General features: G+C 46.6%; 1 protein-coding gene across 1 annotated transcript; it reads right to left on the bottom strand.

Moving 5' to 3' along the window:
• Positions 1–8,577: 8,577 nt before the first annotated feature.
• Positions 8,578–29,106, bottom strand: APLN (apelin). Its single transcript, XM_038748554.1, has 3 exons — positions 28,652–29,106; positions 16,335–16,505; positions 8,578–12,019 (listed from the first exon to the last, which is right to left on the bottom strand). Exons 1-2 carry the CDS (start codon positions 28,716–28,718, stop codon positions 16,339–16,341), a joined length of 234 nt encoding a protein of 77 aa, XP_038604482.1. The 5' UTR covers positions 28,719–29,106; the 3' UTR covers positions 8,578–12,019; positions 16,335–16,338.
• Between the last annotated feature and the right edge of the window lie 33,762 nt (positions 29,107–62,868).

Raw genomic sequence — 62,868 nt, 5'->3', positions numbered from 1 at the left:
CGCTGGGTAGAAATATTTATTCCAGTTCTTTGCCTGTAGATTTTCAAATCTATTTTGGCTATTGATTCCTCTGCTGTTGTGCCTGGATTGATTGTGAAATCCGTGAGGTCAGGGACCCGATTTACTCCTCATTCTCTAAGCCCCCGCCTCCTTCGGCCCTTGCCAAACTTCCTCACCCCCATCCCACCCCCATCCCCAGGAGGCTGCTCCACCAATAAATTGGTTGGAGCTGAACTGAAAACCATGAAGCTGGGACTATTCACAGCCATGCAGGAATCCAGTGATTCTTACCTCCAAGGAGGAGAAATGCCTGTCGAGGGCCAGTAAAATCCCACCTTGCCTTGTCACTTGCTCTTAAAGTGTCTAGCCTTTGCTTCCTAATTGAAAAATATGCAGCAGCCTGGATTCTTGATCCCTGGGTGTCACAGGAAGATGATTTTCTCTCCTGCTGTAGCAGGGCATAACAAGAGATGTGTGTCTGTGGGAGTGACTATCGAAACAGTCAGTCTAGTTGGTTGTATTTATTGAGCACGTACTGTGTACAAAGCATTGTACAAAGCGCTTAGGAAAGTACAATATAACAATAAACAGACACATTCCCTGCCCACAACCAGCATGAAGGTCTTGTTGATTTCATCTACCTTGTTGCTGACCCCTCTCCCACATCCTCCCTCTGGCTTGGAACATCCTCCCTCATCAGATCTGATAGACAATTACTCTCTCCTCCTTCAAAGCCTTATTGAAGGCACATCTCCTCCAAGAGGCCTTCCCTGCCTAAGTCCCCCTCTCCTCTCCCCCTCTCCTCTTCTCTCACCCCCTTCTGCATTGCCCTGACTTGCTCCCTTTATTCATTCCCCACTCCCAGACCCACAGCACTTATGTACATATCTTTAATTTTTTTTATATTAATGACTGTCTCTTCCTCCAGATTATGAGCTTGTTGTGGGCAGGGGATGTGTCTAGTACAGTGCTCTGCACATAGTAAGCACTCAAATACGATTGAATGAAGGAATGAATGAATGAAGGGTATGTCTGAGGAGGCTCACAATGCCTCAGTGAGCACCTCTTGGGATCCCTCAACCTCAGGACTCGTCAACTCCCAGGGCCCGCCACCTAACTCCTGGGATGGAAGGTCACGGTCAATTTACACATTAACATCAATCAGTATTTATCAAGTGACACTAGATCTGGTCCTTCTTGTTGCCATCCTAGAGTCGGCAGAGTTATCTTTGAACCTGAAGAGCAGCTATTTAGGTATTCTGCTGGCACGGACTAGGATTCTCTATGCCCTCAACGACTCCCTGCTAGTAAATTCGGAATTTAGGGAGTTGCTGTCACACTTTTAGCCACTAGAGGGCAATTTAGTCCAGTTTCGGATGGAAGGAAAGTGAAATTTTGCGTCCTTCTGTGGCTCTGGGGTCCCTTCCTCCTAGCATGCAACTCATCTGGAAGAGAAGGACTGGGATTGTTAGGTGTAGATGGAAGCTCCATCCCAGCAAGTGAAACTGCTGTGCTCACAAGAGGGAAATGGTGAGAGCCTAGGGGAAAGAGCATAGGCCTGCATGACTGAGGACCTGTTCTAATTCTGGCTCTGCCACTTGGGCAAGTCACTTAACTTCTCAATGCCTCAGTCCCCTCATCTGAAAAATGGGGATTCAATACATGTTCTCCCTTCTACTTAGAAGTTATCCCAAGTGGGACAACCTGATCACCTTGTATCCCCCCCCCCACCCAGCGCTTAGAACAGTTCTTTGCACATAGTAAGCGCTTAACAAATACCACCATTATTATTCCCCCTTCTAGACTGTGAGCCTGTTGTTGGGTAGGGACTGTCTCTATATGTTGCCAACTTGTACTTCCCAAGCGCTTAGTACAGTGCTCTGCACACAGTAAGCGCTCAATAAATATGATTGAATGAATGAATGAATGTAAGCCCTATGTGGGACCTCACTACCCTGTATCTACTGCATCACTTAGTACAGTGCTTGGCAGATATTAAGCACTTAACAAATATCATTATTATTATTAGTGCTCTGCAAATGCTGTTAATGGTCAGTTAGTCAATTGTATTTATTGAGTGCTTACTGCGTGCAGGAAACAGTACTAATTACTTGGGAGAGCACAAGATAGCAATATAACAGGCACATACCTGGCTCACAACAAGCTTACAGTCTCAGGGGGAGACAGGCATTAAAATAAATAAATAAAATTACAGATATATTCATAAGTGCTGTAGGGCTGGGAGGGGAGATGAATAAAAGGGTGACACTACTCTATGAATGCCCCTCCCTGCTCCATTGACTGACCCCCCCACCCCCAAAACTCTTGGTGGCTCCCTGGAGTCAAGGGTAGCTGTGAGTGGGTAACTTTTATCTCTCCCAGTGCTTAGCGCATAGTGCTTAACAAGGACTATACGAAGAATAATTATTATTAGGGGTGGGCAGGGGGTAGGTCTGGGGACTGAAGTTACCACAATCTCTATGAAGAGGCTGCCATTCAAGATAGAGCACACAAGGACACAGTTTATGATTAAACCTCAGTTTAGGATGTTGAGTTTTACTGTGTTTCACTGTGACAGAAAGTACTCTGAACTTTAGCTGGTTATGGTAGAAGGGGTAATCTTGGTGTCATATTCTAAAACTCCATTCGATCTGCTCCAAGCAGATGAGTGTCTTTTATTGCCTTCCCTAATTAAGCCCTCTTTTCCCCAGCTTTCTTTCCCTTCTGCTACATCTAGGCACTAGGATCTGTGACCTTTGGACATTGGATATTCGCCCCACCCATAACCCCATGGCACTTCTGTATGTATCTTTAAATTGTTATAAATTACTTATTTATTCATATTAATGTCTGTCTCCCCCTCTAGACTGTAAGCTGGTTATGGGAAGGGAGCATTTCCGCTAATTCTGTGCCCAAGTGCTTAGTACAGTGATCTGCACATAGTAAGCGCTCAATAAATATCATTGATTAATCATAGTTTTCTAAGGGCTGTAGTTTATTTGTGTGACTCTTGGCCATGTCCCCTGTCCTTTTGTGTATCTTTATCTGAAGGGCTCCCTCCCCAGCAAATCAATCAATGGTATTCATTGAACATTGCACTAAGCACTTGGAAGAATACAACAGAGTTGGTAGATAGATTTCCTGTCCACCACGAGCTCACGGTCTAAAGCAACCTTTGTCTAAACTACCCTTGTCAGGTGGTAGCCTGTCCCCCAAGAGCAGGGTCCTAACAGAAAGTGCCGGGTCTTCTTTCAGCACCTCCAGGAAATGATTGGCATCTCACCTTCCCAGAGGCCTCAGCAACTGTCTCCAGGCACTCTTCTTCATAAAAGTCTCAGCCACATATAACAGGGTCATTACTGGATGCATTGAGCTTTAGACTCAAGGCCTGTCACTGGCAAAGATGAAAACCATTGACATTCATCTCTTTATTGTCCTCTGAGACAAAAGACAGTCTGCTTACACACACACACACACACACACACACACACACACACACACACACACACACACACACACACGCACGCCCCCCCTCCATCTGAGCAGCCTACAGGGACAAAGTCTGAAGATCCACATCTGATCTGTGTCTTTAAGTGTCTTTGTGACTCTATGTAAATGGGGTGGGGTGCGCTTGTTAGCATCTTTCACTTTCTGTGTCGAGTGTGCCTAAGTCTTTCTGTGTCATCTGTGTCTTTCTGTGTCTCTGGATGCACATGTATCTGGTTGTGCATCTGTGTCTGGGTACCCGTGTCTCTTAGGTATGTTCCTTTCTGATGCCATTCATTGGTGTCTCTGGGACATTATTCATTACCCATTGCCATGCCAACCGGACAGGCACGACAGCAAGCACACATGCACATGAACACTAATAGCTTATAGAGATCGTTTTGCATTAGAGATGTTTGACCCCCTTCACCCCCTTCCCGCTTCCAAATATTGCAAAGCTCAGTCACCTTTATTAGTTATTTAAGCCAGCCAAAGTGAGGCTGGAGGAATTCTGGAAGTCAGAGTCCCGGAAGGGATAAACGGGTGATCTGAGAGGCCTTTCTCCGTGACTCCATGGGAATGATGAAAGCAGAATTTATGTCAGTTCAACTGCTCTGATTGGAACAATATTGGGAAAGCAATAGCTGCTCATGCAAACATTTGGTTTGGTCGTTATCTCAAGATTTTTGGAACTGGTCAGAAAGAAATAGTATACGTTTAGTTTAATCTTCCCATCTGAAGTTGGGGTTTTAGGCTTTAAAATATTTCAATTTCCATCTTTCTTGTATTTTTGGACGGTGATACCTTGCAAATAAAGCATGGATTTTATTCCTCTGTACCATGAAGGGAAATCATTTTAAAATATAGGTCTTTTTTTACGAAGTTTCTTTTTGCGGATTCCCAAACAAGTAGTTTTATAAGCATAGGATGTGGTACTAGACTGTGAGGTCGTTGTGGGCGGGAAATTTGTCTCAATTGTTATATTGCATTCTCCCAAGTGCTTAGTACAGTGCTCTGCACACAGTAAATGCTTGATAAGTGAAGTGACCGACCGACTGGTTCAAAAATACTAGGAGTCTTCAACCACTGCCACTCTTTTGCTGGGCTCCAGGATTCCAGGGCAGCTTCACTTTCGTCTTTCAGAGCTGCCTCCTGTGCAAAGCTTCTTCAGGCCTACTCACTGACCCCAGTGTCAGAATTTGCAGCTTTGCAGGGGTTTCTTGCATGGAGCCCGCTTGGCCAAGTGGATACAGCACAGGCCTGGGAGTCAGAGGGTCATGGGTTCTAACCCTGGCTCTGCCCCTTGTTTACTGTGTGACCTTGGGTAAGTCACTTCACTTCTCTGGGTCTGTTACCTCATCTGTAAAACGGGGGGTGAGACTGTGAGCCCCAACAGAGGACAGGGACTGTGCCCCGATTTGCTGGTATCCACCCTAGCATTAAGTACAGTGCCTGGCACATAGTAAGCACTTGACAAATATCATAGTTATTATCATTATCCTTCATCCCTGGGAGTCACTGGAAGATGATCTTCCCCCCTGCTCCAGCAGAGCAGAACAGGAGGTGTGTGTCTGTGGGAGTGACTATCTCAGCAATCAGCCAGTCAATCATATTTATTGAGCGCTTACTGAGTGCAGAGCACTGTACTAAGTGCTTGGGAGAGCACAATATAATAGACATATTCCCTGCACACAACGAGCATGAAGGGTAAGTCTCAGGAGGTTCACAACCTAGCTGGGACCACCACTTGGGGACCCTTGACCTCAAGACAAGTCATCTCACTGGGCCCACCACCTAACTACACTGTCAATTTACCTCCTGGGGAAGGAGTAGAAGAATTGTTCAGCACTTACTGTGGGCCAAGTACTGTACTGAGCATTGGGATAGATACAGGATACTCAGGTTCCACATGGGTGTCTAAGTAGAAGGGAGAACAGGTTTCAAATCCCCATTTTTGCAGATTAGAGAACTGAAGCACAGAAAAGTTAAATGACTTGTCCAAAATCACACAGCAGGCAAGTGGCAGAGCCAAGATTAAAACCCAAGCCATCTGATTTCCAGGTCCTTGTTGACTCCACAAGCCCTGTACTAAACCATGGTTCTTTCAGCTACTAAACCCAAAAGAAAGCAGTGGAGCCTAGTGGAAAGAGCATAAAATTGCAAGTCAGAAGACCTTTGTTCTAATCCTGTCTTTGCCACCCGCCCACTGTGAAACCTTGGGTAAGTCGCTTAACTTCTCTGGGTCTCAGTTTCCTCATCTGTAAATTGGGTATTAAGACTGTAAATCCCATGTGGGATAGAGGCGGTGTCAGATCAGATTATTTGTGGGAACACTGGTAGTTCAGTGGCAGAATTCTTGTCCTTCACTTGGGAAACCTGGGTTCGATTCCCGGCCGATGTAACTGCCGTCTTTTCCTCTAGATTCTAAGCTCACTGTGGGCAGGGAACTTGTCTACCAACTCTGTCATATTTTACTCTCCCAAGGACTTAGTGCAGTGCTCTGCACACTGCAAGCGTTCAATAATAATATTGGTATTTGTTAAGCGCTTACTATGTGCCAAGCACTGTTCCAAGCGCTGGGGGTGGCGAGAGATACAAGGTAATCATGGTTCTCCCATGTGGGGCTCACAGTCTTAATCCCCATTTTACAGATGAGGGAACTGTGGCACAGAGAAGTTAAGTGACTTGCCCCAAGTCACACAGCTAATAAGTGGCAGAGCTGGGATTAGAACCCATGACCTCTGACTTCCAAGCCCCTGCTCTTTCCACTGAGCCATGCTGATTGTCTGGTATCTACCTCAGCAATTGGTACATAGAAAGTGCTCAATAAATTCCATAACATTATTACTACTATTATTGCTTTCCCCCTCCCCCAACCAAGTCTGGGTTGGGAACGGCAGAGAGGAGACTAGGGGCCAGGGTAGACTGGAATTCCCCAGCTCTGACAAGCATTAGTTTTAAGTCCTTAGTTGGGCAGCTTCAGGTTAAACAGATTCTCTTTTCTCAGACTATAACCCCAGAGCAGGGCAGATACCTTCGCTCTTGACTTTCCACCTGTCCAACTAATCATGCCAAGGTCACCAATGGAAGAGTTGATGTAAAAATCATCCAAATCCTAACACAACTAATGAGTTCTTTTCTTTTTTGGTATTTGTCAAGCACTTAATATGTGCCAGGCACTGTTCTAAGTAGTGGGGTAGATAGTAAGCAGGTTGGAAACAGTCTCTGTCCCATATGGGGCTAACAGCCTTAATCCCCATTTTACAGAGGAGGTAAATGAGACCCAGAGAAGAAGTGACTTGCCTAAGGTCATGCAACAGGCAAGTGGGGGAGCCAGGATTAGAACCCAGGTCCTTCTGGCTCCCATGCCAGTGTTCTATCCACTAGACCATGCTGCATTATCTGCATCAATGCATCATTTAAAAGGAGAAAGGCATGCCCATGAACAAAATCCAGTACGCTCCTACAGTCCTTTGGATAGTAGTCTGCAAACCCAATTACATCCTTATGTAGAAGTGCATCTTTCACCGTGCTCATGACCCTTCAGCAAAGCAATCTCAGTCCACAACTCAGCTGCAGGCACCTTCACACAAGCGTCTTTCGAGACACACAATCACACACAGACCCACAACTGCTTTGTAGCTGAGGAATTTGATCCACCTGGATATTGCAAAACCATCACCTTGATGAAATATCTGAACTAGCTAACCTGGGCCTCTAGGCCATAAACTCCTAATGTGTAGGGATTGTGGCTCTTAATTCTTTTGTATTGTCCCAAGCCTTTAATACAGTACTCTTCACAGAGTTCATATCTTTATTGATTAGGGCTGAGCTTTAGCTAGCAGCATGGCCCAGTAGAAAGAGCATGGGCCTGGGAGTTGGAGGATGTGGACTATAATCCCAGCTCCACTACTTCTCTGCTATTTGACAGGTTTAATCCCCAATTTACAGATGAGGTAACTGAGACCCAGAGAAGCTGACTTGTCCAACCTGTGAACCCCATCTGTGACAGGGACTGTGTCTGAACTGATTATCTTTTATCTATCCCAGTACTTAGAACAGTGCTTAGCACATAGTAAGCACTTAATAAATTCAATTATTATCACTAGGGAGTGACCACTAGAATAGGCAGTCATGGAGAACAAAGTCTCCCTCTCCACATGAGAATGATGAAAGCGGTATGTGTCTACCAATTCAACTGTTCTAGTTGGAACCGGCCCACAGTTCATAGCAAATAGCATTTAACTGATTGAGGAGGGCTGGGAGAAAGGGCTACATAAGCTATGACTTGGGCTAGGTCAAAGTGGACACCTTTGTGAACAAACTATTTCAGTCACTCTGGGTCTCATTTTCTTCATCCACAAGCCTAACCCCTTGTGGAAATAAAGAAAAATTATTTCTGGAAAGGAGGGGCTATGTCAATCTGAGCTTTTACCATGTGCAAGACTGCATGCATTCACCAGGCCAATCAAACACAGGCATATCAAGTGTACAGATTTAAACATATGCCCCCAAAGGAGAAAGACAGGAACATTTATTTCCCCCTCATAAAATAAGGGTTCATTTTTACTCTTTATTATAAAGATGTATTTACACAGAACAGTCTTTACAAACACAGTGAACAACAGTTACCAAAAGGGAGCAATTTCTCAAAGAAAAAGCTTTTATATTTTGTATAAATTAGCATAAGAACCATAAACAACCATCTTAAATATTTCACAAGAACCATTTCCTCCTCTGGCCTGTTTCTGCTCTCTTCCCCACCCCCCACATTTCCCTGAATGTCCTGGCCTCTGGGAGCAGTACTGCAGATCATATGCATGTTAAATGTCCTGGACCTGGGGCTGATTGGCCAGAGCCCAAACTGCTGCAGGTCATGGCAGGACTGCAGCCTAGCTGAAGTTGATAAAGCAGAAAGATTTGGGGGGCGGGGTGTGTGTGTGTGTGTGTGTGTGTGTGTGTGTGTGTGTGTGTGTGTGTGTGTGTGTGTGTGTGTGTGTGTGTGTGTGTGTGTGTGTGTGTGTGTGTGTGTGTGTGTGTGTGTGTGTGTGTGTGTGTGTGTGTGTATATATATATATATATATATATAAGAGGACACACAAGCCAACTGGGGGAAGTGGTTCTGAAGGGATCCCTCTATAGCTCTGGCTTCTCCCCCTGCCCCCAACTTGGGGAACTTGAGGACACAGAAATCCAGGGCAAAGAAACTCTCTTCACGGAACCCTGAGGGAGGTGAAATAGTCAATCATATTTGACCGCTTACTGCGTGCAGAGCTCCGTACTAAGTGCTTGGAAGAGTACAATATAACAAACAGACATTCCCTGCCCACAGTGAGTTTGCAATCTAGAGGGATAGCACCCAGATTTAGCTTCAGAAAGCAGCTGCTGCCAGGGCCGCCAAGCAGGGAATAGCCCAAAGCCAATGACAAGGCTCAGAACCTAAGGAGAACCAGGCAATCCCTAGACTCTGACTCAGTGACATTGATGACCCAGTCCCTACTATACCACTTCACCGAACCTGCCCAGATCCCCCTGCTGCCACTCTGGGCAGGGTCATGCTACAAAACATCCCAAGGAGTGAAGGGCATGGTTGCAGTGAGAAGGGGTGTGTGCCTCGACATACAAACCCTCTAGCTGGCTGGACACATCCAGGTGGGCAACCCCAGGGTCAGGGCAGAGTTGCCCCCTCTGGTAGTTGGCAGCCAGCCAGGAGATTGCACCATGGGAAAGTGTTCTCCAACCTGTCTCCTGTTCCAGACCCTCAGTTCTCCTGGTTCACTCAGCTTCCCCAGCACCCAGCAAAATTGGAAATCCCGGGGCTGTCTCCTCAACTGGGTGGGAAAATGGTGGCCAACTGGGAGGCAGCCTGAGCACAGGGAAAACCTTGGTTTGTTTCACAGCTGTTGGGGTAGCTACTGGTCAGATCCATGAGGCTCTGGAACCTGAGCCCCCCAATTTCAGGCTCTACTTCAATCAATAAAACCCAGCCCCCTTTCCCAATATGCCAAACTCCATAGGATCTAAATTAAGGTCCTTGAGGGCAGGCATCTTGTCTACCAACTTGGTTGTATTCTTCCAAGTACTCAGCAGTGCTCTGCACACCACAAGCACTCAACAAACACCACTGATTAATCAACCTATGATCTTAGGGCTCAGTATCATTCCCGTGAATCTGCCCCCCAAATCTGTTGGGGTCACTAAGCTCCCAGTCCTCTGGCTAGCCCCCCTACCTCAATCCTAAACCTTGTCATAAAACCCCATTGCAGTCAGCTGAAATTTCCCACTCCCCAAGACCTCTTTCCCAGTGATCTTGAGGAAGGGGACGCTGCAGAGAAGAAACAAGGGGCTTCTTGCTGCTTTATGGAACAGCCAACCCAGCCCACTTCTCCCCTCTCCCTAACCTCCCACCCAACACATCCATCAACCAAATCAAAAATCAGGGACCGGGACAACAAAGCTAAGTCTGTCAAAGTGGTAGTGGCTCTCACCATAGCATTTCCACTCCACTGTGCTGGGAGGCCGGCAGTTTCAAGGAGATGGGCCATGAGGGGCTAGCTGCTGGGACAGGCAAATCGAAGCTCCCAAAGTTGTTTTGGTTGCATCAGGTTTAAATGCTAGTGGCCACTTAAGCCAGAAATGGGAAGAAGAGGTCACTAGGTCAAAGCATTTAAAGCTCTCTCTTGGCCCTTAAAAAAAAAAAAACATTAAAAAACATCATTCTTCCTTTGAGTTAAAAAGCTCTCACCCCTTTTTCAAACTATCTGATTTGGTTGTACTGTCAAATACCTGTAATAATAGGCCATCACATGGTTGGGGAACGGAATACTGACAAGTCACAGGGAGTTACGCAGGTATGCTAGGCTGGTATACTGAATACACCCAGCGGGTTATGAAGGTATACTGAATGGCTATAAAATATAACACGAAAGCACCAAATATATGAAATGCTGTGCCACTGAGGAGTAGACCCTGAACCTGGGGCTGGCCGGGGTGAAGGGCACAGACCAGGAGACTTTGGAGTGAGGGCCTGGTCCTGGGATAATTGAAAAGAAGGGCACGTTCTTTGACGCACCTTGTGACTGTCTCTTGGCATCAGAGAATACAAATCTTCCATGTCCACCCTGGATCCCCATCAGAGATGGAAATAATAAGATTTTCTGTGATCACCTGCCACCTCCTCCCTGGCACTGGTACCTGGGCAGGGCAGGGGATGGGGCCAGATTCTGCCATGATGTCTGGTTTCTTGCCTCAAGAAAGGTCAGGGATAAGCACACATCCTCCCTGCCAAGTCTCCAAAATAGACCTCATGGGGGAATGGGCATCACCTGGAAGACTTCTGCCCTGTAACATGTCCTTTGGCACAGGGAAAACCCGAGAGAGAATTCTGGGACTGCAGCCTCTCCGGACACCCCAGGTGCCCACAATCGTGGGTTTGGCTTGGAGAAGGAGGATGAGACAAGACTAGGGACTGGGCCACTCCAGATGGCTGAGAGAAGGAATTTCAGTTTTCCAAACTTTTAAATCCAAGAGCTTTGGAGGTTTCAGCACCTAGAGAATAAATAAACACCCCCAAAATCCATTATCTTAACAAAAATAACTTCCTTTGACTTTCTATATATACGTATGTACTTATATATATATCTCTTATCTTTTTTAAATTTCTAAAAGGGAGAGGGGAGGAGGAAACATACAACATAAAGGCAAGGGGAGACAGGGGCATTTCCCCCAAAGAGGAACAGCCCCATATGACAAAGTGCTTCTTGTTCAAGCTGCGTTCTCACCCCCTCATCACACCCCTCACCCTCAGCTGAGCAAGGACACAGCTGTTCTTTTGGCTGTCCCCACCTCACACCCTGAGGAGAGAGATCCGAGGCTTTGGCCAGACACCAAGGATAGGTAGACTCTTCACGTCAGCGGCTTTTCCCAATAGAGCTAACACCACCGCCCCCACCAAATTAATTAACCCAATCAATTGAGACAGAGTCTTCACCCCAAGGCACAGCTTCCCCACCCAATTCCCCCCCAAGGGATCCCAGAGGCTCCCTATACAGCAATTCCTTCCCCAAGCAAGCAGTCTTCTGAGGCCTGGATTCCCCCTCCAGCCCCATCTCCACTAGTTGATCTGACCCAAGCAAGCTCAGGGACTTTTGAGGGGAGAATCCGGGGAGACAAAAGACACAGCTGCTTCGGGATACATGGTGCTGAGAGACAACTTCTCAAACTGGGGTTGGTGGGAGGCAGGGACACATAGTGAAGAGGGGATTGCGGGAGGAGGCCGGAGCAGGATGGGGAAGATGGAAAACAGGGAAGGATGAAGGCAGGGAGAAGGCCTAGAGGTCAGATTCAGGAAAGCCGAACCAGACGCAGGATCACTCTGTCTTGGGCAGCTACATGGGGAGGTTGGCAGGTGGGAACAGCCTGGAGACATCAGCAGGAACGAGCCCCAAACTCAGGACCTGAAGACAAGCGGATCAGTCCATCAAACAAAGACGTGGATGGTGGGGTGGGGCAGATCCTTATCCCCTCACTGGTCCTACAAAATAAGCACAAGGAAGAAAGACCAGTCAATTGGGACACTCCAGCATAACCTCTCAAACAGGAAGTGGGTGGGATAATAATAATTGTGGTACTTGTTAAGCACTCACCATGTGCCGGGCACTATATAAAGCACGAGGGTGGACACAGGCAAATCGGTTTGGACACAGTCCCTTGTCCTACGTGGGGCTTAGAGTCCTAAACCCCAATTTACAGATGAGGTAACTGGGGCATAGAGAAGTTAAATGACTTACCCAAGGTCACACAGCAGATAAGACAGCAGACAAGAACCGGAATTAGAACCCATGACCTTCTGACTCCCAGGCCTGTGCTCTATCCACCAGGCCATGCTGTAAAGTGTTGTCTGACAAGGAGGCAACACCCCTCCCCCACCACCCTCCAGCTATTCCCTTCGCTGTCTGAATAAGTGATTCTCAACAGAAGCCAATTTCAGTCTCAGACAGGCTGGCAACTCATAAGCCTCTAGCTCACCAGCCCACTCCCAAATTGGTAATGGTGTGTCCAAGGTGGTGGTATGTATGTGTGTTGGGGGGGAGGGGAGGGAGACCTGCAGCTGGCTTCTCTTCCCTGGGGGAATACCACCCCTCTCCAACCCACCCTCTTCCCACTTACCACTAGAGGAAACTTAAGCCTTCCTACTCAAAGCAAGGAAAGTGAAGTTTTCTACCCGAAGTACACACACAACTTGAGATACAATTTGCGATCCTACATATGCCCCCCCAAAAAAACTGGGAATCAAACATCAATAACGGGAGCCATTGTTCAACACCTCATAGCTGGATTGGCACACATCTTGACGAAAACCCTGCCTATTTAACGTGGAGGAATTTTAAGTTACTCTGCTATGCTTGATTGAATTGACCGAAGTCTTTAATAATCAAATGAGGGCTGGTGGGTTACAAAGATCTCAAAGACAAGTTAGGTTATTTTGCTCAGGGCTGAGGCCCAGTGTTAACAATTGCTTCCCAATGAGTCAGTAAAGGAGCCATGAAGACAAGGACACCACTGACCATGAAGTTCATCTACGAGGACTTGCATGGTTGAAAAAGCCAATGAAGGATCCACATCCTGGCCACATTGTTGTGTTGTGATCATACACAAAACTCACAATTAATACATTTTCTTCCTCATTCAATGGGACATGTGCTCTCCCAAAGAGACTGTCTGGGTTTACCACAGGAGCTTGGGCTGGGGGAAAGAAAGAATGGGGCAGAGTTCCTGCAGACTGTCCTGAGACACTGCCCTTCAGTGGGAAACAGGAGTTGGGGGCTTCAGAGCAATCCCCACCCCCCCATCCCAAGCCCCCAAGCCACAAACTCTGCAGTCCAGATTCCCTGACCTCCCTTGGGGAGGAAAATGAGGAAGGAGGTGAAGCATTGGCTTGATTTAACACAATACTTATCACGGTTTAATGGGCTACTTTAAACATTTTTAAAACACTTCCAAAGTCTTTATGGAAGTACTTATGGCAATATTTACTGGGCTCCTAAACTGAATGGGATATTGACCGATACAATTGAAGTGAAAGAAGTCCTTTTACTCCACTGACAATCAGAACCAGATTCAGAAAGACCCATACAAATATGAATGGAAGAGGCAGCATGAACGTGGATTCACTCCTATTCCCGACCCTGGAGCTCCCTGGTGGCCTGTGGAGACTGCCACCCAACGCTAGCTATCAGGCTGCTCTGGGTCTGGGAGTCCGAAGGACCTAGATTCAAATCCCAGCTCTGCCATTTCTTTTCTGGTTGACCTTGGGCAAGTCCCTTAACTTCTCTGTGCCTCAGTTATCTCCTCTTTAAAATGGGATTAAGAATGTCAGCCCCATGAGACCGGGACTGTGTCCAACCTGATTATGTTGTTATCTTCTTATTATGCACAGTTCTTTACACAGTGCTTGGCACCTAGTAAAACGCTTAACCAAAAAAAAAGTGCTCTTGCTCAGACTTTTCAGTTGGATATTTTCCAGTTCCCTACCCCTCTGCACAGGGTGCGTGTGCATATGTGCACATTAAACCTGATGGAAGAGTTAGGGGAGGCGGGGAAAAAGAGCAAAAGGGAACTTCAGCTGAATGCCAGCTGTGAGTGGGGCTACTGAGAGGGTGAGTGGGAAGGTGGGGGGACGGGGGGAGGGGGAGGAGTCCCTCTCCTCAGCACAGGTTTAGGGTGAAGATTCTTTCTCCTTCATCCTTAAGAACAGATGCTCCAGGAAACAACGTGGTAAATCACGCCTAGGGGAATTTCATGCTTAGGAAGTAAATTGTGATCATTTAGCTTGTCTCCCCCATAGCTGCTGGAGGAGAACTCTAGGATTCCCACTGAGCTAATTAGTAAGTGAACACAATCTATTCAAATAGATTAGGGAAGGACTTTTCTTTCCAAAGTGGCGTGACACTGCACAGGGACCTTTATTCCCTTCGAAAGAATCCAGTGTGTCTTTGGAGCTACCTTCTTTGGCTTCATGACCCTTTTTTCAGATGTCAATATCCACCCAAAGCCCCTTCAGTTTCAACTGTCACAGGGCTTCAATCCAGGGATTTCAGGAATTGTTGTGTTTTTTTGTTTAAATGAAAAGGGAAAATGTCTGCCACTTCTAAGAAAAAGGAAGATTATTGACTATTGAAGTATTGTAAGTTTGTTGCCTAACCGTAATCTGTATCTCCCTCAGTCGCCTGAATCCATCTAAAATGAACTTTAAAAAAGAGCCCCAGAGTTTTCATTCATTTCTGATTATGGGTTTTTTTGACTGTGAAAAAATCCATGTTTGGGTGGGACATCATTTTTCCCTGAAAATGTATAGCAGCAAAGACTTATGAGTAGTGTTTGCAATTTTTTTATGGACTTTCATGAAAACAGTGATTAGAAATCCATCTTAATAAAATATTTGGTGGAACAGAGCTGTCTAAGCAGAGAGCCAAAGGAGGACCAGGAAAATATAGCAAAGGAGCCTCCAGTCACAATATCTTACATATCCTAGATCTAGGCTGTTAGGAAACTATTGAAGATTACACTGCAAAAGGCAAATTACTGAGGAAACTAATAACTCGAGCATCTCCAGTTGTGAGAATATGGATACCACTTGGTAAAGAGAAGCAGCATGGCCTACTGGACAGGGTATGGGCCTGGAAATCAGAAGGATCTGGGTTCTAATCCTGACTCTGCCACTTGCCTGCTGTGTGGCCTTGGGCCTCAGTTACCTCATCTGTAAAATGGGGATTAAGACTGCGAACCCCATGTGGGACAGGAACTCTGTCCAACCCAATCCACCCCGGCACTAAGTACAATGCCTGGCACATAGTAAGCACTTAAAAAGAATACTATCACAGTGGAGGATGTTGACATCCCCTGAAGCCTCTTAATTTATATTTGGAAAGATGGTCTGGGTACCAGAGGCAGAAAGTTCTTCTAAAGTGACACCTCAGACCAATTTACTAGTTCTTTGATGGGCTTCCACAAGGGAAAGAGAACCCGTGGGGAGCGGCTAGTCCCGTGGGTGTCAGTGGCCCAAGCTCTGGATCCCACTCTGATGGACTAGTAGTTTTAAATAATAATAATTGTGGTATTTTTAAGTGCTTACCATGTGTGCTATTATGTGATAAAGTAGGTACAGGATAAACAGATCAGACTGTCCCTGTCCCACATGGGGCTCACTAAGAAGGGAGAACATGTGTTTAATCTCCATTTTACAGATGAGGAGACTGAGGCACAGAGAATGTGCCTGATGTCACTCAGCAGGCAAGTGGCAGATTTACCTGGTCTTCCCTCCCATCACTCTCCTGCTCCTCTCTGCCTTTTCCAACGCCTCCTTCTCCTTTAGATTCCACCATCTCCCTCCTATCCACTTTTGTTTCCTTCCATTCATTCCCCTCTATTGCTCCTTCCTACAGGGAGGGAGAGAGTGGTAAATGAGAAACATTTCATTTTAGACAGATGTTCCAGCTCAGTGGAAAGAGCACGGGCTTGGGAGTCAGAGGTCATGGGTACTAATCCCGGCTCTGCCACTTGTCAGCTGCATGACTTTGGGCAAGTCACTTCTCTGTGCCTCAGTTCTCTCATATGTAAAATGGAGATTAAGACTGTGAGCCCCACGTGGGACATCCTTGATTACCTTGTATCCCCCCAGTGCTTAGAACAGTGCTTGGCACATAGGAAGCGATTAACAAATACCGTTATTATTATTATTATTATTAGCCAGATGGCTAGGAAACAAGGCATTTCCCCATCCCAAGGCAAGTCCTTCCAGGATTTTCCCAACCTGTTATGAACAGGCTCTCCACCTGGGGCTCAGTTACCTGCTCAGAAAGGCATCGGCCCCTTGTGCGAGAGCCGGGGTCTGGGTCGGCGGAACTTCCTCCGGCCCCCCTGCCGGGGCCCCGCGCCGTTCCTCATGGTCTTTGGTTGCACCAGGTGGCGGATGTGCCCCTCCTCCAGTTCTCTTCCATCAGAAGCCTCGGGCAGTGGTCCTGTGGACAGGAAGTCAGTCAGTCAGTCATATTTATTGAGCACTTACAGTATGCAGAGCACTGTACTAAGCACTTGGGAGAGTACAACAACAGACACATTCCCTGCCCATGACAAGCTTGCAGTCTAAAAGAAGTCAAGAGGAAGCAGCATGGCATAGGGGATTGGGTTCTAATCCCTGCTTTGCCACTTGTGTGCTGTGTGGCCTTGGGCAAATCACTTCACTTCTCTGTGCTTCAGTTACCTCATCCATAAAATGGGGATTAAGACTGTGCACCCTATGCGAGACAGGGATTGCGTCCAACCCAATTTGCTTGTATCCACTCCAGAGCTTAGTAAAGTGCCTGGCACATAGTAACTGTTTAACAAAAACCATTATTATTATGAGTATTATTTAGGGGGGGGGGGTGTGCTTATAGTTTAGAGGAAGGAGGTCGTAAACAAAAGAGAGCTTGCTGGCCCTCATAGCTGACCCCTTCCTGCACTGGCCCCAAAAAGCTCTTTGGTAGCCAGTTGTTTTTCCTTTAGCTTCTCAGAGTAGCAGCATGACCTAGTAGACAGAGCGCAGGACGAGGAGTCGGAAGACCTGCTCTGAAATCAGAAGTCGCCTCTCTGGCATTTGTCTGCTGTCGGACCTTGGACAAAAATCACTCCTCAGCCTCAAATTCCTTATCTGTAAAATGAGAATTCAATATCTGTTCACCCCATCCCCCAAACTTTGGACTGCAAGCCCCATTTGGTACATGGGCTGGATCTGATTGAATAGTACCTATCCCAATGCTTGGCACCTAGTAAATCAATCAATCAAATTTATCGAGCGCTTACTGTGTGCAGAGCATTGTACTAAGTGCTTGGGAGAGTAGAATATACAATATTAAAGCTGGTAGAAATGTAGACATGTTCCCTGCTCAAAAGGAGCTTAAGTCACAATTCTTTTGTTCTAGGATTCTCTTTATCTCTTTTGTGGGGGGCCAGCCCAGAAATTCCAAGGTTTGGAGTCTCCTCCTTATTCGGTCTCTCTGCTGCCTAGCTTAGACCTTCTGGACCCAAGTGATCTTTCCCTTCTTTCAACCTGGCCTCCTCCCAGGCCCTGAACAAGAAACCCTTGAGTTTTCTCACCCTACAAATGCCTGCTGAACCACAAATAAAAGCAGGCCTCACTGAGCTTCTACTTACATCAACCACTGGAATAATAATAAATAAGGGTAACTGTGGTATTAGATGAGCCCTTACTTGTGCCAGGCACTGAACTAAGCACTTGAGTAGATACAAACACGATCACATCAGAAAAAGTCGCTGTCCCACATGGGGCTCACCGCCTAAGAGGGGGAACAGATATCTAAGCCCCATTTTACAGATGTGGAAACAGGCACAGAGCAATGAAGTGACTTGCCCAAGGTCACACAGCAGATAAATGGCAGAGCCAGATCAGAACCCTGGTCACCTGACTGGGTTCTAGAAGCAGCAGGTAGGGCCCCAGGACTCCTGTTTTCTCTCTGCTCCATCACACTGGTTTCCTTTCGCTCTCCTCCATAGAATCTTCCCATTATCAATGGTATTGATTGAACCCTTACTGTGTGCAGTGCATTGCATTAAATGCTTCTAAGAGTACAATACAGAATTGGTAGACATGTTCCCTGACTAGAACAAGCTTACAGTCGAGAGGGGCAGACATTAATATAAATAATTTATAGTATAATGTATAGTTTAGATGATAATTTTTAATACATAATGTATAGATATCCCAGTTTATCTGGGGTATCGCACCACCAAAATGGCTGAGAAGGCTGTTTCCTCCCGGGGAAGGAAGAGTTGCTAAAATTAGTTTCCCTGGATTGGTGGAAGAGGAGGTCTCCTCCCTGATGCAGCCCCCTGCTCTGACTTCATCCCACTTCCTTCCTCCTGCCATTATTCTAGCTGGGGCAGGAGGGGTTATTTTTGGGGAAAAAGTAGGAAGTTTCAATCTCCTCCTGTCAACTCCAGATGTCACTGGGGCTCTGTCTCTTCCTCATGCACCCGCAACGTGCTCCCGTCCACTTACATCTTCCTGGAACCACTCAGCCCATTCTTGGCTTTCTCTAGGAAGTGCCTGCCCTCAACTCCCAGGAAGAAATCCATAGCAACTTACAGGAAGTCACGTCTGGAGCCTATCACTCCCCTCTTCATTAATAACTGTCATATTTTTGAAGCACTTACTATGTGCCAAACACTGTACTAAGCATGGGGGTAGATAAAGGTAATCAGGTTGGATGCAGTCCCTGTCCCACATGGGGCTCACAATCTTAATCCCCATTTTACAAATGAAATAATGGAGGGACAGAGAAGTTAAGTGACTTGCCAAGTCAAATAGTAGACAAGTGGAGGAGCTGGGATTAGAACCCAGGTTCTTCTGACTCCAAAGCCTGTCTTCCATCCACTAGGCCATGCCGCATCATCATTATCATCAGTGGTATTCATTGGTGAGTGCTTACTGTGTGCAAAGCACTGTACTAAGTACTTTCATTCATTCAATTGTATTTATTGAGCGCTTACTGTGTGCAAAGCACTGTAATAAGCACTTTGGAGAGTACAATACAACAATAAACAAGACACATTCCCTGCCTACAATGAGCTCACAGTCTTGGTGGGGACACAGACATTAGTATACGTAAATAAATTAAGAAATTACAGATAGGTAGGTGTGTGTACATATATAGACACATATATACATACATATGCATACATACATATATGCTCCGTGGGGCTGGAAGATGGCAAAAATACTTGAAAAGTGCTTGGGAGAATACAATGCAACAGAACTGATAGACATTCCCGACCCACAATGAGTTTACAGTGAACTCTCTTCCCTCTCTTCTTGGGGTTTGGGGGCTACCCCATGATTGACACCCTTTCAACTTGTTAAAACTTCCCTCTGACCACCTCAACTGATTCTCCCAGCACTCTCTGTCCCACTAGGCACCCGGCAGCCAGGCCAGACAGTAATCTCAAATTGAGAAGGGCTGCAAATGGGAGCCCAGGTTCAGGACCTAAAACTGCAACCCCAAGCCCTGCTGACCACATGACTTCCTTAGTTTTGATCGGTACCTCAGTTTCCCCAGAAAATCAGAGTCAAGTGGGCTGACCCCAACGGGAATCCTTGCAAGGCCTCGGCAAATGTCAAAGGGCTAAATGTTAGAGTTCCTTATTCTCCCTGTCCTGAGGCAGTGTGCTTAAGCACTTAGTACCTTGCTTTGCATGCAGTAAGCGCTCAATAAATGACTGAATGAATGTCTTCAAGTCCCCATGTGACGATGCAGTCCTAAGGGTTGCACCCTGACGGGAGCTGATTGGGATGGGGGTGTTTGTGTACCTCCAAACCACTTAACAGAACTGGTTTCATCTGAAACTAAAGCAACAGCCTCAGGTGGCTCCAACCCTTCTCTGCTCTTTCATTTTAGGCAAGTCCCCTCATTTCTCTGGGCCTCAGTTTTCTCACCTGAAAATTGGGGATTAAATCCTACTCCCTTCAACTGAGATCGTGAGCCCCATATGGGGCAGGGGCTATGTCCAACTTGAATATCTTGTATCTACTCCAGAGTCTGGGGTAAGAGCTTAACCGACAGCAAAATGATCATTAAAGGAGGAAGGAGAAGGAAGCCATATGCTGCCCAGAGATAATGATAATTATGGCACTTGTTAAGTGCTTACTCTGTGTCAAGCATTGTTCTAAGCTCTGGAGTAGATACAAGTTAATTAGGTTGGACACAGTCCCTGTCCCACATTGGGCTCACACTCCTCTTAATCCCCATTTTTTACAAATGAAATAATTGAGGCCTAGAGAAGTTGTGACTTGCCCATGGTAACACTGTATGCCATTCCTCCCTGATGAGGGCCATATCTGGATTTCCCCCACCTGTTTCTGAAGTCCTATGCCATAGGACTCAGCCCTGCCCTGGGATGGCTCCAGTCATACTGTTCCAGGCACATCCCTGACCCCCCATGACACAGAGTCCCGTGACCCACTGGAATGGAAGGCCGGTTCACAGCAAGGAGGCAGCAGGGAGGCCGGCTTCCTCAATGATGCCCCCTCTGGGAGCCATCAGGATGCTGTAGTACTTCCTAGAGTGCCGCTTCCTGGTCACCGGAAGCCAGATCACCTGCTTCCCAGAGCAGAGCCTGCCAGGAGCACTTCCCAGAGGGTGGCATACCCATCGCCATCAGAGCTTTGGGACCTCATTTTCACTCCACTTCCCATGCTGAAGGTCCCTTCTTCAGACCTGTCTTCCTCACAAATACCTCACCCCCATCACATGCTCATACACCTTACCCCCTGCCCCTTGTCTCTGCTTTCAGCCCATACTCAGCTCCACTTAAGTCTCCACACACGCTTCTCACTTCCCCTCCCCTCTGCCCGATCACAACATCCACATTCTAATCTCCCTCAGCCCCAGGTCCCTGGCTCCCTTGTGGTTTCGGCTCCCACCACGGCGCCTTCCTCCAGGTTCTTGATTCTGAGGGTCAGCCTCTGTAAGTCAAGGTACTTTCCATGCTCAGGACTCTTGGTCTGAGAGCTTTTTAAGTGTCACGTCTCGAGGGGGAGAGACAGAGAGAGAGAGAGACAGAGAGAGAGAGAGAGAGAGAGAGAGAGAGAGAGGTTTTTTTTGTAGGCGGGGGGCGGGGGGGGGGAACTGGTTCTTTCTAAGCCAGAGTCCCTGCAGAGATGCAATCCTGGTCAGATTGTCCAAAAAATGACACATACGCTTTGTCCATCTGGCTGGCAGATTCCAGAAAGCTGTGGAAATGCAGACTGACTATCACAAGAAACGCCCCGGACCCCACTGTGGCCTGAAATCTTCTTGGATGGGGAGAGGCAGAGGTGCTGCCCACTTAAAGCCAGTCATTTCACAAAGTGGCCCAATCACAGAGCAACTTCTTGCTCTCTGCCAGCATTATAGTGGCACAGAAGTCCGAAAGCCAACATGCTAGGGACAGAGCTCTGGTGGAAGGAGGGAGGACTGGACCTTCTTAGAGAGGCTCTCTGCCCTGCTGCTCTCATTCCCACCCCACCCCAAGCAGCTGGGCCTAGTGGAAAGAGCACGGGACTGGGAGTCAGAGGACCTGGGCTCTAATCCCAGCTCTGTCACTTGCCTGCTGCGTGACCTTGGGCAATTCACTTAACATCTCTGTGCCTCAGTTCCTCAACCTGCAAAATGGGAATTTTGTGCTCCCTCCTACGTAGAATATGAGCCCCATCTGGGACCTAATTATCTACCTCAGCACTTAGTAGCAGGCTTGGCACATAGTAATCACTTAACAAATAAAAACCGTGATTATTATTACTATTCCTCAGGTGTTACTCAGATTGTAGACTATGACTTCAGGGTTGCAGTAGAGACCCTAGCAACCCACCCTCCGGCCATGGGAAACGCTCCAAACTAGGGGAGACCCTGATAGATTAGCAACAAAGTCCCACCCAAAAGCTGGCTTGGCTGTTCAGTGTTGGTCAGTTAAACCAGCCATCAATCGACAGTATTGACTGGGTGATAAAACAGTGGGATGCACGTGTTACCAAGCTGTGCTAAATGCTGGGGTAGAGACAGTACAATCAGATCAGACCCAGTTCTGTCCCATGTGGGACTCACACGCCTGAGTTCTTTGTGCAGGGCACTGGACTGCTTCACCCCATTTATTTTTAGATTGCGTGAACCCCTTGAGGTCCAGGGACTGTGTCTACTTTTAAGCACTGCACTTTTTTCTCCAATATTTAGTACAGTGCTTTGCACACAGAGAGGCAGCCTGGCCTAATGGATAGAGCACAGGGCTGGGAATCAGAGGACCTGGGTTCTAATCCCGGCTCCACAACTTGCCCTGCTGTGTGATCTTGGGCAAATCACTTCACCCCTTTGTGCCTCAGTATCCTCATCTGCAAAATGAGAATTGGACAGGGAATGTATGTGTTATACTATATTCTCCCAAGCGCTTAGTACAATGCTCTGCACATAGTAGGTTTTGAAAAAATATTGACTGAGGATTGAATATCTATCGTCCCTCCTGCTTAGACTCTAGGCTCCACTGGTGACAGGGACTGTTTCTGGACTCATCTTGTATCTGCCTCAGCATGTGGCCCAGAGTAAGTGTTTAACAACACTGCAGTTGTTATTACTACACTATTACTACTACTGCTACTACTCTACTACCCCGACTGAGCCCTCTGCACTCAATAAATACGACAATGAATTTCTCTTATTCCCTCCCCCTTCTACATTGCCTATCGGCACCCTTGATATTCACCCCACCCTCGGTCCTACAGGACTTATGTGTATATCCAAAATTTATTTATATTAATGTCTGCCTCCCCCTCTAGAATGTAAACTCCTTGTGGGCAGGGATCATGTCCACCAACTCTGAACTATACTCTCCCAGGCACTTAGCACAATGTTCTGCACACAGTAAGTGCTCAATAAATATTATTGATTGATTGACCCTACTACTAGACTTTGTGAGGAATTCAAGTGACTGTCCTGCAGCTTATAGGAGGGAAAATTTGATCAGCCTAAAGCAAACCAAGAGAGGTAGACCCAAAAAGACAAGCTCAGGTGTGGCACTTGGGGTTCAGCTAAAGGCATTAAAGTCTTGTCGCGAGCCCAGCCCTCGTGTCTCATATTACTTTCCTATTGCTCCCGGGTGGGAGGGATGGCGAGCAGACCCATCTTTGGGTCCCCAGACAGCGGCACAAGCTCCCCATGGTGGAGACGGCACACTCCCAGTGTTGTTGTTGTTTTGCTCAGCTTTCCAAACCATGTCGTTCTGACAGGATGAGGCTTGTTATTGCCATGAAAAGCGCTTTGTCCAAGCTAAAAGGCACAGGGGAAAGGAAGAGCCATCAAATTCCTGTCAACAACATGTCAATGGCAAAACACCCATTAACTCTGGCCTGCCTTGGTTGGGCTGGCCTAAATCTTGCCCGGGTGGCTTGATTCTCGTTCATCACTTGTTCACCTGCTCTTGTTCCTGTGAACTAACTCCCTCCCAAGGCCGGATCCACGCGTCATAACTCTGCATTCAACACGAGGGGTCACTCCCTGGCTGGAGTCGGATGACCCGTTCCCGGAAAGGGAAGGACCTTGACTACAAAACCCACCCTAGTGTAGCACCTTCCAACTCCCACCAGAACAGGACCACCATATTCCTCCCTTCTACACTGCCCCAGCCAACACTCAATCAACCCTCCTAGGGTCGACTTCCAGAGGGTGAGGAAGAGAAGCAACAGGCCACAAAGAGCCTTGCTGGCTGGGTCAGTGCAAGAGACAACTGGTAATCCCTCAGTTGGACTTGAGAAGCTTTGCAGAGTGGAGACCTTACAATCAAGAGCAATGAAATCGATCCTATTTATTAAGCATTTACATGTGCAGAGCCCTATTCTAAGCGCTTGGGAAAGTATGGCGTAGTGGATAGAGCATAGGCCTGGGAGTGAGAAGGTCATGGGTTCTAATTCTGGCTGCCACTTGTCTGCTGGGTGGCCTCGGGCAAGTCACTTCACTTCTCTGTGCCTCACTTACCTCATCTGTAAAATGGGGATTAGGATTGCGAGCCCCATGAGGGGCAAGGGATGTGTCCAACCCAATTTGTTTATACCCGCCCCAGCGCTTAGTATAGTGCCTGGCACAGAGTAACTGCTTAACATATACCACAATTATTATTAACAGAGTCAGCAGATATGTTCTCTGCACACAAGAGTACTGGGATCTTGCCAGGGTCCTAGCAAGACTCACTTGGTGACAACGCAGGGAGCATAGCCAGATCCCTCTGGGACATAAGGTAACCATCCAGGGTTTGTAAAATGGCAGCTGCTCCGCCCACAGGTTGAAAAGATGAAATAGGGCTGAGGCAGTGCTCGGGACGGTGGCACCCTCCTCACCAACCATCTTGGGAAAGCTGCAGGATTTAGCGATTGGAAATCATCAGGCTGGAGGACACTTTTTTTAAAGTGGTATTTGCTAGTAAGCTATATGGCAGGCACTGTTCTAAGCACAAGGTAATCGGGTAGTCTTAATCCCCATTTTGCAGATGGAGTTACTGAGGCACAGAGAAGTTAAGTAACTTGTCCAATGTCACACAGCAGATAAGTGGAGGAGCTGGGAATAGAACTCAGGTCCTTCTAACTTCCAGGCAAGTGCTCTATCCACTACACCATGCTGCTACTCTTGACAGAGATTTGGTCACCCATTGGCCTGGCTGGCAAGTGAAAGGAGTTCATGTAGCACTTGAATCTTTTCCCACCAGGGTGAGACTACAGGGATCAGGGGGTGACTTACTCCTGTTATAGAGAAGGGCCCAATGGCTCTCCCCCTCATGTCTGTGGGTAAGGGAGAATGAGTCCTGCCTTTAATCAATGGCATTTACTGAGCGCTTATGAGCAGAACACTGCATAAATGCCTGGGGGAGTATAATACAACAGAATCAGTGGACATGTTCCCCATCCATAAAGAGCTTACAGTCTAGAGACTAACTCTTCCCCTGGCCTTTTCTCAGGAGAAAACTCCTTTTTTTATAATATTTGTTAAGCTCTTACTATAATAAAACACTGTTCTAAGTACTGGGGTAGATACACATTAATCAGGTCGGAGGCAGTCTCTGTCTCCCATGGAGCTCACAGCCTAAGTAGGGGAGAGAACAGGTATTGAATCCCCATTTTACAGTTGAAGAAACTGAGGCACAGAGAAATTGGGAGTTGCCCAAGGCCACAAAGAAAGCAATTGGCACAGATGGGATTAGAACCCAGTCTTCTGGCTCCCAGGCTAGTGCTTTAATCAATTAGGCCATACTGTTTCCCTTTATCCCTGGCTCCTCAGCCTCCATGGAAAGAACTGCTTCAAGGCAAACTTGGTGTGCACACACATTCACATGCCCTAGGGATTCTGAGTGGCTGCTTTGTGGACTGGGGGGTTCTGGTTGGGACACCCCCACCCAAGGGAAATTCTGGAGCCCACAGAATTGTCTTCCTTATCCCTGGGAGACTGACCTGGACCCAGGCTTACCCTTGGAAGGATAACACAACCCTGGAGAAATAGGACAAAGTATATAAATAGATACTTTAAATAAACCAGGAGAAGGAAATAAAAACGTAGCCAGAAACCAACAAGCAGCCTGCAGGTGCAGGCAATAATCTGGGACTGACCCCTTATTGGCTTCTCTCTCTTTTCTAATTTAACTAAGCAGGGTAGTCTGCCCTGCTTCTAGGGGCAGACTTGCTGCATCTTTTGAGTATCACTTACTCTCTACAGCCACCAAGATTCCTTCAGGGTCCAGGGTGACTCCTAAAGCCATAGCTCTACCAGGTGAGTCAAAAAGGGAGGTGACAAACCCCCTTTCACTTCTTGTACTTTTCCACATCCCTCCCCACCACCACACCATCCTCTACTCTTCTCCCTTCTTCCCCACTTGCTTTGGCATTTCATCTCAACTTCATCCCAGGCCTGAGGCAGAGCCTGAAGTTTAAGAGGGTCACCATTTGCTTTCACTCTCTACACTATAAGGTCATTGTGGGCAGGGAAAGTACCTACCAATAGTATAGGTATGCTCTCCCAAGCGTTTAGTACAGTGCTCTCTGCTCACAGCAAGCACTCATTAAGTAAGATTTGATTGCTGTCACCCTCAGTTCTCTCAGCCTTAGGTATGAACTACCCACCCTTGGGATCTTTTCATCCTCCTGTCCCTTCCCCCATCAGCTCCTGTAGCACAAAGAAACACTACTCCAGGCTGTCACAAACACCACCTAGGTCTCTGGCTCACTTTCAGTGCCACCTGACTGCACTTCCTACTTTAGCAACCCTCCTCCTCTCATTGACTTGCCCTTTGCTGCCAGAGATCTTGCTCAGCCCAAACTGGAAGTTTGAGGGCTCGTCCTCTTCGGGGGTGTTGGGTTTGCTTGAGTTAAAAGGAGCCTCCGACATTCAGGGCATGTCAACCCCCTCCTCAAAAATCTCCAGTGGTTGCCTATCAACCTATCAAACAAAAACTCCTCACTAGTGGCTTCAAAGCTCTCCATCACCTTGCCCCTTCTTACCTCCCCTTCCTTCTCTCCTTCTACATCCCAGACCGCACACTGCGCTCCTCTGGTGCTAACCTTCTCACTCTGCCTCAATCTCGCCTGTCTCATCAACAACCCCTGGCCCACGTCCTACCTCTGGCCTGGATCGCCTTCCCTCCTCAAACCTGCCAAGCAACCACTCTTCCCCACTTCAAAGCTCTACTGAAGGCACACCTCCTCCGAGAGGCCTTCCCAGACTAAGCCTTTTCCTTATCTCCCCCTCCCTTCCGCTTCACCTCAACTCGCTCCCTTTGCTCCATCCCCCCCTCCCTGCCCCACAGCACTTATTATATTTATAATTTTATTTTATTTATATTGATGCCTGTTTACTTGTTTTGATGTCCATCTCCCCGCCTCTAGACTGTAAGCCCATTGTGGGCAGGGACTGTCTCTATTGCTGTACTGTACTTTCCATGCACTTAGTACAGTGCTCTGCATACAGTAAATGCTCAATAAATGATTGAATGAATGTTTGGTGATGAGGGAAAGGTAGCGGTGGATGAGGATTGACGGCTCTGGCAGAGCAGGGGCTAATCCAGGTCAGAACCCAAGAGAAAGATTCCAAGTCTGTAAAAAGCTGTGTGGTATCTCAGGACTGGAATAGAAAGCCTGACAGAGGGCACAGGCTGAGCGGGACAAGGGGTTGTGGTGCAGAGGAGAAGGGGGAAAAATGGTGGGAGGACAGAGCTGAAAATAAAAACAGGATTGTTTGCAGGATGGGGCTGAAAACTACAGGTGTGAGGCAAGCAAGGCTGAGTATGTGGAATCTTAAACACACCCCTTCCTGGAGGCCACTGGCTGTCAGAGATGCCACATGTTTGCCAAGTGAAGAGAGGAGTGGGGTCTGATATAGGAATGCCTCAGCATTAAGAGAATGGCCAATTTTCGTCACATAAAATAAAATGATCTTTTTCCCCACATCAGATTCACAGGATGTCCTGAGGGATCAGAGTGGACTTAGGGGTCTTTGGAGGGGGATATGGATTTCTGGGCAAGAAGGAATCATCTACTTTCATTTAATGACCATCACCAGGATACTGGACATTATGTCATTGTGATTAGGCAAGGCACTTTCCCTGACCATACCAATCCTTTCCTTTGAACAAGCATAAGGAAACCGCCACTGCTGGTTGCTCAAGCGAATCAGTGGTTCGAGTGCTGCCTATGTGCAAAGAACTGTACTAAGTGCTTAGGAAAGTATAACACAACATAATCAGCGGACAGCTTCCCTCGCCATGAGTTTTACAGGCTAGAAGGATGCAGAGGATCCCAACTAGTTCACTCTAGAGGGTTCTTACCCTTCCAGACTGACTCCTCTCCTTCTGAGAGCTATTTTCTGTACTCATAGTCCTCACCTTTGCTGCCTGTGGGCAGGAGCTAGGGGGACTGGCTATCTACTCATAGCGGGAGACAGACATCCTTAGAAGGACCTTATGACCAGGTCCAGACTGGAGGGAGGAGGAGATCGGGAGCCCCTGGATAGTGGTTTTGGGGTGACCGGGAATGCCAGAAGGAGAGAGCTTGCATCCAGCCTCAGAGAAAACCGTAAATCCCTCTCTTCCAGGCAGAAAGAGCAGGGGCCTCCCTCCAAGATTTAGGGCTTTATGTTGGGAAACGGAGCAAGCCCTTTCTCCCGGGTGCTGCGGGCGGCTTCGGGGAAGACCCCCCTCAGCGTGGGGCCAGAAGGAGGATTGCTCTGACCAGCCCCGGAGGAGGAGAAACCGCAGAAGGAGGGGGAGAAAGCAAAAAGCTCCTGGCTTGCAAGGAGGCAACGACAGCTGGCTCCTCGCGGTTCAGCCTATGCAACAAGTGTCACGTCTGCATATGTGTCCATCTCCACGCATTCGCGCGTCAGTCCCGCAGCCCTCCATCCCTTAAGTGGAAAAAACCCAGGCGTTCCTTTATGCTCCGGCCTTCCCCCTCCACGACCCCCCGGCTGGGGCATTCGTTCCTCCGCTGAGCCAGTTGGCACGGAGAAGGACGTCCCCCAGTCCATCAACCCCCACTCCCACCCGTCTTGGTCGCCCCCCGATCCCCGGGGAGAACTTGAGCCAAGGGGGCGCAAGGGTCCTCACTCACCTCCACAGACTGCGGTCAAGGTGACCCAGAGCAGGAGGACAGCCAGCATCCAGAGCCGCGGATTCATGTTCCTCCCGCTGCTGGGGGGCGGGGAAGCCTGGGACCGGGGCCCGGAGCTGGGCTGCAAGCGCTTAGTCCAATGCTCCGCACACAGTAAGCGCTCAATAAATACGACTGAATGAATGAGGAGCCGTCCGGGCAAGGGGGGAGATCCAGAAAGGGGTGGGAGTCAGTGGGACAGACAGAGCGAGAGAGAGAGAGAGTAGGGGAGGGGGGTTGGGGTGCGTTTGGAGAGTGGGGATGCGTTTGGAGGAGTGTGGGTGCGTTTGGAGAGTGTGTGATTGCGTTTAGAGAGTGTGAGTTCGTATGGAGAGGGTGGGTGTATGCGTTTGGGGTGTGTGTGCGCGCGCGCCCTGGTGCCAAAACCCAGATGCGAGGAGGAGGAGGAGGGAGAGAGGCAGACAGGCAGCTGGTTTGCACGAGGCCCTCCTCGGGCCTCCTGCCTGCCGAGCCCGCCGCAGCCAAGTGCTGGCCGCTCAGTCCGGGGGCCGCATTTTGTAGGCCAGCCGCGAGGCTTGGAGCCGAGCCCACTTGGTCATGTGGTCAAGCCAGGGCCGCCCTCCCCCTCCCCACGCCCCCTCCTCCGGGAGGGCTGCCCCTTCACACCCACCTCCCGGGGGAGAGGACCCCAAGGGGGGACCGACAACAAAGGCGAGCGGGCCGGCGGGCGGCGGGCAGCCTCCCACAAACAGTGCCAGCACAATACCGCCTGGAACGGGGCCAGACGATTTCCAGAGACTTCAAGGATTCAAACGCAGGAAACGTTGGGAAAAACTTAACCCCTTCTCGCCTCGCTTCCTCCGCAGCTGTCAGGAAACTTTGGGAAGAGGGAGGAGAGCAGAGCTCCTGCTGCCCGTCTTCTCCCCCCTCTGCCAGCCTTGCCCACCGGCTTCCTCTCAGCTCCTCTTGGAGCATGGTACCCCAGAAGAATGGTCAACTGTGCCCTGCTTAGCTTGGCTGCAGGAGAAGGGGCTATCCCCTCCACACCCTGACCCACATCGCCGAAGCCTTAAGAAGAAGAAGAAGAATTATGGCTTTTGTTAAGCACTTACTATGTGCCAAGCACTGTTCAAAGCGCTGGGGGCGGGATACAAGGTAATCAGGTTGTCCCACATGGGACTCACAGTCTTGATTTCCATTTTACAGATGAGGTAACTGAGGCGAAGAGAAGTTAAGTGACTTGCCCGAAGTCACACAGCTGACAAGTGGCGGAGTTGGGATTAGAACCCATGATCTCTGACTTCCAAGCCCGGGCTCTTTCCTCTGAGCCACGCTGCTTCTCATCCTTCCCTGTTTGACATCCTGGCTGGGTTGTCTGTCCTCTGGATCATAATAATCCTAGTCTTTGGTGAGTGCTTACTATGTGTCAAGCTCTGGAGAGGATACAGTAGAAACAGGTAAGACATCAGCCCTGTCCCACATGGGGTTTGCAGTCTGCGGGTAGGAAGAGCAGGTATTTAATCCCCATTTCACAGATGAGATCACTGAGGCACAGAGATTCATTCATTCAATTGTATTTTTTGAGCACTTACTGTGTGCAAAGCACTGTACTAAGCAATTGGAGAGTACACTATAACAACAAACAGACACATTCCCTTGCCCACAACGAGCTCGCAGTCTAGAGATGTTCAGTCACTTGCCCAAGGTCACACAGCAGGTAAACGGCAGAGTTAGGATTAGAACTCGATGCAGCCAAACGCAATCTGACTCCCCAGGGCCCAGCAGGATTAGAGGTTTTGAGTTTTCTGTATGGAATCCAGACCCCTGGATTGCAACTCATAGAACCCCATCAATAAGGTGAATTTAGCTTACAAGGCAGGATCTGAGGCCCCATCATTTATTTTCTGTCAAGGTGAGGTCAGGGCTCCAGGTAGTGAACTAGAGCTAGTTCGCTAGCTTGGTTGAATCAATCAATGGTATTTATAAAGTGCTCACTCCAGGCTGAACGCGGTACTAAACACTTGGGAGGAGCGGAAAAGATAAGGAAAGAAGTGATAAGGGATTGGAGCTCCCCACGTGGGCTGGAGTGGGATGGAGCGAACACAAAACTGCATTTAGGCTGGAGTGAGAATGGAAGCATTATGGTTTACCAGGGTATTTAATGAGACAATATTCATTCAATTGTATTTATTGAGTGCTTACTGTGAGAAGAGCCTTTTACTAAGCGCTTGAGAGAGTACAGCACAACAATAAACAGACACAGTCCCTGCCCACAATAAGCTTACAGTTTGGGTGGCAGGAGGAGACAGGCAGAAATATAAATGAATAAATTACAGATACATAAGTAAGGGCTGTGAGACTATATGTGTGTGTATCAACTTTTTATTTTTGACATAGCCACTCAATAACTCTTATTTATCAAACACACTGTGTACAGAGTAAGTGCAGAGCACTGTACTAAGCACTTGGGAGAGTATGGTATAACAGAGTTGTAGAAATGTTCCCTGCCAACTTGTTGCCAACTTGTACTTCCCAAGCGCTTAGTACAGTGCTCTGCACACAGCACTCAATAAATACGATTAAATGAATGAATGAATGCCCACAACGAGCATTACACTCAGGGGTTTACACTCAGAGCAATGCCAGAGGGCCCTCCTTTCTCCTATGCCAACGGTCTGAGGCTACCACCATGCTGATCACAGGGTGAGAGTATCATTTTCTCTCTGCAGCACCCCAGACCCCTTCGGCCCTGGTTAGAACCAGTAGCTCTGTGGGCACCCTCCCCTCTCAGGATTAATTTTAGAACACCAGAGTCCAGACGGGTGGTTCAGACTGGACACAACAGCTGGGTAAAATGCATGAGGAGAGAGTGAGTTCTGTGCCAGGAGCCTGGCACAAGGGTAGAGGAGGGCACTAGATGCCTCCATGAGAATGAAATAAAGGACTTGTTCCTCATCCAGTCGGCCACAGGGCTTTGCACTCCAATAGCCCCCACAGAGTCAGTGCCTTAAGAATGATTTAAAAAATATGTATTTCAGCCTTGCATTATTCTCAAATATTTCAAAATTGCAGTTGTCTCCAACTATGTTTACTAATACTACTTACTCCCTCTCCTCCCTAGGCCCTTTCCCTCCCACTCTCTTTATCTTTAATTTTATCTTTAACTGAAAAGCACACAGACATCTCCTTGAATCAAGTACAATCCAGTTCCCTCACTAACCCAGCTTCCCATGAAAGCTGGGTTACACAGCCCTGCCAAAATAACACATCTTCATTACACAATTCAGGGCCTCGGTTACCTCAACTATAAAATGGGGATTGAGACTGTGAGCCCTATGTGGGACAGGGACTGTGTCCAACCTGATTTGCTTGTATCCGCCCCAGTACTTATTACAGTGCCTAGCACATAGCTTTAACCCGAAGGAAGAATTTGGGAACATTCTTCCCGAATTACTAGTCTTTTCTGATATAACCCAATCCAAAAGGTAGCTCAAGTGGCTCCTCTGTTCATTCAATCATATTTCTCCTCTACACTGTAAACTTGTGACTGGGAGCCAGGAGACCTGGATTTGAGTCCCAATTCTGCCACTGGCCTACACTGTGACCTTGGGCAAATCAATTCACCTCTTTAGACCTCAATTTCTTCATTTGTAAAATGGGGATCAGGATAGGTTTTGAACCCACTGTAGGACAGGAACTTTGTATCTTACAACCTAGTACACCCAAATCTACATCTCTGCCCCTGCTTTCTCCCCCTCCCTCCAGGCTCGCATCTCCTCCTGCCTTCAGGACATCTCCATCTGGATGTCTGCCCGCCACCTAAAACTCAACATGTCCAAGACTCCTTGTCCTCCCTCCCAAACCCTGCCCTCTCCCTGACTTTCCCATCACTGTTGATGGCACTACCATCCTTCCCGTCTCACAGGCCCGCAACCTTGGTGTCATCCTCGCCTCCGCTCTCTTGTTCACTCCTCACATCCAAGCCTTCACCAAAACCTGCCGGTCTCAGCTCCGCAACATTGCCAAGATCCGCCCTTTCCTCTCTATCCAAACCGCTACCTGGCTTGTTCAGGCTCTCATCCTATCCCGTCTGGACTACTGTGTCAGCCTCCTCTCTGATCTCCCATCCTCGTGTCTCTCCCCACTTCAATCCATACTTCACGCTGCTGCCCGGATTGTCTTTGTCCAGAAACGCTCCCCTCCTCAAAAATCTCCAGTGGCTACCAATCAACCTACGCATCAGGCAGAAACTCCTCACCCTCGGCTTTAAGGCTCTCCACCACCTCACCCCCTCGTACCTCACCTCCCTTCTCTCCTTCTACAGCCCAGCCCACACCCTACACTCCTCTGCCGCTAATCTCCTTACTGTGCCTCGTTCTTGCCTGTCCCGCCATCGACCCCCGGCCTACGTCATCCCCCTGGCCTGGAATGCCCTCTCTCCCAACATCCGCCAAGCTAGCTCTCTTCCTCCCTTCAAGGCCCTACTGAGAGCTCACCTCCTTCAGGAGGCCTTCCCAGACTGAGCCCCCTCCTTCCTCTCTCCCTCCTCCCCCTCTCCATCCCGCCTGCCTTACCTCCTTCCCTTCCCCACAGCACCTGTATATATGTATATATGTTTGTACATATTTATTACTCTATTTATTTTACTTGTACATATCTATTCTATTTATTTTATTTTGTTAATATGTTTGGTTTTGTTCTCTGTCTACCCCTTCTAGACTGTGAGCCCACTTTTGGGTAGGGACTGTCCCTATATGTTGCCAACTTGTACTTCCCAAGCACTTAGTACAGTGCTGTGCACACAGTAAGCGCTCAATAAATATGATTGATTGATTGATTGATAGTATCTTCTTAGTGCCAAGTAAGTGCTCAATAAATGCCCTGTGTGTATAGCAGTTTTATAATTCAATAATAATACTTCAATAATTTTCAGTAGTATTCAGTAGTAATAATTTTGGTATTCGTTAAGTGCTTACTATGTGCCAGTCACTGTACTAAGTGCTGGGGTGGATACAAGCAAATCAGGTTGGACACAGTCCCTGTCCCACATAGGGTTCACCCTCTTAGTCTCCATTTTGTAGATGAGGTAACTGAGGCTCAGAGAAGTGAAGTGACTTGCCCAAGGTCACACAGCAGACAAGTGGTGGAACTGGGATTAGAACCCATGACCTGAATCCCAGGCCTGTGCTCTGTCCACTACACATGCTGCTTACAGTAAAGAAAAACAGCATGACACAGTGGAAAGAGGATGAATCTGGGAATCAGAGTACCTAGGTTCTAGTTGGAACTGCTGCATGCCTGCTTGTGACCTTGGGCAAGTCAATTCACTTGTTCCTCAGTTTCCTCATCTATAAAATGGAGAGTCAATCCTTGTTCTCCCTCCTTCTAGATGGTGAACTCCATGTGGCACAAGGACTGCTTGTCCTATCTTGTAATAATAATAACAATAATAATGGTGTTTGTTAGCACTTACTATGTGCCAAGCACTGTTCTAAGCACAGAAGTAAATACAAGATTATCAGGTTGTCCCACGTAGGGCTCACAGTCTTAATCCCCATTTTACAGATGAGGTAACTGAGGGACAGAGAAGTTAAGTGACTTGCCCAAGGTCACATAGTTGACAAGTGGCAGAACCAGGATTAGAACCCACAACCTCTGACTCCCAAGCCCATGCTCTTTCCACTAAGCCACACTGCTTGTACCTACCCCAGCACTTAGTACAGTGCTTGACAAAAAGTAGGCATGTAACAAACATGACTCTTATTTTGTAGTAGTAGTAGTAGTAGTAGTAGTAGTAATAGTAATAGTAGTAGTGAGAAGCAGCATGGCTCATGAAAAGCAGCGTGGCTCAGTGGAAAGAGCCCGGGCTTGGGAGTCAGAGGTCATGGGTTCTAATCCTGGCTCCTCCACTTGTCAGCTGTGTGACTTGGGGCAAGTCACTTAACTTTTCTGTGCCTCAGTTACCTCATCTGTAAAATGGGGATTAAAACTGTGAGCCCCACGTGGGTCAACCTGATCACCTTGTATCCTCCCCAGTGCTTAGAACACTGCTATTATTAGTAGTAGTAATTATTAATAATATTAACAGTGAATGGCAGAAGTGTAGAACATCCCACTAATGGTGGTCATGGTAATACTATAGGAATTCATATCAAAAAGTGTCAGTCATGATGGCATTTTTGAACTACCTACCTCCTAAGCCATTAATTCTCAATGAGACAATGTTCACTATTACACAATTTTGCCATTCCAAAACATCGTTCAAAAACACAAACCCCTCTGTTATAGGTGAACTAGTAGCACTCATTGAGCCGGATTTGCTCTCGCCACAGAGTGGAGGTCTGCTTTTAGTAAAACTGTGGAGAAAAGTCTCTTGGGGACAGCAGGGGAGACTGTCTCTCCTATCAATCAGTTGATGGTATTCATTGAGCACTTACTGTGTGCAGAGCACTGTACTAGGCACTTGGGAGGGATTGCAATACAACAGAGTTGATAGACACATTTCCTGCCCACAAAGACCTTACAGTCGAGAGGAGAAGACAGACATTAATATGAATAAATAAATACCTCCCAACCTCCCGTGTTTGGGCCTGGCTCCTTTACCATCTGGAATTAAGCCCACGGGAAAGCCAAGGGCTCAAGTTTGCCCTTTCAGAGTGGAAGCCAGACAGTGGCAGAGCTGGGATCATTCTCCCCCTTAGGGCTTCCCCAGAGCCGGGACAATTCTCCCCTTTAGCTCTGCCACACACCCCCGCACCCCGGAGCTAGCTTTTCTGCACACTGATTTTCCAGTAAGCAGAAAAGCTTCCCCTCGGTCTTTGAGCAGCTGGAAGAGCAGCTGCACCAGGGGCTAAGTGATCTTCTGTTCTTGCTCTTGGGGAATACAGACTCGGGGGTGGAGGAAAGCCCTTTGCTCTTCGGGGTGGGCAGGCTGAGGACCCAGAACTGAGATCTTTGGATGCCTGAAGGTGAGCATGGCATTAGACGAGAAGCTGTAGAAGAGTAGACTGCATAGAGGTCACTCAAGAGGATAAGCTTTTTTGTGTTTTTTTTAAATGGTATTTGTTGTCAGTCAATTGTGTTTATTGAGCACTTACTGTATGCAGAGCACTGTACAAAGTACTTGGGAGAGAAGAGTATACATTCCCTCCTCCCAGTCCCACAGCACTTATGTACATATCTGTAATTTTATTTATTTGTATTGATGTCTGTCTTCCCCACTCTAGACTGTAAGCCTGTTGTGGGCAGGGAATGTGACTCTTTATTGCTGTATTGTACTCTCCCAAGCTCTTAGTATAGTGCTCTGCACACAGTAAGCACTCAATAAATACGACTGACTCCTAATCCTCCTCAACCTCTCAGCTGCCTTTGACACTGTGCACCATCCCCTTCTCCTCAACACGTTATCCAACCTTGGCTTCATAGACTCCATCCTCTCCTGGTTCTTCTCTTATCTCTCTAGCCGTACATTCTCAGTCTCCTTCGTGGACTCCTTCTCCCCCTTCCATCCCCTAACTTGTGGGGGTTCCTCAAGGGTCAGTTCGTGTTCCCCTTCTGTTCTCCATCTATACTCACTCCCTTGGTGAACTCATTCACTTCCACAGCTTCAACTATCATCTCTATGCAGATGACACCCAAACCTTCATCTCCACCCCTGTTCTCTCTCCCTTCCTCCAGGCTCTTACAGCCTCCTCCCTTTAGGACATCTCCACCTGGATGTCCTCTCACCACCTAAAACTCAATATGTCCAACACTGAGCTCCTTATCTTTCCTTCCCAAACCCTGTCCTCTCCCTGACTTTCCGGTCACTGTGGACAGCACTACCATTCTTCCTGTCTCAAAAGCCCGCAACCTAAGTGTCAACCTTGACTCTGCTCTCTCATTCACCCCACACATCCAATCCGTCATCAAAATCTGCCTGTCCCACCTTCACAACATTGCCAAGATCCACCTTTTCCTCTCCATCCAAACTGCTACCGTAGCTCAGTGGAAAGAGCCAGGGCTTGGGAGTCAGAGGTCATGGGTTCGAATAATGGCTCTGCCACATGTCTGCTGTGTGACCTTGGGCAAGTCACCTAACTTCTCTGAGCTTCAGTTCCCTCATCTGTAAAATGGGGATTAAGATTGTGAGCCCCACGTGGGACAACCTGATCACCTTGTATCCCCCAGCACTTAGCACAGTGCTTTGCACATTTTAAGTGCTTAACAAATGCTATCATTATTATTATTATTTGTCTGTCTCCCCCTTCTAGACTGTGAGCCCATTGTTGGGTAGGGACCGTCTCTCTGTTTCCAACTTGTACTTCCCAAGTGCTTAGTACAGTGCTCTGCACACAGTAAGCACTCAATAAATATGATTAAATGAATGAATTATTATTATTACACCTTCTCATCCTATCCCGACTGGATTATTGCATCAGCCTCCTTTCTCATCTCCCATCCTCCTGTCTCTCCCCGCTTCAGTCCATACTTCACTCTGCTGCCTGGATTAGCTTCGTACAGAAACGCTCTGGGCATATCACTCCCCTCCTCAAGAATCTCCAGGGTTTGCCTATCAACCTTTGCATGAAGCAATATCTCCTCTCTATTGGCTTCACAGCTATCCATCACCTCGCCCCCTCCTACCTCACCTCCCTTCTCTCCTTGCCCAGCCTGCACACTCCATTCCTCTGCCCCTAACCTCCTCACTGTGCCTTGTTCTCACCTGTCCTGCCGTCGACCCCTGGCCCACATCCTACCTCTGGCCTGGAATGCCCTCCTTCCACACATACACCAAACTAGCTCCCTTCCTCCCTTCAAAGCCCTACTGAAAGCTCACCTCCTCCAGGAGGCCTACCAAATTAAGCCCCCCTTTTCCTCTGCTCCTCCTCCCCTCCCCATCGCCCCCACTCCCTCCTTTTGCCATACCCCTTCCCCTCCCTACAGCACTGGTGTATATTTGTACATAGATATTACTCTATTTTATTAATGATGTGTATATATCTATAATTCTATTTATCTATTTCGATGGTATTGATGCCTGTCTACTTGTTTTGTTTTGTTGTCTGTCTCCTCCTTCTAGACTGTGAGCCCATGGTTGGGTAGGGATTGTCTCTATCTATTGCCGAATTGTACTTTCCAAGCGCTTAGTACAGTGCTCTGCACACAGTAAGTGCTCAATAAATACGATTTAATGAATTGAATGAATGAATGAATTCCCTGCCCACAATGAACTTATAGTCCAGCATCTATGTGCCAGACACTGTTCTAAGCACTGGGGTAAATACAAGGTAATCAGGTTGGACACAGTCCATGTCCCACATGGGGCTCATAGTCAAAATACCCATTTTTTTCACAGATGAGGTTACCGAGGCACAGAGAAGTGATGTGACTTGCCCAAGGTCACACAGCAGGCAAGTGATGGAGCAAGGACTAGAACCCATGTCCATCTGACTCCCAAGCCTGTGTTCTATCCACTAGGCCACGCTGCTTCTCCAGTTGCCATAACCGCGAGCCCCTGAGGGCTCAGAGCATTTAACAAGCATGAGACAGAGCGTGCCTAGACAGAGCTTGACTCGCTCCCTTATTCTGATGGGTGTGAAAATTCAGATATAGGAGAATGTGGGACACAAATATAGGAAAATGAGGCCAACTGGGGGTATCCTCATGGGTTTGGGACAGCTTGGACCCTTGCAAATTCTCAAGCTGGTCATATTTTGCTTCTAAAGAGGCAAGAACTGAGTTTAAAGCAGATAGGATCCAATCAGAATGACAACTAAATTAATTATACAACAGTCTCACTGTCCCCTTTGGAAGGAAGAGAAGCTGGAATGCTTCATATCCCACTATGGGTATTTTCCGGTTTAGCTAAGCCTTTGATTGGACAGAGAGGGCCTCGACTCTCCTGCCAAAGTCCTGCTCCCGGGTTCTGAGGGAGGGATTGGGGGGGGGGGGGGCTTCTCCCTTCCGGGGATTCAGCCCCCAGTATTCCTAGTCCTCAGAATCACACCAACTGTGCCACTGATGGCGTGGGACTCCTTGTCTTGGCTACTACCTTTCTGAGCAACCAGCAGGAGGATTGGACTGTACAGGAAAGAAGAAAAAAAGGATTCTGACCTATGTGCTATTTTAAAAGATGATTTTCAATCAGTCCATTCTTCCCTCAGCAGGAAGGAGTCACCTGTTTGGCACGCACTTGCATGGTAATTGTAGTTTACCCAGAGAAAAGAGAGGAGGGGTAAAGTGCTAATCAATCAACCATGATCAGTAGCGTTTACTGTGTGCAGAGCACTGTACCAAGCCAGTAGATGAGGACAACAGAGTAAGTAGGCAAGATTCCTGCCCTCAAGGAGGCTATAATCTAGGTACTAGTAATTCTCAGCTATCTGGCAGCCCCAGGGTCTTGCCCTAAAGGGGGTCATGATCCTGAGTGGGAGCAGAGCTGGCCGGGGAGGGGGCTTTCCTGAGATTCTCCCTGGAGCATTATCTCTCTGGCTTCCCTTGGGGCTAGACTTGTCAGCAGGCCCCAACAGAAGAATTGAGTTGAACCAAATTTGTGGGGAGAAGGGGGAGACAATGGGAAAAGGAAGAAATTCATTCATTCATTCATTCATATTTATTGAGCGTTTACTGTGTGCAGAGCACCGTTGGAAAAATAGGAAGAAAGAATGGATAGTATGATGATGATGGTGATAATAATAACGGTATTAGTTAAGCATTTACTATATGTCAAGCACTTATTAGCACTTGGGGAAGCAGCATGGCCTAGTGGAAAAAGCACGGGCCTGGGAGCCAGAGGACCTGGATTCTAATCCCTGGCCTGCAACTTGCCTGCTATGTGACCTTGGACAAGTCACTTCGCTTCCCTGTGCCTCAGTTACCTCATCTGTAAAATGGGGATTGAGACTGGGAGCCCCATGTGGGACAGGGACTGTGTCCAACCTGATTTGTTTGTATCCATCCCAGCACTTAGTACAATGACTGACACAGAGTAAGCGCTGAACAAATACCACAGTTATAATAATAATAATTATGGTATTTGTTAAAGGCCTACTATGTTCCAAGGACTGTTATAAGCGCTGGGGTAGGTACAAGGTAATCAGGTTGTCCCACGTGGGGCTCACACTTTTAATCCCCATTTTACAGATGAGGTAACTGAGGCTCAGAGAATAATAATGATGGCATTTATTAAGCGCTTACTATGTGCAAAACACTGTTCTAAGCACTGAAGCTTAGAGAAGCTAAGTGACTTGCCCAAAGTCACACAGCTGACAAGTGGCAGAGCCGGGATTAGAACCCACAACCTCTGACTCCCAAGCCTGTGCTCTTTCCACTAAGCCACGCTGCTTCTCTAATTATTATTCTCGGTGCTTCAGTTTTCTCAACTGCAAATTGGGGATTCAGTACCTGTTCTCCCTCCTACTTATTGTGTGAGCCCCGAGAGGGATGGGAACTGCATCTGGCCCGATTGCCTTGTATCTACTCCAGCGCTTAGTACAGTGCCTGGCACAAAGCAAGCATTTAACAAATACCATAACGAGAAAGAGAAAAGGGCTGGGGTAGATACAGTGCAATCAGGTCCCACATGATCCCTGTCCCACATTTGGCTCTGGGGCTAAGGGGAAGGAAAAACATGCCTCAGGGGGAGGAATGAGGGGAGGTCCTGGCTCTGCCCTCTGCCGTTGGGCTGATTGGTGAGTTGGTATCCGCTTCCCTCAAATTGGGCCACCTGCATGTTCTCCATCCACCCCCCTCCCTGGATAGAGTCCCCGCGAGGGCTACTGGGGACAGGTTGCAGGTTGGCTTTCCCGGATAGGAGGATGTGGAGTGTAAGGAAAAGGAACTGAATTAACTGAGGGGAGAACAATGCCGAGGAGGAAATAAAGAAGGAAACAGAAATAACATCAGGCAAGGTGGCAGAGGCAATGACTTTACTTCTTGAAATTCTGCCTTTTCCCTGGGGATGTTCTAAAAATGCAGCCTTGTTGAGCAGGGATTTATTGGCTGTCTAGTATAAATATCACCGATTGATTTATTCTAGCATGCAGAGTACTGGACCTGGATTTGAATGATTTTGTTTTGTTTTGTTGTCTGTCTCCACCTTCTAGACTGTGAGCCCGTTGTTGGGTAGGGATTGTCTCTATCTGTTGCCAAATTGTACTTTCCAAGCATTTAGTACAGTGCTCTGCACACAGTAAGTGCTCAATAAATGACTGACTGAATGAATGAATTAAAACCCTCAAATAGTCAAAAGCTCTAAAATTCTGGTCCAAAATGATCCTTGATCCTGCTAAATGGTGAACCACTTGTGCCACCCCTGCTTTTTTTATGATTTTTGTTAAGCACTTACTATGCACCAGGCACTGTACAAATTGCTGGAGTAGATGCAGGTTAATCAGGTTGGACACAGTCCCTATCCCACAAAGTGTCTGTCTTAATTCCCATTTCCCAGATGATGTAACTGAGGTCCTGAGAAGTTAAGTGACTTGCCCAAGGTCACATAGCAGGCAAGTGGTGGAGCTGGGATTTGCCTCTGGCCCAGAGAATATAAATGACTTGCCCAAGGTCACACAGCATACAAGTGGTGGAGCTGGGATTTGCTCTTTTGTGGCATTCTCTCCATGTAAGATCGATGAAGATCTAGAAATTGAAGTCAACTTCACAAGCCCGTTGCTAGTTGCCAGGTCTGATGTCTGATACAGAATCCACAGGTTGCCCACCTATCTCTTGTGGGGCTTGGAAGGTGGGGAAGGGAGTCATTAATAATAATAATGATGACACTTATTAAGCACTTACTATGTGCAAAGCACTGTTCTAAGCACTGGGGAGGTTACAAGGTGATCAGGTTGTCTCATGGGTGGCTCAGTCTTAATCCCCATTTTACAGATGAGGTAACTGAGGCACAGAGAAGTTGTGACTTGCCCAAAGTCACACAGCTGACAATTGGCAGAGCCGGGATTTGAACCCATGACTTCTGATTCCAAAGCCCAGGCTCTTTTCACTTGAGCCACGCTGCTTCTCATTAGACTGTGAGCTCGTTGTGGGCAGGGAATGTATTTTTGTACAGATTTAGTACTCTATTTTACTTGTACATATTTACTATTCTATTTATTTTATTTTGTTAATGATGTGCATCTAGCTTTACTTCTATTTATTCTGATGACTTGACACCTGTTCACATGTTTTGTTTTGTTGTCTGTCTCTCCCTTCTAGACTGTGAGCCTGTTGTTGGGTAGGGACCATTTCTATAGGTTGCCAACTTGCACTTCCCAAGCGCTTAGTACAGTGCTCTGCACACAGTAAGCGCTCAATGAATATGATTGAATGAATGAATGAATCTGTTTATTGTTATACTGTATTCTCTCAAGCACTTAGCATAGTGCTTTGCACACAATAAGCACTCAACAAATCCATTTGAATGAAAGAATCCAATGAGGCTACCCTCCCTCAATTTCAAAAAACAACCTCCGACTCCATAGGGAGGTGGAGTAGTTTTAGAGAGGAAATAAGAAAAGGAGCAAAAATGAAGAACAAGAGGGTCAGTTCCCTGATTCTTCATCCTTTGTTGCAACAAGGGATCCAGGGAATGGAATTGTCTTTGGAAGAATGCTGACTTGAAGGAACAGGGGTCAGGCCCAAGGTTATTACTTGTCTTTCTCCAGCTTAGCTCTTCTGAATACTTCTACTTAGAACATTCTTCATTTGCTTATCCTGTTTCCATCCTTCCACATCCTTCTCTGGGCCATAGCTCACTCAATCTCCTAGTTCCTTCTAGAAGGTTTGGCTTCATTCTTTGTCCCTAAAATATTTCTGGCCCATAATCTAAGCCCTATCTCATTCTTCAATCTGTTTGAGGAGTAATGTCTAGGGCCCAGAACACTAGAGAAGGGTATTTAAGCCCTTTCTGCATGCCAAGCATTGCACTTAAGGGCTAGGGTACAGACAAGATAATCAGGTTGAACAGACTCTGTATAATAGGAAAAGAGATAACAGAACAAAATTGGGTGCATACCTCTCTATTTTAGCCCAGTCCAATTACGTTCGGTTAAAATAATAACTGTTGGGTTTCAGTGCATACTCTGTGCCAAACACTTACTAAGTGCCGGGGTAGTGACAAGATAATCAGGTTGGACACAGGCCCAACCCCACAATCTATAGGGGAGAGAGAGGAGGTATTTCATCCCCATTTCACAGATGACGAAACTGTAACACAGTGAAATGAATTGCCTAAGGTCACGCAGCAGACAAGTGGCAGAGCTGTGATTGGAACCCAAATCCACTAACTCCCAGGCCCATGAGCTGTCCATTAGGGTACACTGCTTCTCTGAATTTTAGATTAATCAAATTAGTTTCAATCACTGGATTTCAACTCTAGGTCCTAGTCATTCATTTTTTCATTCAGTCATATTTATTGAGCACTTACTGTGAGCAGAGCACTGTACTAAGTGCTTGGGAGGTACAAGTTGGCAACAAATAGAGACAGTCCCTACCCAACAACGGGCTCACAGTCTAGAAGACAGGCTCACAGTCTGTCAGTCAATCAAATTCATTGAGTGCTTACCAAGTGCAGAGCACTGTACTAAGCATTTGAGAGAGTACAATATAACAATATAAAAGACATGATCCCTGCCCACATCTAGCTTACAGTCTAAAGGGGAAGACAGACATTAATATAAATAAATAAAATTACAGACATGTATATAAAAATGCTATGGGGCTGAGAGGGAAGATGAATAAATTGTGCAGTAAACGCTCAATAAATACAATTGAATGACATCCCCCCCGGCTCTCAACCCTCTCCGCTACGCTCCCATCCTTCCCAGCAGTATCTTCAGATGAGATCTCCTCCCTCCTCTCAAGAGCCACCCTATCCACCTGTGCTTCAGACCCCATTCCCTCTCATCTTATGAAAACTCTCACCCCTTCCCTCCTCCCCTCCTTAACTTCCATCTTCAACCGTTCACTCTCCACTGCTTCCTTCCCCTCTGGCTTCAAACATGCCCACGTCTCCCCCATCCTAAAAAAACCCTCTCTTGACCCCACTGCCCCTTCTAGTTATCGCCCTATATCCCTCCTACCTTTCCTTTCCCAACTCCTATAATGAGTCATCTACACTCCCCGCCTCGAATTCCTCAACTCCAACTCTCTCCTAGACCCCCTCCAATCTGGCTTCTGTCCCCTCCACTCCACTGAAACTGCCCTCTCAAAGGTCACCAATAACCACCTTCTTGCCAAATCCAATGGCTCCTACACTATCCTAATCCTCCTCAACCTCTCAGCTGCCTTCAACTCTGTGGACTACCCTCTTCTCCTCAACATGCTATCCAACCTTGGCTTCACAGACTTTGTCCTCTCCTGGTTCTCCTCATCTCTCTGACTGTTCATTCTCAGTCTCCTTCGCGGGCTCCTCCTCCCCCTCCCATCCCCTTTCTGTAGGGGATCCTCAAGGGTTAGTTCTTGGTCCCCTTCTGTTCTCCATCTATACTCACTCCCTTGGTGAACTCATTTGCTCCCATGGCTTCAACTATCATCTCTACACTGATGAAACCCAAATCTACATCTACACCCCTGTTCTCTCTTCCTCCCTCTAGGCTTGTATTTCCTCCTGCCTTCAGGACATCTCCATTTGGATGTCTGCCCACTATCTAAAACTCAACATGTCCAAGACTGAGTTCCTTATCTTCCCTCCCAAACCCTGTCCTCCCCCTGACTTTCCCATCACTGTAGTCAGCACTACCATCCTTCCCGTCTCACAAGCCCGGAACCTTGGTGTCATCCTTGACTCCACTCTCTCATTCCCCCCACACATCCAATCCATCACCAAAACCTGCCGATCTCAATTCCACAACATCACCAAGATCCGCCCTTTCCTCTCCATCCAAACTGCTACCTTGCTGATTCAATCTCTCATCCTAACCCGACTGGATTATTGCATCAGCCTCCTTTCTGATCTCCCATCCTCCTGTCTCTCCCCGCTTCAGTCTACATTTCACTCTGCTGCCCAGATTATCTTTGTACAGAAATGCCCTGGGCATGTCACTCTCTGCCTCAAAAATCTCCACTGATTGCCTATCAACCTTCGAATCAAGCAGAATCTCCTCACTCTCAGCTTCAACGCTCTCCATCACCTCGCCCCCTCCTACCTCACCTTCCTTCTCTCCTCCTACAGCTCAGCCCGCACCCTCTGCTTCTCTACCACTAACCTCCTCGCTCTGCCTCGTTCTCGCCTGTCCTGCCATCGACCCTTGGCCCACGTCCTACCTGTGGCCTGGAATGCCCTTCCTCCACACATGCACCAAACTAGCTCTCTTCCTCCCTTCAAAGCCCCACTGAAAGCTCACCTCCTGCAGGAGGCCTTCCCTTACTGAGCCCCCCCACTTTTTCCTCTCCTTCTCCTCCTCACCTCCTCATCGCCCCCCTTCTGCCCTACATCCTTCCCCTCCCCACAGCACTTGTATATATTTATACATATTTATTACTATATTTTATTTGTATAGATTTATTACTCTATTTTATTAATGATGTGTATATAGCTATAATTCAATTTATCCTGATGGTATTGACACCTGTCTACTTGTTTTGTTTTGTTGTCTGTCTCCCCTTTCCAGATTGTGAGCCCATTGTTGGGTAGGGATCGTCTCTATATGTTGCCAAGTTGTACTTCCCAAGTGCTTACTACAGTGCTGTGCACGCAGTAAGCGCTCAATAAATACTATTGAATGGATGAATGAATGAATAAAAGGAACAAGTCAGGGCAAAACAGAAGGGAGTGGGAGAAGAGGAAAAAAGGACTTAGGGAAGGCCCCTTGGAGGAGATGTGCCTTCAATAAGGCTTTGAAGAGGAAGGGAGAGAGTAATTGCCAGTCAGATATGAAGAGGGAGGATGTTTCAGGCCAGAGGAAGGTTGTGGGTGAGCTGTCTGTGGCAAGATAGACAAGATGGAGGTACAATGAGAAGATTAGCATTAGTAGAATAAAGTGTGTGGACTGGGTTGCAGTAGGAGAGTAGCAAGGTGAGTTAGGAGGGGGCAAGGTGATTTAATGCTCTAAAGCCACTGGTAAGGAATTTCCATTTGATGCAGAGATGGATGGGCAACCACTGGAGGTTCTTGAGGAGTGGGGAGACATGTGCTGAACATTTTTGTAGAAAAATGATCTGGGCAGCAGAGCGAAGTGTGGATTGTAGTGAGGAGAGACAGGAGGCAGGGAGGTCAGCAAGGAGGCTGATACAGAAATCAAGATGGGTTAGGATAAGTGCTTGGATTAAAGTGGTAGCAGTTTGGATGACGGGGAAAGGGTGGATTTTAGCCATTTTGTGAAGGTTGAACTGGCAGGAATTAGTAATGGACTGAATATGTGGGTTGAATGAGAGAGAAGCATCAAGGATAACACCAAGGTGTAAGACAGGAAGGATGGTGGTGCCACCTACAGTGATGGAAAAGTTAGAGGTTTGGGTGGGAAGATAAGGAGTTTTGTTTTAGACACATTATGTTTGAGGTGATGGTGGGACATCCAAGAAGAGAGGTCTGGAAGACAGTCCAGGTTCTATCATTCCTCATTAGGTAAATGAATTAAACCAAAACTGCCTCCCTTTCCTGCTGGCTCTGCTTCCCTCCACACAGGCCTATGAACCGTGTCTGCACCCGAAGGGACAGGAGCTCCTTCTGGCACCCAGGAATCTGGCAAGAGTTATTACCAGGGGTGTAGCTGCCAAGTGGGAGAGTTGACAGCACTCCCAGGAAACTCCCTCTCTTTAGATTGCTGTAGCTTTGTGTTTGCAAGGGCTGAGCCTGATTTTGCTTCTCTCTCTCTCTCTCTCTCTCTCTCTCTCTCTCTCTCTCTCTCTCTCTCTCTCTCTCTCTCTCTCTCTCTCTCTCTCTCTCTCTCTCTCTCTCTCTCTCTCTCTCTCTTTTAATGGGAATTATTAAGCACTTACTGTGTGCCGGGCACTGTACGAAGCATTGGGGTAGATAATCAATCAGTTATATTTATCTTGTATTTAAATATGTGATAATCAGGTTGGACACAGTCCCCGTCCCACAAGAGGCTCATAGTATAAGTCAGAGGGAGAAGGATTTCATTTCCATTTTACAAGTGAGGAAATAAAGTACAGTGACTTGCCCAAGTTCACATGGCAGACTAGCGGCAAATCTGAGATTAGAACTCAGATCCTGTGACTCTCAGGCCCATACTCTTTCCATTAAGCCCAGCTGCTTCTGTTTTCCCTCTGGCTGTGTGTTTCCCCTCCCCCACCTCCTCTACTCCGTTGCGTACTGGACTGGTGGAGAATTTGCTGCCAAGCGTGAAGAGATTCTGCCTCCTGGCAGTTTATGAGCCACAATATGGGTAGTATTTGCTAACTGCTAACTGCTTACCCTGGTTTTGAGCAGTATGCTAAGCATTGAGATAGATGCTATAGAATCAGATCAGACACAGCTGCAAGGAAACTGGATTGCTGGGACATGTGGAGAATCCACTGGTCTCAGGAGAGAATCTGGGAGGGGTTTTCTCCCCTTCGTTTTGAGCAGAGGGAGAAGGGGAGAATCACATTGATCATTAAGCTTTAAGGAAGCTTCTAACTTCAATCTTGTTGCAACTTGTCCTCCCCTGTCTCCTATGACATATGTGCCTGAGAAGCTTGAGTGCCAATGCCAGGGAGTTGAAGAAGGTCACCCTCCCGGTCTATAAACTGTGTGTGGGAGGGGGTAGGGGGATCCCATGGGAGTATCGGGAACCCCCTCTTCCTGCAGGTGCTCCCTGTGGTCCTGAGGATACTCTTCCTTCTCTGGGGAACTGGGGGTAATAATAATAAAAGTTATGGTATTTCTTAAGCGCTTACTATGTGCCAAGCACTGTTCTAATTGCTAGGGTAGATATGGGGTAATCAGATTGTCACACGTGGGGCTCATAGTCTTTATCCCCATTTTACAGGTGAGGTGACTGAGGCACAGAGAAGTTAAGTGGCTTGCCCAAGGTCACACAGCAGACAGAAGACAGGCAGGTCTGGGATTAGAACTCAGATCCTCTGACTCCCAAGCCCTTGCTCTTGCCACTAAGCCATTGTGGTCCTGTGGGATTTTTGGTAAGGTTAAAGTTGCTACACAAGGATTTTGCCCCAGGAGTAGCAGTTAGAGAAAAGCCCAAGGCATAACTTCAAATTTCCCCAAACTTCCTAGAAAGCCCCACCCCATCCCTCCTCTTCCACCACCCCTGTGCTCCTGCCACAAGGAAGATAGAGTACAGGTGCCCTCTCCCCCCAAGGGCCAAATGGCCAGGGATCTGCTCTTTTTCAAATGCTTTTGGCTGCCAAGCACAGCCTTTAAAATAGTAGCTAGGAGATTTCTGAAATGTCTCATTTTCATCCTCCAAAAAGGACTCGAAAAAAATCATATAAATAACCCTCGAAACATTCTACTGACCAGCCATGTGGCGTGAGCTAAGTTCTTTGTTCTGCAAAATGGAACTTCCTCTGGAGCCCTAAAGGGAAAGGGACCGGAGGCTTGTAGATGTTCCCAAGGGGCTTTAGAAACAGCCAGTGGGCAAGGGATGGAGCCTGGATTAGGACCCAGGTCTTCTGATTCCCAGGCCCCCCGCCCTTGTTCTTTCCGCTAGGCCTATGTTTTACGCAGCCTAAGAAGCCTCTCAGGCTTGGAGAGGGGAACTTGCTTGTCACGTGGGGCCACAAGGGACCGACTATGAAGCAGGCAAGCTCCGGTCGCTCATTCTCAGTCTCTTTTGCAGGCTCCACCTCCCCCTCCCATCCCCTTACTGTGGGGGTTCCCCAAGGTTCAGTTCTTGGTCCCCTTCTGTTCTCGATCTACACTCACTCCCTTGGTGACCTCATTCACTCCCACGGCTTCAACTATCATCTCTGCACTGATGACACCCAGATCTACATCTCTGCCCCTGCTCTCTCCCCCTCCCTCCAGGCTCGCATCTCCTCCTGCCTTCAGGACATCTCCATCTGGATGTCTGCCCACCACCTAAAACTCAACATGTCTAAGACTGAACTCCTTGTCTTCCCTCCCAAACCCTGCCCGCTCCCTGACTTTCCCATCACTGTTGACGGCACTACCATCCTTCCTGTCTCACAAGCCCGCAACCTTGGTGTCATCCTCGACCCCGCTCTCTCATTCACCCCTCACATCCAAGCCATCACCAAAACCTGCCGGTCTCAGCTTCACAACATTGCCAAGATCAGGCTTTCCTCTCCGTCCAAACCGCTACCCTGCTCGTTCAAGCTCTCATCCTATCCCGTCTGGAGTACTGCATCAGCCTCCTCTCTGATCTCCCATCCTCGTGTCTCTCCTCACTTTAATCCATACTTCACGCCACTGCCCAGATTGTCTTTGTCCAGAAGTGCTCTGGGCATGTTACTCCCCTCCTCAAAAATCTCCAGTGGCTACCAATCAATCTGCGCATCAAGCAGAAACTCCTCACCCTCAGCTTCCAGTCTCTCCATCCCCTCGCACCCTCCTACCTCACCTCCCTTCTCTCCTTCTACAGCCCAGCCCGCACCCTCCGCTCCTCTGCCATTAATCTCCTCACCGTGCCTCGTTCTCACCTGTCCCGCCGTCGATCCCCGGCCCACGTCATCCCCCTGGCCTGGAACGCCCTCCTCCCAACATCCGCCAAGCTAGCTCTCTTCCTCCCTTTAAGGCCCTACTGAGGGCTCACCTCCTCCAGGAGGCCTTCCCAGACTGAGCCCCCTCCTTCCTCTCCCCCTCGTCCCCCTCTCCATCCCTCCCGTCTTACCTCCTTCCCTTCCCCACAGCACCTGTATATATGTATATATGTTTGTACATATTTATTACTCTATTTACTTATTTATTTATTTATTTTACGTGTACATATCTATTCTATTTATTTTATTTTGTTAATATGTTTGGTTTTATTCTCTGTCTCCCCCTTCTAGACTGTGAGCCCACTGTTGGGTAGGGACTGTCTCATATGTTGCCAACTTGTACTTCCCAAGTGCTTAGTACAGTGCTCTGTACACAATAAGCACTCAATAAATACAATTGATTGATTGATTGATTGATTGATTGATTGAGGGAAACAGTAGTGGCCACTGGGGCTGGGCCCGGAGGCTCCTTCTCGGGAAGTAGGGACTCAGAAGGTCATGAGTTCTAATCCCAGATCCTCCATTTGTCTGCTGTGTGACCTTGGGCAAGTCACTTCACTTCTCTGAGCCTCAGTTCCCTCATCTGCAGAATGGGGATTCAATACCTGTCCTCCCTCCTTCTTAGACTGTGAGCTCCATGTGGGCCCTGGTGATCTTGTATGTGCTCCAGTGTGTGCTTGGCACACAGTAAGTGCTTAACAAATACCACAGTTATTATTATTATTACTATTATTCTAGATGGAAAGAACATGGGCATCTGGGAGCCAGAGGACCTGGGTTCTAATCCTGACTCTGCAACACAAGTTCTGTGTAACCTTGGGTAAGTCACTTATCTTCTCTATGCCTCACTTCCCTCATTGGCAAAATGAAGATTCATTACCTCTTCTCCCTCCTACCTAGGCTGTGAGCCCCATGTGGGATCTGATTCATTCATTCAATCATATTTATTGAGCACTTACTGTGTGCAGAGCACTGTACTAAGCGCTTGGGAAGTACAAGTTGGCAACATATAGAGATGGTTCCTCCCCAACAACAGGCTCACAAGTCTAGAAGGGGGAGACAGACAACAAAACAAAACATGTGGACAGGTGTCAAGTCATCAGAATAAATAGAAATAAAGCTAGATGCACATCATTAACAAAATAAATAGAATAGAAAATTTGTACTGTACAAGTAAAATAAATAGAGTAATAAATTTGTACAAACATATATACAGGTGCTGTGGGGAGGGGAAGGAGGAGAGGAAAAAAGGGGGCTCAGTCTGGGAAGGCCTCCTGGAGGAGGTGAGCTCTCAGTAGGGCTTTGAAGGGAGGAAGAGAGCTAGCTTGGGGGATGTGTGGAGAGAGGGCATTCCGGGCCAGGGGGAGATGATCTTGTATGTACGCTAGCGCTTAGTACAATGCTTGGCATGTAGTAAATGCTTAACAAATACCATTATTATTATTATCATCATTAATGATAAATAACCATTAATTTTCAAGTGATTATCTTCTTTGTTAATATCATATTTTGTATTGTCTTACGCTGTCGAGTCATCTCTGACCCAGTTACCACATGATAATTTATTATTAAAAATAATAATTATTATGGTATTTGTTAAGCGCTTACTATGTGCCAAGCACTGTTCTAAGTGCTGAGGGAGACAAAAGGTCATCAGGTTTTCCCACATGGTTCTCACAGTCTTAATCCCCATTTGACAAATGAGGTAACTGAGGCACAGAGAAGTTAAGTGATTTACCCAAAGTCACACTGCTGACAAGTGGTGGAGCCAGGATTAGAACCCACGACTTCTGATTCCCAAGCCTGGGCTCTTTCCACTAAGCCACATTGAACAATAGTAATAATAGCAATAATACTAACAACATTTTGGTCCAGACTTAGAGAAAACAAAAGGAAAATAGCTCAATCTTCTCATCCCAGTGTAACAAACCCTGGAAGGTGTTTTGGGGTGGGGATGGCACACCTCAAACGCATCTCTAGCCTTAAAATGGAATTAAGTGGAGCTCTCTTGGATTACCTGACATTCCTTTCATTCTGGACTTTCGCCTGGAATCTGTGCTTGAACCCAGGTGAGAGTGTCATAAGCAGGAAAGGTGAGTGAGAGAATAGGAAATTGAAGAGAAGTGAAACACAATATAGGCCAGTCAGCTCCAGACGGATGGGGTTGCCGGTAGGCAGAGACTTGGGTGGGTTCTCCCTTCCTAATAGAGAAGCAGCGTGGCCTAGCGGATAGAGCAGAGGCCTGGAGAGTCAGAGGACATGGGTTCTAATCCCAGTTCCTCCACTTGTCTGCTATGGGACCTTAGGCAAGCCACTTCACTTCTCTGTCCCTCAGTTACCTCATCTATAAACTGGGGATTAAGAATGTGAGCCCCAGGTGGGACAGGGATTGTGTCCAACCTGACAAATGTGTTTATACCCCAGTGCGTAGAACAGTGCTTGACATATAGTAAATTCTTAACACATACCATAAAATACATAAGCAAACATCTACTTTGGGAAGGAGGGCAAGGAAAGCTTTCTCTGACTTGTCTGTGTAGCTCTTTCCTGTACTACTGAGTTTAGTACACAGTAAGTGCTACATAAATACTGCTACCAAAGTGGGGGACCATCACAGGGGCCAACTCAATCAATCGTATTTACTGAGCACTTAGCGTATGCAGAGCACTGTACTAAGCATTTGAGAGAGTACAATACAACGGAGTTGGTAGATATGTTCCCTGTCCACAAAGACCTCATGGTTGAGAGGAGGAGACAGATGTTAATCATTAAATTACGGATATGTACATAATTTTTGTGGGTTTGATGGAGGAGTGGATAAAGGGTGTAAATCCAAGAGGCAAAGCCTTACATCTTCACAGGACAGGGCCCAGGGTTTACCGTACACTGACCCTTTAGGCCCAACCCCCAACAAGCAGCAATTTTTTTTGTCGTTGTTAAGCACGTACTATGTGCCAGGCACTTCACTAAGCACTAGGTTATCAATCAATCAATTGTATTTATTGAGCACTTACTGTGTGCAGAGCACTGTACTAAGCGCTTGGGAAGTACAAGTTGGCAACATATGGAGACGGTCCCTACCCAACAGTGGGCTCACAGTCTAGAAGGGGGAGACAGAGAACAAAACCAAACATATTAACAAAATAAAATAAATAGAATAGATATGTACAAGTAAAATAAATAAATAAATAGAGTAATAAATACATACAAACATATATACATATATACAGGTGCTGTGGGGAAGGGAAGGAGGTAAGGCGGGGGGATGGAGGGGGGAGGAGGGGGAGAGGAAGGAGGGGGCTCAATCTGGGAAGGTCTCCTGGAGGAGGTGAGCTCTCAGTAGGGCCTTGAAGGGAGGAAGAGAGCTAGCTTGGCGGATGTGGGGAGGGAGGGCATTCCAGGCCAGGGGGATGACGTGGCCAGGGTTCAACGGCGGGACAGGCGAGAACGAGGCACGGGGAGGAGATTAGCAGCAGAGGAGCGGAGGGTGCGGGCTGGGCTGTAGAAGGAGAGAAGGGAGGTGAGGTAGGAGGGGGCAAGGTGATGGACAGCCTTGAAGCCGAGGGTGAGGAGTTTCTGCCTGCCTGATGCATAGGTTGATTGGTAGCCACTGTAGATTTTTGAGGAGGGGAGTAACATGCCCAGAGCGTTTCTGGACAAAGACAATCCGGGCAGCGGCGTGAAGTATGGATTGAAGTGGGGAGAGACAAGAGGATGGGAGATGGGTTACAAACTAATCAGGTTAGACCACATGGGTCTCACGGTCTTAATCCCCATTTTACAGATGAGGCAGTTGAGGCCCAGAGAAGTTAAGTGACTTGCCCAAGGTCACATTGGACAAGTGGCGGAGCCGGGATTAGAACCCAGGTCTGACAAGATGTTTTTACCTTTCTTGCATTGTCACAGAAGGGCCCTGGATAGACTAATTCTTTCTCTTCACAGTTAAAACCACCTACAAACTATCAGTGATGATTTTTGAGTGTTCTCTGAACAATCAAGCAGTGTGTCCTAGAGGAAGGAGAACAAGATGGGGTGTGAGAAGACTCAGGTTCTAACCCCACCTGTGCCCCTTACCTTGTGTGCGATCTCAGGAAAAGTCACAACTTGAGAAGCAGCATGGTCTAGTGGTTTGATCCCGGGCCTGGGTGTCAGAAGTATCTGGGTGCTAGTCCTGGCTCTGCCACTTATCTGCTGTGTGATTCTCGGCAAGTCACTTCACTTCTCTGTGCCTCAATTACCTCATCTATAAAATGGGGATTAAGACTGTGAGCCCAACGTGGGACATGGGCTGTGTCCAACCTGACTACTTTCCATCTATCCCAGTGCTTAGAATGGGGCCTGGCACGTAGTAAGTGCTTAAGAAATACCATAGAAAGCAAACAAAAAAAACTTCCCTGTGCCTCAGTTCCCTCATCTGCAAAATAGGGATCTAATACCCATTCTAAGCCCCACATAGACCTGATTATTTTGCATCTACAGTGCTCGGTACATAATTAGCATTTAACAATTATTATTATTATTATCACTTCCCTTTTTACTTCTTTATCAAAGTTCTCTTGTTTCAAAAAGTGTGTAGTCCCCAGACCAGGTAATAATCAAACAATCAATGAATGATATTTAATGAATGTTTACTGTATGCAGAGTACCGTTCTAAGTGCTTGGGAGACTGCAATACAAGAGTTGGTAGACACAATCCCTGCCCACAAACAGCTCAATCGCTAGTTTTTCTTGAGCTGTACTAGGCACTTGGAGACTTAGAAATGAATGGCACGATTCCTGCCCTCAATGAACTCAATCTAGCAGAAGACATGGACACAAAATGACCAACAGGTAGGAGGAAGAAGAGACTGGAGAGAAGGACATGTGACTAGGTGGTGCTTAAATACTAGAGTATGTGAATAATAATAATAATAATAATAATCACCAATGGTATTTATTGAGTGCTTACTGTGGGCAGAGCATTGTATTAATGTACTAAGTGCTTGGGAGAGTACAATACAACAGAGATTGGTAGACACATTCCCTGCCCACAAGGATCTTACAACCTAGAATCGATATGTAGATGGTTTGAGAGCAAAACTCTTGAGGTGCTACTTGGAAGGCTCTTTTCTGGGGAGAAGAAAAATTAGGGAAAGACTGTGAAGGCCAGAATAAAGCATTCAACAGTTTATCTGTTACCAGTGCATTCATATCTCTCAGTTTCCTCATTCTTGCTCATTTCTATGACTTCCTTTGCCCTTTGATGCTCTTCCTTGAGAATACACCATTTTCCAAGTTCTCCTCTCAATTCCATTCAGCCAGTGCAGTGTTGTCCTGTTATTTTACCTTTTCTTCTACATCCTGTCTAATTCCTTCTGATCCCTTGGTTCCTCGGGTAGCCACAGTTGTCTCCTGTTCCTTTCATTTCTCAGTCATAGTGGAATTCATTTCCTTTCCACATCCTTTATGTTATCCCTTATGAACCTCCATCCTTCCTCTAGCCTCTGACCTATTTATAGCATTATCCCTCATGGGATTCAGCCTACTAAATCTCTTAATTACTCTAAATTTACTATTTTTTGAAGTAGCATGGTTTTCTCCAACTGCAGGCTAACAAGTGCCTTCCTTGCTAACAAGATCAGTCTTCCATATTCATTTCCTTTCCACTTAAATGTCTAATATTTGCTCTCCCAAATAGTTCCTTTCTCATTCCAGTCTCTATTATCCTGGACAAGATCAAGCCTAAAACAAATGGGGTGGGTTCTCTCGAGTTCAGATCTGGCCCATTTTTCTATGGGTTTGGGCAAAAGATGCTGGGGTACCTGTACTTAACCAGCAGGAGGAAGGCAGACTCTATGGGGTATTTTATTTTATTTTATTTTTTTTGCCATCTAAGCCCTGGCAATGATAGCTTCAATTTCAATCAAGAGCAAGATTATTTTTGACAGTCCTACTGGATTAGTCTCTAAATATGCATTCAGGAAATTAAATCCTTCCTAGAGTTCAGTGGCTTAAAAACCTTATCTCCCGTAATGTTTAACCTTTCTCAGAAGACAAAAAAAATAAAAAGAGGGCATATCGTGAAATGTAGAAAGAAGTACACTTTGGAAAGAGAAGTGGGAAATTGTCTTACGGAAGCATATCAACACTGAGGCTTCCCAATCTCAGTTCTACAACAGAGAGAAGCAGCTTTGCCTGGTGGACAGAGCTTGGGCCTGGGAGTCAGAAGGACCTAGGTTCTAATCATGTTCTGCCATTTGTCTGCTGTGTGACCTTGGGCAAGTCATTTAACTTCCCTCTGCCTCAGTTACCTCATCTGGAAAATGGGGATTAAGACTGCAAGCCCCATGGACCTGATTAGCTTGTATCTACCTTAGTGCTTAGTACATTGCTTGGTACATATTAAATGCTTAACAAATACCATAAAAAAAAAACAGAGAAGAAAGTCAAAGTGCTAAGAAAAAATAATTAGGTAAACATTCCTATGGATAAAAATAGTTCCTGCAGTGACACTATGGAAGATAAAATTACAAGAGCACTTTATTTTCTTGTTTCAGGGTGGAAATTCATAATTCATCACCCTCTGGAATCTAAATGAAAATCCCACCCTTTTCTGGAATAAATATTGCCCAACTCACTAAGTGAATTTAGAATTCTGTTGCCGTCCTTTGAAACATCAGATATTAGTCAATGCGGGAGATAGGGTAACAGACTAAATAAACTACTGACCCATTTCAGGAGAGCAGTTCCCATATTCTTAAGTCTTAGAAGTGATCCATCAGCTGTGGCACTTTCCTCCTGGACAAAGACAGTGCCACTGCTGATAAACGACTCTTTATTTTTTGGTTCCTCTTATCTGTAGCCTTTCACCATTACCTCTTAATTAGCTCCTTCTTGGCTTTCACTGCTAAGGAGTAAATGGATGTACAGACAATTCCCACTTCCTCTCTCTTCTCTGCCCCTTCTAGAGAGTCTGTATCCCTCACTCTGTGGCATTCCAATCGTACAGTTTCTTACATCAGATTTCCCTAATACCAATCCAGTCATAATCTACTTCCTGCAGAAACACTTCCACCTCTTCCTCCTTATCCTCTAGGCTCCTTGAGTTTTTACAAGGATACCTAAAAAATCCATTGCTCATTTCCATCTTGTCTTCTATTGTTTTATCTTATTCTGGCACGCTCATGCACTAATATACCTCAATGCATCATGAGTTTGGAATGTCTGAAGCAATCCAATCAGATGAATCACAATTTGTAGAAATCAGAGAAAGAAAATCCCATTGCATCAGTACCCTTTCCCTGGTTAAGACCACTCCCGGTCTTTGGTTTTCTCTTGTTTTGTCTATGAACGTTTTCAGCTGCAGGGGTTCTAAAACAACCCTCAGAAGACAGTCTAACAGATTTACCCCTTTCTAATATTTGTGGTATTCATTAAGTGTTTACTATGTGTTGCAAAGACTGTACTGAGCACTAGGGTAGACAGGAGATCAGTCCCACATGGGGTTCACAGTCTAAATAGGTGGGAGAACAGATATTGAATCCCTATTTTTCAGGTGAGGGAACTTAAATCCAGAAAAGTGAAGTGACTTGCCCAAATCCTGGTGGGGTCAGGATTAGAACCCATGACTTTCTGACTCCCTGGCCATTACACCATGACTCAGTACAGTGTTTGACATATAGTAAGTACTTATGTATTATTATTATTGTAATTATTACTCTCTGTTCTCTCTTCTATTTGTGGTGACCTTTCTAGGACAGAAGACTCCTAAAACATGAATAGAATGACAAATAATTGTGGTATTTGTTAAGCACTTATTATATGCCAGGCACTGTACTAAATGCTCGGGTGAATACAAGCAAGTCAGGTTGGACACACACCCTGTCCCACATGGGGCTCCCTGTCTTAATCCCCATTTGACAAATGAGGTAACTGAGGCCCAGAGAAGGGAAGTGACTTGCCCAAGGTCATACAGCAGACAAGTGGCAAAGCCAGTATTAGAACCCACATCCTTCTAACTCCTAGGCCCGTGCGTTATCTACTAGACCATGATTCTAAAGTAAATGTGAACTTTATAGACTGAAATGGGAGATTTTAAAGCCCCACTTCTAAACGCCGTACCATGTGGCCCGTTATCTTGAGTATTTGCCCAGCCTGCTCCTAAACACATGCCTTATTTTGAAACTATCAGTATAAGCCTGTGTGTGTATCTATATATCTGTCCTTTGTACTTAAAGAGGATGCCATTGCTGATCAAATCCATGTGTGTGTGTGTGCATGTGTGTCCCATCTACATTGTGCATTCACATGAACTAACCCTGGTAGTGTTATTGTGTTTAGTTTTTTGCAACATTCAATTTGTTCTGGCTTTGACCTCTTTGTCTCACGATCTTTATGTTGATATCAGTCTGTGCACTTCCAATAAGTCCTGCATGGGTGAGAGAGAGAGAGAGAGAGAGAGAGAGAGAGAGAGAGAGAGAGAGAGAGAGAGAGAGAGAGAGAGAGAGAGAGAGAGTGTGTGTGTGTGTGTGTGTGTGTGGTTTTCTTTGGGAATCCTTATTTACCCTTTAGACAATTTACCACCAAACATAAAGGAAGAGAATGGTGGGTGTGAATTGGGCTAATTGCTTTTGCCCATATATATCATCTTGCACTGATCTAAATCTCATCATGTTAGTCCCTGACCACAGCTGGATTCTTGGCTTGTTTATCTTTCCCTCCCTCCACCAATAACTCCCTTCAGGGCTTGAAGCTTGATACACATGGTGGGCCCAAAATATGATGAGTTTGTACATTTGGAACTGAAAGGGTTTAAGTAGATGGGTGACTCAGAACTCAGCCAAGTGTAAACTTTAATCACCTTCCTCAGCTCAATCTTATTCCACAGATGGCAGAATTTCACCCAGGAAGAACTGTTAAGAGGAATTTTGTCCCCTCACATTTGTTTCTCACTTTATGATGGTTTTTGTTATGCTTTGCTAAACGAAGCGGCAGTGCTTAGTTGTTAGAGTGGATGTGAGCAGTGTTCTCTCTCAGAGCCCCTCAGAAACCTCAGTATGGCAAGTTCTGCAGAGTTCTAGAGAGTCTGGGATTTTTTCCTCATGCTGGGAAAAAAATGGCATCCTGACCCCTCCATCCTGGCTTCTGATAATAATAACAATAATAATTCTTATGGTATTTAAGTGCTTACTATGTGCCAGGCACTGTACTAGGCTCTGGGATGGAGTCAAACAAATCAGGTTGGACACAGTCCCTGGCTCATGTGGGGCTCACAGTCTCAATCCCCATTTTACAGATGAGGTTACTGAGGCACAGAGAAGTAAAGTGACTTGCCCAAGGTCCCATAGAAGACAAGTGGGGGAGACAGGATTAGAATCCATGACCGTCTGACTCCCAAACCCGTTCTCTATCCACTACACCATGCTACTTCTAGACTGTGAGCCCATTGTTGGATAGGGGCCGTCTCTATATGTTCCCGATTTGTACCTCCCAAGTGCTTAGTACAGTGCTCTGCACATAGTAAGCACTCAATAAATACGATTGAATGAATGAATGAATACTTCCCATTTGCCATGCTGCTTCCCATGCTGCTTCTGATTTGATCAGCAGTCACTTAATCAGTGGTATTTATTGAGGATTTACGGTTGGCCGGGCATTGTAATAAGCATTTGGGAGATAATATATTAGAGCTGGTAGACACGATCCTTGTTCTCCCTTGTAGTTATAACTGAGCCCTTCATGTGGGAGAAGGACCGTTTATCTTGTACCTAATCCAACCTTTAGTGCCGTGCTTGACACATACTAAATGTTTAATAAATACCACAATTATTATTATTCAGTCACTCCCTCTCCTGCAGTAATGTGGACCCAAAGAAAACCCTCAGGTCAGTGACATTGTAGCAGGTAAATGCCTAAGGGATGAATAGTTGTGTTTACAAAACTCTAATGTCCTTCAAGGGCTTCACTTCCATTTACCCAACAGATACACCTGAACAAAGGAAACAGATAGTGTCATTCCGAGCTGTTTAACCCTTATGATAAAACATGCTCTATTTTTGTTTACTAGACCCTTTCTTTCAAAGAGTACTAGTGTTTTAGCCCCTGTGCCAAGGGAAAGGAGCAGATTGTCAGGATAACTCAGGCCCCTTCAAATTTAAGCCTGAAATAACTGGATAATGAGACCTAAGTGTATTTTGGGGCCTAAATGATTTGGAACATTATCTAGCTTAAGCCCCATCTTAGTATTCACAAAAGTGGTGCAACCCGGCCTTCAGAATCCTCTCTGTGGAGAAGGGTGTTTGCTACAGACAGGAGTGAGGATTTGGGGGGCTTTATTCAAAGGCACAAGCTTTTTTTCTGGTCACAGAGCCAGGGAATTAAGACTGGGAGCCTGATATGGAACAGGTACTTTATCCAACCTGATTTACTTGTATTTGTCCCTGCACTTAGTGTGGTGCCCGGCACATAGTAAGTGTTTAACAAATACCATAAAAACTCTTTACATTGTACTCTCCCAAGTGTTTAGTACAGTCATCTGCACACAATAAACACTCAATAAATACAATTGATTGATTAAAATTGTTTGTATCCATTTACCTCATTCCAAAACCAGAAACTTGGTATGACTTGAGGCTAATAATATTCTAATGAAAACAAAGTTAATCAAAACTAGGGAACTGGATTTTTGTTGGCTGACAGAAGTAACACAAAGTGCAAATTCTCTGCTAGAGATATGGTTGTTGTAAATATTGGGTTACTGGGACAGTGCAATGAATGAGGAAAGAAGCTTTTTCTCTTCTTCTTGCTCTCCCAAGACTGCATGGAAACAAAGTCTGCTCAAAACAATTTGTCTTAAATAAGTCGCCCTGCATTTTCATGTAGTTTATATCCCAAGCTGTTTGGTTTATTCTCCTGCACTGGAAAACACCTAGCAGAAGAAAATACCCAATATCATTATCTACTTCAAGACATTCTAATATTTATATCTTTAGCCTGGATTTGTTATTTCAGAAGTAATTGGGACTGGGACCTTATTTATGCTCAGGACTCTCTCCCTCTCCTTCCAGCATGTTCCCTCTGCCCCATCCCATACTCTCCACATTTCTTGCCTCCTGAACCAACAGGGCCTAGTGGAAAGAGTACAGGACTAGCTGTCAAGGGACCTGGGTTCCAATCCCAACTGTTCCTTCCCTGCTGTGTGGTCTTGTCCAAGACACTTGATTTCTCTCTGCCTCAATTTTCTCATCTATAAAACAAGGATTTGATACCAGTCCTTACTCAGACTGTGAGCCCCAAGTGGGACAGGACCGTTTTCAATCAGATTGCACTGACTGTCAAGCCCTATCCCCCCCACTATAATCCTGTCCTCTGTAGTTCCTGCCCCTTCCTCCCTTTAGTCGATTTTGCCTCTTTTCTCCTGTCCTCTCCAGTTCTTATATCCAGTATACAGATTAATCAGCAGATAACACATCCGCACACACCCTTTTCTAAAGAAATAAACCTGTTCTCAGATTCTACCAACTAGGAGAGAGAGAGAGAGAGAGAGAGAGAGAGAGAGAGAGAGAGAGAGAGAGAGAGAGAGAGAGAGAGAGAGAGAGCTGCTAAGCTCATTATGGGCAGGGAAATTGTCAGCTAAGAGGTTAGTCAGGGAATCCTTCCTGGAGGAGATTTAATTTTAGGGTTTTGAAGGTGAGGAGAGTCCCAGTCTGTTGGAAATGAATGGGGAGGGAGTTCTGGTGGCAGGGCATGAGCAAGGGTTCAGTGATGGAATAGATGAAATCAAGGCACAATGAGTAGGTTAATATTAGGTTGATAATAAATTGATGTTAGGGTTCTAATCCCTGCTCTGTCACATGTCTGTTGTGTGACCTTGGGCAACTGATTTCACTTCTCTGAGCCTCAGTTACCTCATCTGTAAAATGAGGTTTGAGACTGTGGATCCCACGTAGGACAGGGACTGTGTCCAACCCAGTTTGTTTGTATCCACTCCAGTGCTCAGTAGAATGTCTGGCACGTAGTAAATGCTTAACAAATAATATTATTACTATTATCATTATTATTATTCTGTTGTACTCTCTCAAGAGCTTAGTGCAGCACTCTGCACCTAGTAAGTGCTCAATAAATACCACTGATTGATTGATTGATTGATTAAGAAATCTCAGCTCAACTGGCAACTCTCCAAATAAACATCTTTGTGAAGGGAGAGCACTGTTATTAAGACCAGCTGCTGAGCGGGCAGGACTTTCCAATGAAGGCTACCTGGAGGATGGGGAAAGGAGCCAACTGATGGAGTGTAGCTAGATGGGCCCAGGGCTAGGCCAGGGCATCGCTGCAGTGATATCTGGACACAGGAGGGCACCCCAAGGCCAGCTGAGAGTCCTGGCACCCCCCTTGTTTAGAGATAAATGCTAGTTGCATTTCCCTCTGGCAAAGGCTGGCCACTCACATTTCTCCCTCGTCTCCTTTTCAGGGGCTCACTGGTGCTCTCTTCCCTGCAGGCCCCCAGAAAGTGGGCTAATAATAATAATCATCATCATCATCATCATAATATTTAAGTGCTTAGTACGCACCAAGTACTGTACTAAGCTTTGAGATAGATAATACTCATTCATACATTCAATTGTATTTATTGAGTGCTTACTGTGAGCAGAGCACTGTACTAAGTGCTTGGAAAGTACAGTTCAGAAACAAAGAGACAATCCCTGCCCACAACGGGCTTGCAGTCTAGAAATTATAATATAATATAGAAATAGTAATAATATTGCTTGTTAAGTGCTTACTATGTGCCATGCACTGTTCTAAGCACTAGAATAATAATAATTATGGTATTTGTTAAGTGCTTACTATGTGCCAAGGACTGTTCTAAGAGCAGGGGTAGATACAAGTTAATTAGGTTGGACACAGTCCCTGTCCCACATGGGGCTCACGGTCTTAATCCCCATTTAACAGACGAGCTAACTGAGGCCCTGAGAAGGTGACTGACTTGCCCAATGTCACACAGCAGACATGTGGGAGAGCAGGAATTAGAACCCAGATCCTCCTGATTCCCAGGCCCATACTCTATCTACTAAGCCACGCTGCTTCTAGATGCAAAAGAATCACGTTAGGAATGCCCTCCCTCCTCACATCCTCCAAACTAGCTCTCTTCCCCACCTTCAAAGCCCTACTGAGAGCTCACCTCCTCCAGACGGCCTTCCCAGATTGAGCCCCCCTTTTCCTCTCCTCCTCCTCCCCTTCCCATCGCCCCTGCTCCCTCCCTCTGCTCTACCCCCTTCTCTACCCCACAGCACTTGTGTATATTTGTACATATTTATTATTCTGTTTTATTAATGATGTGTATAGATCTATTATTCTATTTATCTATTTTGATATTATTGTTTTGTTTTATTGTCTGCCTCCCCCTTCTAGACTCTGAGCCCATTGTTGGGTGGGGGTTGTCTCCATCTGTTGTTGAATTGTACTTTCCAAGCACTTAGTACAGTGCTGTGTACACAGTAAGCGATCAATAAATATGATTGATTGATTGATTGATTGATCCATGTTCCATCTGGGCCTCACAGCCTAACTAAGAGGGAGAGCAGGTATTTAGCCTACATTTTAAGGATGAGGAAACTGAGATACAGAGAAGTTTGTGACTT

This window comes from Tachyglossus aculeatus, chromosome 6 (genome assembly GCF_015852505.1).
Source record: "Tachyglossus aculeatus isolate mTacAcu1 chromosome 6, mTacAcu1.pri, whole genome shotgun sequence".
NCBI classification, from domain to species: domain Eukaryota; kingdom Metazoa; phylum Chordata; class Mammalia; order Monotremata; family Tachyglossidae; genus Tachyglossus; species Tachyglossus aculeatus.
Note: the sequence above shows the minus strand (reverse complement) of the source record. Positions and strands in the feature narration are given on the sequence as shown.

Bases quoted from the DNA above. Each gene is read 5' to 3' on its own strand.
- APLN (XM_038748554.1), bottom strand. From the start codon at position 28,718: ATGAATCCGCGGCTCTGGATGCTGGCTGTCCTCCTGCTCTGGGTCACC. The intron at 16,506-28,651 runs GTGAGTGAGGAC...TCCTGTCCACAG, and splicing joins CTTGACCGCAGTCTGTGGAG to GACCACTGCCCGAGGCTTCT.